The 72,089-nt window shown below is 42.5% G+C and overlaps 1 protein-coding gene across 1 annotated transcript; it reads right to left on the minus strand.

The window, feature by feature from the left end:
* Nucleotides 1-6,555: 6,555 nt before the first annotated feature.
* MYL3 (myosin light chain 3) lies at nt 6,556-43,455 on the minus strand. The gene is made up of 7 exons (XM_009556111.2): nt 43,227-43,455; nt 19,544-19,571; nt 14,585-14,734; nt 13,194-13,367; nt 12,578-12,655; nt 11,070-11,105; nt 6,556-7,364 (listed from the first exon to the last, which is right to left on the minus strand). Exons 1-6 carry the CDS (start codon nt 43,350-43,352, stop codon nt 11,077-11,079), a joined length of 585 nt encoding a protein of 194 aa, XP_009554406.1. The 5' UTR covers nt 43,353-43,455; the 3' UTR covers nt 6,556-7,364; nt 11,070-11,076.
* Nucleotides 43,456-72,089: the final 28,634 nt, after the last annotated feature.

The following is a 72,089-nucleotide window of genomic DNA, read 5'->3' on the forward strand; positions in this document are numbered from 1 at the left end:
GCATCAAGCACAGCATGGTACCAGTCAATGACTTTAATGCTTGGTAAGAACAACAATTAGTAGCAATTTATGAATTAATCATAGAATCATAGAGTTGGAAGGGACCTTAAAGATCATCTAATTCGAACCCCCTGCCATGGGCAGGGAAACCATCCACTGGATCAGGCTACCCAAGGCCCATCCAAACTGGTCTTGAACACCTCCAGGGATGGGACAGCCAGAACTTCCCTGGGCAACCTGTGCCAGTGCCTCACCACTCTCATTGTGAATAAATTCTTGCTTATGTCCAGTCTAAATCTGCCCCTCTCCAGTTTACACCCATTGCCCCTCATCTTATCACTCCAAGCCTTTGTGAACAGTCCCTCTCCAGATTTCTTGTAGCCCCTTCAGGTACTGGAAGGTCGCTATAAGATCTCCTCTGAGCCTTCTCTTTTCCAGGCTGAACAACCCCAACTCTCTCAGCCTGTCTTCATAGGGAAGGTGCTCTAGTCCTCTGATCATCTTTGTAGCCCTCCTCTGGACCCATTCCAACAGCTTCAGATCCTTCTTACTTTGAGGATTCCAGAACCAGCCATAGTATTCCAGATGAGGTCTCATCCCGGCACAACCCAAATATCTTTTTTCCCATTATGTACCAACTCTCAGCATTTACAAATGCCAGTAAAGATGTATTAGTCATAAGTACAGTACCTTCTGGAACATTTTTTTCTGCAGTTCCATCAACTGGGATAAATGGTTTTCTTCTTTTAAATGTTTCTTTGGTGGGTGATATTCTGAAATACAGGCAGTCTGTACAACTGAGCACGATCAGACAATGAGCTACTCAAAACTTAAATGATCACTCTCTAAGCTTTCAGTTTTTTCAGGGGAAACCTCTGTACTACAGCTGTGATATTCAACACTTTGGTGTGAGAAGTGATGGACTGGATACATGTCTACCTATATCAAGACAGGAATGTTTTCATTCCTTCACTCAGAATAGCACTGCATGACAGACTTATGCTTTCTTCTTCTGGCCCTGAAGAACACTTTTTTTTTTTCATTTTTTTTACAATAGGAATGCATTTTTCTTCCTGCCTGCTGTTCTAGCAATGTCTGATGTTCTCCCAGAAAGACACAGTTTGGTCTGTTCTGTGGACAAGTACATCCTCATGCATCTAAGAAGGTTTGAAATACAGGAGAAATGTGAAGATGCACATGGTCCAACATAAAAAAAGATTGAGATTGTGCCTGTAAACCTTTTTATTTAACAAATCAAGAAAATCAACTACAATCACCTCCAAAACGATTCCCTCCTGAGTTGACACACAACTGCATATGGTGCTGCCAATGTCCAAAGCAATTCAGCAGACCATTTTCTGAAAGGCTGCTGAGGATCTCTGTCATTTTTGCTTTCATATCTCTATGGACAAAAAATGGGTTACTTTGAGAACCAACTTGATCCTTGGGAAGAAGGGACCAGGTTTGGGGGATAGGGTGCGTGCTTAAGCACAGAGATGTCATTAGATAAAAGTTGCTTCTTAAACAAAGTGTTGTGGGCTGTGCGCGCTGACATTTTCCTACTGAGGGTAAGATAAACATCCATATGTGAACATGCGTCCACTTGTACTGCGTGAAGTGATCAAGCTGAGCCCTGTCTCACTGTGACAGGTTAGAACATGTTCTATAACAATCTCGCTGTCTCTCCCCTCCCACTTTTGGTTCCCAAGCTATTAAAGTAATCTCGGGGGTTTTGTGTCTGACCTCATATGTCACAAGAGCAAAATGTGCTTTCTGGAGATAAGATTGGCAAAGAAGTAATGTCTCTGTTTTTAAGTATCTGTGCACGTAAGTTTGTCTATGAGTGCACCTGGAAGTGGTCCACAAACTTAGGTGCATAGATTTTAATTCAGACCATCCCTGCGTATACAACCATGATACTCTGGAGTGCATGACGCAACACGAAGTTGAAGTGGTAGACAAAAGTGGTGCCCCATAAGTCTACCTAATAAGTCTACCTAAGCCAAGTGAAGTTCTTCAGAGCTTTTGAGCTGGTTTGAAGACACACACCCAGTTTCAATTGGAAAAGTATACTGTGTTAGGTTTTGGGAGCCTCAGTATAAGAAAGACATTGAAGTCCTGGAGCATGTCCAGAGAAACGCAACAAAGCTGGTGAAGGGGCTGGAGAACAAGTCTTATGAGGAGCAGCTGAGGGAACTGGCCTTGTTTAGCCTAGAGAAGGGGAGCCTGAGAGGAGATCTTATTACTGTTGTAGAGAGTAGCGGGCAGGTACATCTGGGCCTGATGATCTCAGAGGTCTTTTCCAATCTTGTGATTCTATGAATCTATGATTCTATGACCCCGGGTTTTAGCATAGTTTTGCTTTCTTAAAATCTATTACTAGACTCCCAAAACGCTAGTATCATCAAGCTAGAAACTTCATTCCAGACACGTCAAACCACATCTTGAGAGATTCTATGTGAATCTGTGCTACCCATGTGTTTGTGTGCTTACTCCTATGCCCCCAATGATTCTCCTTGGTGGGAACAGAAGCACGACTTCAAATGCTAGTGCTATCCCAAATGACACACAGTTGCTTCAATTCAGTATAGGTCTACCTACACACTTTTCGTTCTTCATTTCTCCTGCCTTTTATCTTTGGCATGGGTCATAACTCTCCCATGGCACTTTTATTACAGGAAAGCAAAGGAATTCACAGAACAGCTAGTTCAGGAGCACAGGCACTTTTGGATTTATAAATGAAAACATTCATTTTGCTGTTCTGCTGGGCTTTTGACATGTTTCAGCAACATAAATAGGAGAAGGATAGATGAACATAGGCTACATAAGGAACTTCAGAGAATCCAAGGAATTTTCTATGTTAAATAGAACTGGGAAAAATAACTACATTATATCACAAGGCGTTTGGTGAATTCCTATCTCACATTTTCTACATTGCATAGTGTGGTTACACCTCTGCGTAAAGGCTCATATATATACTTAAGATCAGTGTCAGATGATCGGGTATTAATTCTACCAGTAAACATGAGTTCATGGGCATATTTACAACATTAGTCCACACTGGTGCTGCAATCAGATAAAGAAACATATTTTACCTTAGTAGGGGCTTTATCTTGGTGGGGCAAGAAGGGGGTGAAGCAGTAAGCAGACAATGTCTATGAAGCAATGCTCTCTGTCTGTGAGTGAATTGATCAAGCTTATGAGTTGAATAGGATGACTCTCATCCATATAAAACTCAAAACAAGACTTAGAGCTAAGATATGCAGAGTTCTGAGAAAAATGGGGCAGTGCCCTAGAGCAAATGACAAGACATAAAACTGTTTAGGCCACTGAATCGAGTTCAAAAAGCCTGTTCCTGAAGCAGTTGTTTATGGTATTTTTATCATCAATGGAGGGGAAAAACCCAGTGCTTCTAAGGACCAATTAAAGCAAATTAGTCTTGTCATAAGACCAAAAGCTATGAAAAATCAAATGGGTCAGCTGAGAAAAATTAATCCCGAAACTGGTTCTAGGAAGAAGTGCTTATTTTGGGAGGTATGACATTAAGGAGAAATTCCATGCTTAAATTCAGGTATAATTTTGGCAACACGTTTGGTTAAAAATAAATAAATAATATTGAAAATAGAAAAATGTTTCATTTCGAAATTATATAGATGTATTTTGACTTTTCACTCTAGAACTGTAATTAATTAACTGAGGTTGAAAAATAGCTTTTAGAATGATAAATAAGCAAAAAAATGAGTTGGAACATATCACTAGGGGCAAAGTTTTTCTTCATTGACCCCCAAGATTAAGTTATTGGTGTATTTATTTACTTATGGACATCACAGAAAAAATATTACAGTATTCACTTTCCTTTTGGCTTCCAGATCAAAAACCACCATGCTTCACCCCCTGCTCTAATCCTGGCTTGGGTGGGTTTAAGGAGAGGGTAATGAAATGCCAGCCAATATCCTTGCTCTGTCTGAAACCCCTTCTGCAGAACTGGGTGTCGCAATGCAAGTTACTGCTGGAATGTACTATGTAATTCTGGCAAGAAGTCAATAGGCTCAAACTCCTCAAATAACCAAAGCGTGGTACTAAGAAATCAGCGGAGCAGGCAGCAGTCCAGAAAGCCAGTCCATTAGCAGCTTAACCACAGCAGATGTAAAGTCACCAACAAAACTCCCTACGGAGTCTCCCAAAGAGCCAGATGCTACTGCTATAAAAAGATCTTCTAGAAACTTGGCATGCCTCCTGCCCACATTTTTTTTTAAAAGAAACATTCTCTAGATAGGAGAGTTGGAGGGTTATTTTTTTTTTTTCATTTGGGGTTAGGGGTAAGGGAGAGGAGGAATGGAAGGGAAGGAAGAGATATTGCTTATTTATTCTAGTTTGCTAGTGAGTGAAGCTTGTGCTCATGAAAACAAAATTCAGCAATAACATGTCCTCAGTCACAAAAGGCAATAGGCTCAGCTACAGCTTTCTGCCACTCATAGCTTTGTTTCTGCACATCAGACTGACCTGGAGCATCCTTTCTCAAAGAGCCCTGTCAATGTGCTTGGGGCAAAAACTCAGCTGTTTCTTTATTCTCTCCTGCTTCATAGGGCAACTGGTGAGCCCAGTTTGCCCCATGTGCTGCTCTTTGACAGTCCTCTTACCTTTCAGTTTTGGCTGGTGCACATCGACTGAGGTGGTTGTGCTGACCTGTTGGTCTTTGCCTCTCAAGCTGTTCCATAAAAGGACTTACCTGCTTTTCTGGAGCACTAACAGCTCTTCAAGCTTTCCTGAAATAGCTGTGAGCCTTGTGCAAGTCCCAGCTGCTGGATTCATGTGACGAGGATATTTCAACTGTGATTTTAGTAACAGCAACAACAATAACAGTAATAATGTGTAAACCTCATAGTATAGATATTAACTATGGCAATAAGATAAGCATTGAAGCCTAGGACAGATGGAGACACCAACTCTACAGATATCTGCAATTAGATGGGTGAATGCTACGCATATACACAGAGGAAAGGCCCACGTGCATATGTGGATGAGGAGAGGTTTTGTTTGGGGAACATATGGTGAGATATTCTGTAAGATTTAGGTATGAAAATTCAAGATGACCTCTCACCAGGATTCTAAGTAGCAGTAGGGAGGTGAATTTGTGTTCAGCAGTGAAGGAAGAAAGCAGCTGATGACCTACTGGAAAGATTAAGATTTCTCTTTCACCTAAACCTGATGTGGTAATCAAATCTCCCTGAAAAGAAATCAGAACAATGAACTGTGGTTTGATTTTGATGGAAATTTTGGCAAATCCGACAGGAGGCTAGGCCATGTAGGACTCATGTGTGATGACAATAGCCCAAGTTCTGGTGACAGAACAACGAGGGATGAAGGACAAAGGGGAAGCGGTTATATGGTACCTCCTATCTTTCACAGTGCTCCTCAGCTGCTTGAGTCCTAGAGCTCAAGGGCTCTTCAAACTTAAGATACCCATGTAAGAGTATCACAGAAGACAAGAGACATCCCAAAGTGGTTCAGTGCACCAGCAAGAAATGGAGAAAGAACTGCATTGTCCAGCTACTGTACAATTTTGATTCAAAACAATACTAAACTATCATTAGGGTCCAAATACATATTTATAAGACTGAAGCAAGATGCCTATGAAATGCTACTTGCCCCGAGACAAACTAGATCCTAGAACATCACTGGAGACAATGCTGAGAAGTGAAGTGGATGCCCACATGGGAGCCCTGAGAAGGAGATGGACCGTTGGTGATTATGGTGTCCATCTCTGGCACGCTAGAGCAAACCTACTTGCTAATCTCATGGCCTTATGAATGGCCTGTTGAACACCTGGTTTTGTTCAGGACCGATGCTTGAGAGATGGTTTCTCCAAACCCAGTGATTCACGGTGACAATTTTTTTGTCTCGTGCTTGCACCTTTGTATACAGTTAACGCAGTCTGAACATCAGACATCACTGTCGTTATTAGCATCACTCTACTTCTTCTTCTGCAGTAGCCTTTAGAATTGCTGTTAGTAGTTTATTATTATTGCCATCAGCTTGGTACTACATTTAGCTCTCTAATGCTGATTTTCTACCTTGGTTATTCAATGGAACATTTTGTTACAGCTCGCATCCCTGTGTAATTTGTTTGTGTTTTCTTGTTCATAGCAATTCTTCTTTGTGGGGATGACCTATTCAGCCATTGCTATGCAGTTTGCATCCTATGTATTACAATGTTCTACTCATTATCTTCCGCTGATTATCCTCCCTCCTCTAAGTTTCCAAGCTGTCTGTTTTAACAATACTTCATGCTTAAATGGGGAGTCATACATTTAGATTTTTCAGTATATCCTAACAAGATGTACGAGCCTTTAGTTTCTCTTTTCTCACCCCCAAACGATGTAGCATTTGTTTTTACTTTTTAAATTATTGTTCCCTAGAAAATGAGACAGCTTAATCCGTCTGCCTTTTGATGCTTCTCAGCTTTCCTTTGCCTTTCCTTAGGTTTTTCTCAACAGCATTTATTTCCCATTTCCCCTTCTTTCACACAGACACAGAAACAACAACAAAACCAGGTGACAAAGAATCCCATATTTTACTACAAAAAGCTACAGGGCCAAGATAAGTATATTAGAACAATTTCCATTGTGCATTGGGAAAAACACTTTACTTGTTTCATAGGTTAGAATGGGAAGCAATCCTCGTGGAGAAGAGCTGCATTTTAACAAATGCTGTGTACATTTCTGTTTTGCTTTGGTTTAACAGTTGAACTGTTAAACACTTCCAAAGCTGAGAAACAAGTGAACAAGGTTGTTCGTTGCTGATTACTGGACATTTCACTTTTACTATTTTCCTCTAAAGATTAAGAGTATTGCTTGCATACATGAGGTTTATACAAATGGTTTAATTTCTTTACTCCTGTACTCTCTTAAAGCCATTTTTTTTAAACAAGTGAAATAAACACAAGGAGAAAGGCCCAGTTGCTTTGGAAGGAAGAGGGGAGGGTAGGATATGGCTAAATATCAAATGCAGTTTTGATTGATTTAGTGATAAAAAAAAAATTACTCCCCTTTTTTCTCTTCTCTCTTAACAATTTTGTATTGTTATATATATTCTATCAATAAAAAGTGACAATGCCCAGGTACTCATAGGTCAGATTCCAGTTTCTTCTATTTCCTGAGTGTATTGAATCTCCACAGAGGCCACCCGCTTCTCATGAAGAAACAAGAAAAAACAAACAAAAATACCAAAACATTTGTCCAAATAACTTTAGGGGCAGCACATTTTGTAGCTCTGTAATGGGAATCTGAGATGAAAAATGAGAAGACATTCCGTTCCATTGAAATCCAAGGCCAGCATCTGGGGTTCTCAGGGCCTATCTTGTCCTAAAAATAAAGTTATTTTTGAGCATTAGAGGAAGAAAGAAGAAACAAACAACTCCACCAGGAATCAGCCTCAGCCATGCTCACTCATCTGTACTCAAATTATTGACGGCAAGGCCAGCAGCTGAGTGTCCCCACACTATGAAGATGCCAACTGACATCAGGGAGCAATCGCACAGCATAACAAAATATCCCTAGTCAGTCCCAATCCCACAATCTTACACTCAATGTGTAGATGATGGACATAATATGGGAAACAGGAATGGGAGGCAATGATGTCCTGTAAGCCATGAAGATAAGATAAAGACTCAGATTTCCAGAGAAACAATCTGATTCCTGAACCACTAGACTGTTTCTCCTACTTCATTTATCACTCTGTTCTCTGTAGTCAGTCTCCCATCTTCAATGTTTGAGCATAAGAATTTCTCTTAGCAAACATCTAGCTTTCAAGTAGGATTCAGTTCCTGAGCTGTAAGCTTCTGATGCAGTTTGAGAGCTCGAAGACATTCAGAATCCACATACATGTGGCATAGAGTTCATGGGAGATTTGTCCATCTCAGTGTTGGCAGTTGGACTCACTGCCTCTATGTCCCTTCTTCAGATGAGGTAAATCACTCTGCATGATCCATCTCACTGGATCTCTTTTAGGTCCTGAAACTGAGATATCTGCTTTCATGTAGTCATCTGCTTGTAGGCTTCTTAGTCTGCCGGGAGCCAAGGAGGACTATGCCAGCTGGTCAAATGCTAATGGCATATTCCAGGATTTCACGAGTTCAAACCATGGGGCTCAATCAACTTCCCCCCACCTGATCACCTAAGGTCCCTTGAGATGTCCTAGAGAATCCTGCCTGGTTGTCAGCTACCAGAGGGCATAAGTCTGCCATGGACTCTGGACCCCATCTAAGAGGCCATGGATATCTGAGACAGTTAGAACATCTCAGACACCAAGAACCTACATGTGGGACATCAAACTGAACCTCTGCGTACACACTATGGACAGCCTCTCTAGCTGCACCACTTTACTATTTGAGCCTCTATGTTTAGAGTTAAATAGAGTATTTTTGACAAACAAGGTCTATGTAGAGAAGTAGCTATCTGAACAATTCAGACAACAAACATCTTGCTCCTAAATATGCTCATTCCCAGCATATTGAGCTGTTTGATTAGCTCCCATGAATGGATATGCACCCAAGAGACAGGCCATGAGATAAAGGTTGACTCCGCTGGTCACACATTCAACCACATGGCAGGGGAAGAGTTGTGTGCATTGCCTTTGCAAGAGGTCCATGTAGTTTACTGCATGTATCCTATAGCCCTGCTCCATACTACAGTGGACACTGGACCACTAGCAGGATATAGTGCTCTCTGCCTCTGTGTTAAAGCTTAATGTCTTCTGCTGCCCAGTCTGGGAGTGTTTTGTAGAGCGACGCCTACTGTGAATGAAGAATAGTTGGCTATAATCCTACAGAGCACTTGACCTGGGGGGGCGACTTCAAAAACAGTCGAAAAGTCACTTAATTGAAGATATAATTGATTCCTCTGTGTTATATATAGCACATAACACCGGGGGAGAAGCCACGAGAGAGGTTGGATATAAGAAAAATCAATACAGAGAAGTCACAACTATGCTTATACAATAAAGAAGGGAAAGGAAAAGGAAAGGGAAAGGGGAAAACACAATTAAGTTCTTATGCTGGAATACAGCTCTAGCTTTCCTCTAGCATTTGGGAACAGCCAAGAAACATGAGCTACTGCTATATTTTTGGACTCAGATCCAGATTCCCACTGAGTTCAGATCCAGTGTTCTGGGATTTGTTTGTTCTGTGCTCCATGGCAAAGGGCCCTCACCCTTTCAAGGGTAAAGACTGTGTTTGTCTTTCCCTAAACATGCCAACTGCAACACAGCAGGGAGTGGAAGATGCCACCACTGAATGACGCCCATCATGGCTTGTTGGCAAATCAGTGGCATGTTGGTTCTCTGTGAGTCAGAAGCTCTCAACTCCCTTTCCAAACCTATCCAATCTTACTGGCTCCTGTGCTGCAACTCCCAGCTCTGTGTCAGTTTTACCACTGTTCGCTTGGCTTCTTTGGTGACTCATGTTGCTTTGGGTGACTAGAAAGGCTTTTGGAAGCAGAATGGGAATTTCACATGGCAGTGGATTTAGGATGAGATCAGGGATTGAAAACATGACTAAAGAACTAGTAAGGATCACAGTAGCTATGGGATGACCCACTATGGCAATGGGCCAGTCTGTGTCTTCGGAATCAAAAACTGGGACCCAGTGTTGGAAAACTGGGTGCACGTTCAGAGATGTTAAATGCCTTTAAGAAAGAAAAGTGGATTATAATAAGAAAAAAACAGTCAGCCTGATCTAGTCGGCAGCCTGATCTAGTGGGATGTTCCTGCCTGTTGCAGTGGGATTGGAAGCAGATAATCTTTAAGGTTCCTTCCAACCCAAATGATTCTATGATTCTACGATTCTATCACCTTTTTTAGCCAGTTTACATTTTGTTCAGTTCCGTCTTGGAACAGAAGTCCCAAAGACCTGCATGTGATTCCTACTTAATTGTCTCTCAGAGTTGGCAGTGAATGCAATCAGAAGTCGCCAAAGGGCAGGCAGATCTCAGTGGGTTGGAATAATGGCAGCTCCAAAAGCAAAATAAAGCCTGGTCAGGACAGAGCAGAAAACCTAAACCATAGCAGAAGAAAAAAAACCCAAACAAACAAAATTCAGAACAACCAGAACAAATCTGAAGGAAGCCACTGCTTTTCCTAGTCTATCACATGCTTTGCAGAATAGATTGAGTTGTTTAACTCTCAGATCAGTCCTTCCCCAAGAGCTGAACAGAGATAAATTATGGTGAAAGTCCGGGCATCTATTCCAGGAATGCAGAAATAAACACTGACCAGGAAATACTGGAAATAAAGTTCGGCTCATTTGCAATGGCGAGACAGATACCCTTAATGGCACTGTGGTTTGGAGAACACTACTGAACAAAGCCAGAAGATGTGCTGGACAAAGCCCATGTCTTTTCCAGTAAAACCAGCCCATGTGCCAGGAGATGTTGGGAGCTAGATTTATGGAAGGCAAATAAATATTCTCCAAGTGTAGGTTCAGTGGCACACTCATGTGATACTCATTCTTATCTAGTTTTCCTTGTATTTTTTCCCACTCTTTCTCTAGTAAGCTCAATTCTATCTCATAGAATCATAGATTGGTTTGGGTTGGAAGGGACCTTAGAGATCATCTAGTTCCAACCCCCTGCCATGGGCAGGGGTCTTATCCAACCTGGCCTTCAACACCTCCAGGTGTGGGGCAGCCACAACTTCTCTGGGCAAACCTGTGCCAGTGCCTCCCCACCTCCCTCACAGGAAAACATTTTTTTTCCTAAGATCTCATTGAAATCTCCCCCTTTTCAGCCTAAAACTATCTGCCCTCATCCAATCCTTGAAATCCCTGACAAAGAGCCCCTCCCTAGTGTTCGTGTAGGCCTAAGGTGGGGGGGGAGGGGACTACCTAATGTCACTGATTTCCTTTGTACTTGATAGGACAAGGATAACATTTTAATTGTTCTTGTCCTACTTGCCTGTACAACATGATGAAAATATTCGCTCTCTTTTCTTAGTCTCTCATACATTCTTCAAGCCTATCCCAGATGCCAAAATCGAACAAAATAGGAAATTCAAGGAGGACAGAAGATACTCACCTGAAATTCAATTAGCCATGATATGTTTCACAAAAGCTGGAAAAAAGAAAAAGAGAAGGATTAGTCATTAATTTCTTTTCATTGAACTCAGTAATGCCTTTGTATCTCAGGTTGGTATCCATAACTTGCTCAATCCTTTACCCCTGGCTACCATATGGAAGTGCCTTTCCAAGGTACACAGCCATGAGAAACTCTGGGTCCTCATCTTGCAAGGTTTTCAAGACTTCAGAATGTTTGAATTAAGTCAGAGGGCACTGAAGGTGCTTCTGGAAGCAACCTCCACAATCCACAGTGGGTCACCAAGTTGGGTATCATGACCATGTTTCCCCAGTGAACTCATGTTTTGAAGCAAGAAAGATATTTCCAAGCCAAATTAAGCTTTTATTTCAAAGGATTTCAGCTTCCGTTTTTTCTACGTGTTAAAAAGCATTCATCCTATAGAATTCTGAAATTCTGAAAGGAAAAGGAAAAATACATTTCCCAGTAATAATTTTTTTTTCCCCTCTCCGTAATCACTTTGTACTGTGAATTTCACTGAATTCAGTTTGAGTTCCTAAGTCATTTTGGTTGACTAAATCTACAGATTTCTACCAATAAATTGCTTGTAAGAATTGTTTCCATGAGCTCAGGTCAGTGGTATTTATAAATACAAGGACATCACCAACCCAAATTTTCAGAAAAGGCTCAGTGAGACCAGCTAAACCAAAGTGATACAATGGTCAGTCACCAGTTAACCTTAAGAAGGACTCCGCTATGTATAAGAAAGAGCATGTGTTCATGATCCATACTAGAGTATTCATAATATCACAGAATCATAGAATATCCTGACTTGGAAGGGACCTAAAAGGATAATCGAGTCCAACTCCTACCCATGCATAGGACAACCCCAACATTCACATAGTCCAAACTGGGCATTGTCCAAATGCTTCTGGAATATTACCAGGCTTGACATCATTTCTGCTTCCTTGGGGATCCGATGGTTTTATTTAACAACATGAAGCATGTAGTCTTGCAAGATGCAGGACAGAACCATGGTCCATTTAATCATGACCAAATCCTTTTATTCTGGCTTTCTACAATAGCTATGAAATAAAATGGAAGTTCTTTGGAAGGCATTGTAGGATTCTTTGGGAAAAAAAAAAAAAAAAGGATTATTTTTGCTGAGGTTTTGAAGGAAAATTGTGCTTTTTAGTCAAGAAGTTTCAAAAGGGATTTGTGATCTCTTTTTAACAGGACAAGGAACTGTGGGAGCTGTAGAAAACTTAAAGCAAATATTCTTGTTAAAAAGGTAAAACAAAGTAAGAATACATATCCCCACCTCCTGAAAGGGTCATGGCCATTCAGTTTCAACAGATAGAGGTGAATTATAGCATCCGAATTGGTCTAAAACTTGGAAAATCACACATCTTTGGGCATCAGAACTTCCACAGGTTTGAACTTTCTCAGGATCGTTGCAACAAAGCCTTCAAGCACACAACCACAGCCCAGACCAGAGTGGTCCTACCTACCTTCATAGTTGATACAGCCATTGGCATCTTCCTGGCCAGCCATTAGCTTATCAACTTCCTCTTCAGTCAGCCTTTCACCTGGATGGAAAGCAAATTGTTTAGTACCTAAACTCTTTTTAAGTATTTACAAAGTACAGCTCGAAGAATCCAAGAACAAAAAAATAGAGAGTGAGAGAGAACGGAGGCAGAGTTTCTCTTCAGTTTAATTTGTGGTGCTGACTGCTGAGAAAGCTACTTTTGAAGTTGTAAACTGAGAAATTGTGATCTGAAAACCAGAAAGACAGAATGGATGTGGAAACCCACATGATATGATGTTCACATACTCATACTTCTAAAAATAAGCTTTCTCTAACAGCCAAATCTTGAAGGCTTTAGTCACGTTTTAATCAAGTCCTCACTAAGTAAACTCTTAGTAGAACCACCATCTAGTTTGCCTCTGAGTTTGAAGTTCAAGAAGATTGTGAAATCGAACTTATGATCCATTCCATTTAATTTAATTATCTAAATATTTGGTGCCTATTTGACTGAAACTATTCTGTAAATGTTACCCAGAATGATACAAACTGAATGGGAAAGATCTTGGTGAAGAAACGGCATGAGAAGAGGTTCACCTTACCCAGTGTAGCCAAAACATGGCGGAGTTCAGCCCCCATCACTGTTCCATTTCCCTCCTTGTCAAACACGCGCAGACCCTCTACGAAGTCCTCATAGGTCCCCGTGTCTTTCGTCTTGGAAATATGCTGGAGCATGGGCAGGAAGGTCTCAAAGTCAATCATCTTGGAGTTCATCTCTACAAGGACACAGACAGAAATTAAAAGTTTTTTGGATTCTGTGAGAGTTGAGAATTAATCATGTGGCATCCACCATGTGTGAGGGTAGAAGAACGCTGGCAATAAATGCCAGCTAAAAGAAAGAAAAGAGTATAGAAATATCTTAAGTACATATGAAGGAATTGACAGAATAGGAAAAAGCTCTGGCAAAGAGAGAAATATGAGTTTTTTTTAATGATACAGAGATAGAGAGACAGACCAGGTTGCATGAGATTTTGAGCAGCCTGATCCAGTGGAAGTTGCCCCTACCCATGACAGGGAGAGGTGGAACCGGATGGTCTTTAAGGTCCCTTCCAACCCAAACTGTCTTATGACTCTATAGATAGATAGATATGTCATTGTATGGGACATATGCAAACATCAAGGAAAGAAAACACCATTAGACTCCCAAGGCTGCTTAACGCAAAACAGAAATATGAAATTAAGCAGAAGACAGTAAGAGAAGCTCATTCCCAATATGAAATCAGCTTTACTTTGCAGCCCTATAGCACAGAGATGTTTAAAACCATATTAGGAGAGGAGGTTTGAAGTGAATAAGGCAGGAGGAGGGCTGTGTATTCCATTTTCCTCATTCTCCTTGCAAAGAGCATCTTAAGGTATTATGGTCCCACATGACTCCTTGTCCCAACTGCCACTCCGTCATAGTCGTATCCCGTGGAATGGAGGTCTAATTATCAGTTCCACTTCAGTGGAAGGAAGGGGCAGAGAAGCAATGTATGTAGATATGGTGGAGAGAGATTTCCTTTGATCTGAAGAGGTATCCAGTGTATGGTGAACACTGAAGGGAGATATCACTGCAATCTTTACAGACTTTCTAATATAGCTGTCCTCACATTCAGTCTCTCCCTTCGTTTCTTTGGATGTCTTCAAAGAATTTCTACATTTTCCTTAAACACAGGTGATTGCCTGTCATCAAAGCAATCTTATATAGCAAAAATTTGTCATTGCAAAACGTATGGTGCACAGGACCACTAAATATATTCATTCTTCTTAATTTGAGACAATTACATTGACTATGAGATTTTTATTTTTTTTTTGTGTCTGTGGATTTGCAGAGGCTGTTCCACATCCTTTGTTATTTCACAGTTAAGCTTTCCATCAGCAAATGGAGGTCTCATCTGCTTCATAAATAATTCTTGGAGTGATCTTGTCCAAAACAAACACAGAGAACACCAACCTTCTGGTTTGGGTCTGCCAAGCACCTTCATGACCTCAGCCTGGGTTGGATTCTGCCCCAAAGCTCTCAAGACATCTCCGCATTGTGCATATGTGATTTTCATCTCAGATTTAGGAGTCCGGTCAAAGAGTGAGAATGCTTCCTTAAATTCTGGAAGATAAAGAGATAGAAAGATATGCATGCAATGCTCCCTTAGTTAAAGTCAAAGCAAGCCTAGACCTCCCCACTGACTATCTATGCCTGGTTATTTTGTTTTGCAGTTTGGGAACAAGTTTGATGGGCTTTGTTATTGCTTTTATCAGCAGTGTTTGAGTTCCTCCTCCCCTGCATTTTCTGATTCAATTAGGGAATGGAATTGGAGACGTCAGATGCTCTTTTCATGGTATTTCCATCTCAGCAAACATTGGAAATTTCAGAAAACCTAATAGAAATGGTTGGCACTGAAAGTTTTCCAGCTCATCAGGAGCACTCAGTATGGCACAGAATTCACTAGCAGTTCTTCTCATTAGCTAACTGGGTATTGTATTCAGCATTCTGCACTTAGAGAGCACTGATGCAGCCCACTGAGATAAAGGAGAACTTCTGTGAGCAGGTAAGATGGCATGCCATGATAAGCTACGGGAATAATCATACAAAAAAGCAGTGTGGAGGAGGCTGAGGGTGTATGGAAAACCTTATAATTGATCAATTGTTGAATTTGATAGTGTCAAGAAGCAGATCATAGAATGACCTGAGTTGGAAGGCATCCACAAGGATCATCAAGTCCTACTCTTATCTCTTCACAGGACAACCCTAATGTTCACACCATGTGGCTGAGGGCATGGTCTAAATGCTTCTGGAATATTGTCAGGCTTGGCACCATGACTGCTTCCCTGGGGAGCTGCTCCAGTGCTCCATCATGCTTTGGGTAAAGAACTTTTCCCTAATATCCAACCTAAACCTCTCCTGGCACATTTTCCTGCCATTCACTCAGGTCCTGTCATTGGTCACCAGAGAGAAGAGAATCATAGAAACATAGAATCATAGAATCATAGAATCATAGAATCAACAGGTTGGAAAGGACCCACTGGATCATCAAGTCCAACCATTCCTAACACTCCCTTAAACCATGTCCCAAAGCACTTCACCAACCCGTTCCTTAAACACCTCCAGGGAAGATGAATCACTGGTTCCTCCTCCTTCCCCTGTGAGGAAGCTGTAGACTGAGATGAGATCTCCCCTCAGCCTCCTCTTCTCTAGGATGAACAGACCAAGTGACTTTAGCCACTCCTCAAATGACTTCCCCTCTAAACCCTTCACCAACATTGTGGCCTCCTCTGGATACTCTCCAATATCTTCAGATCCTTTTTATACTGTGGCACCCAAAACCACACACAGTAAACAAAGTGAGATCTAGAAGACTACTCTGATTTTCCTTTTTTCTAGCACCCAATCCAATTGCATTGGGAGAAGTCAGGTTTGCTATGCCATCAGCTACCGATGCCAGATCTCATCTGTGGAGATGCAATCATTCCCTCCACTGGTTTCACACCTGCCTGCTTTTCCTGTGCACCCATGCACAGCCCTTCTTTGAAAGGCAGCCAGTTCCCCTCCACTAAATCCCTGTGAGCATATCTTCATGTCTTCTTTTTACTTCTGGCTGAACAGAGAGTCTCTTACCACTGTGAGCAGCAATATCTTGACAAATCATTCCCATGGGAGATGGTCTCTCTACCACCACTAATTAACAGAGTTAGCATAGGATCCCAGGGGAGATATCCCCAAACACTAGTATCTCAGGTTTGCTCCTCCTTATTGGAGTCACAAACACATTGCAGAGACAGAGGAGCACCTCAGGGCACAAACAACAGCAAGAGGCTGTTACCTTTTCTGAACACACTGCATAGAGCATGGTCTACAAGTGTTCACAAATATCCCTTTGGCTTTAAAGCTCTGAACCCCTGAATCTCCCCCTTGTCTCGCTGTTACTCATCTATATATGTTTTCCTCCTACTCTCCAAACACAGTAAGGCTATCTTTTGTTTTGACTCATTCAACCACACTCTCTGCGTGCCATCTTTCCCTTCTAAATTCCTTATGCTCCTCATTATTCCCACTCTTTCTTCATTCTTTCTTTCCTCTTCTTTGCTTATTTCCCTCTCTTCTTCCCTTCTCCTGTGTTCCTAAGTTTGCCTTTAAACCTTCCCCACTCCTTTTTCACTCTTATCTTTCCATTCATATCCTATTTATTTCCTTCCTCATGCAACACTTTCAAATAATGATACAGTTTGTCTTTTGGGACTAATTAATGATCCTTTTGTTTTCCTCTTTCCATTCTCCTCTTTGCTCTCCCTTTATTTCTCTCCCTGCTTCTCTTTCCTGGAAGTTTTCCCCCTCTGTCACCAGCTGGACCCCAGGTCCCGTTGGCAGCCCTCATTCCAGCAGAGGGCAATAGCGGATTTTCATGGGCTCCTTGCTGACAGTGTAAGGGGGCCAGAGTCCCACTCCTAGCTCTGTCCCTCACTGGGAATCTCAGCAGATGAGGTGTATGAGAAACATGCTTGAGCTACTCATCCGCCTGCTGCCTACCTACTCCCTGAGAACAGTTGCCTGAGCACCCTTCACTTCACCTCCTAAAGGCTCGCAATTCATCATAGTTACTGACAGCGCACATTTCTCTCTTCTTCTACCTCTTTTTTAAAATCTAAAATCAGACTTAACCACCTCTGACCAGTGCATTGGCCTGTGGGCTTGGAAACCCCATTTTGTCAATATACAGAGGCAACCTATTTTTATTTTTCTTCCACTGGCATTTGCATTTGCTGCCTGAATGCAAATTTCCATCAAAGCAATGAAACCAGCATGGCTATAGTATCCTTTGTCCTCCTGCTTGCCGTTAAACCACTAGCAGGAGCAGTGTATATTTTCTTATGCATAATTGCTATGTATCTTCTCATCTTGAATAGCTCATATTCTTCTCTTTTCAGCAATTTAGGGAGTGCTGAAGAAGCCAAGAATCCAGTTTTGTAAATATGTATTGCCACAACCAATGAATTTCACTTGCAGCTGAGGCAGGAGGACGTGCAAAGATGGGTGTGTTCCACATGGCTTCACCCACACACCAACCTTCTCTTTCTGAGCGTAACATTTTGTCAGCTAACATAACACTGAATCCTTACAGGGAAGTGAGCCTGGCAGAGCAAAGTCTTTTCCTTAGCAAGATGGTTCAGAGTATTGGAAAAGACAGGGGCTGGAAAGACCTTGAGATGTTGTGTTGTCTATTTCCCTTGCAGCACCTCAACTCAGATTCAGCTGCCAGAAAACCTGTGGGATCAAGGATGATAGACTGTCAGACAGTAATGTCTAACACATGAGATGGACTTGCTATTGATCTGGTTTCAACTGACAAATGGGGAAACACTTGGGCTCCCTGAGACACCTAAGTCCTCCTCTGGTCAACACAGAGAAAGTGTGACCATTATATATTAGAGGTCTATCTTTTTAAAACACAAATAAAGATACAACAGGTGACCATGATCACCTGATGGCTTTCTGAAAAGTTGAAGTTTGACAAAATTAGAAGTGCAATGCAGAGCCAAAAATGAAAGCAGAACAAAACAGGTGTGCCTGAAAACCAGGAGGAAGGAGAGCTGGCAACCTTGGAAGCTTGAGAGAGTGAGGAGAGAATGGGAAGCAGAAAAAATATCAAAAAGATGTATGACTGTAGAGCTCCGTTCAAGTCCCAATTCTCAAGTCATGCCAACAGCCAGTATAACAGCTATAAATCATGGCAAGTAGCGTTTGCTTTCTAAACTGTGCTTTTAACACAAGATAAAACTGTTCCAAGCACTGGAGTACCGGTTACCTACTTTCTTAAACTGATAGCATATTTCTTGGCAAGGTTTTGACGTGTGCAAACTAGTGCAGAAGACAATGTGTGCCAGGGACAATCCAGGCACAACTGGGGTCCATGTTGCAGATATAATTCTACATCTGAAGCATCTAAGGTCTGCATAGGAGTAAATATCTATCTAGCAACTATCAGTCTGTCTGCCTACTCATCTATGAATCTAAGAACCTTCTAATGGCCAGGTGAAGGAAAAGAAAAGAACCAGAATAAGCCAGGAGGAAAGGAACTGAGGACCTGACTGATAGGCATTACAGGAGCTGACTGATAAGCTCGACATGAGCAGGCAATGTGCACTTGCAGCGCAGAAGATCAACCGTATTCTGGGCTGCATCAAAAGAAGCATAGCCAGCAGGTCAAGGGAAGGGTTTCTGCCCCTCTAATCCTCTCTAGTGAGACCTCATCTGGAATACTGTGTCCAGTTCTGGAATCCTCAGTACAAAAAGGAGATGGAGCTGTTGGAATGGGTCCAGAGGAGGGCTACAAAGATGATTAGAGGGCTGGAGCACCTTCCCTATGAGGACAGGCTGAGAGAGTTGGGCTTGTTCAGCCTGGAGAAGAGAAGGCTCAGAGGAGATCTTATAATGACCTTCCAGTACCTGAAGGGGGCCTACAGGAAAGCTGGAGAGGGGCTACTTGTAAAGACTTGTGGGGATAGGACCAGTGGGAATGGGTATAAACTGGAGAGGGGCAGATTTAGGCAAGACATTAGGAAGAATTTCTTCACCATGAGAGTGGTGAGGCACAGGAACAGGTTGCCCAGGGAGATTGTGGCTGCCCCATCCCCGGAAGTGTTCAAGGCCAGGTTGGATGGGCCTTGGGCAGCCTGATCCAGTAGGAGGTGTCCCTGCCCATGGCAGGGGCGTTGGAACTGGATGATCTTTAAGGTCCCTTCCAACCCTCACTATACCATGATACTATGACTAAGTGACCTTTAAACATGCTTTCCAACCCAAAATATTCTATGATTCTCAACTGAGCTCCAATACCACACCTGTGTCCAGCACAGTACTTGCCAGAACCTCCCAGTGACTGTATTTACTGTGCACAGAAGAGAAACTCATCTTCCTCACCTTCAATCTGATCGGGAGTGAATTCAACCTGGAAGAGACAAAGAATAAATCCAGATGAAAACAGAAAACTGAAGTAAATAAGATCACTGGATTTGTCCCTCTGTTATGGTTCTGGGTGCTAGTGAGTTCCATGAAAGATACTGACTCATAAATCCTAGAAAATTATTTTATTGAGCTGGTAGATTCTTCTTCTTTCCTTCTCTACCTTCCTTATTCAACAGACCCACCTTTAGGACCTCTGCCCCCAACACAAGACTGCAGATTCCTTTTGTCCGTTCCTCTTCTCCTATGTTCCTGCTGTAGGTTCTTGCCCCTGTTCCAAGGAACTCCCCACCACTGATGCCCTCTCCACAGATGATTATGCTAGAACAACTGTAAATCCTCCAAGCTACTTATCTGACAGGGTTTTTTCTGTAGACAGGTGGGAACCTACTATCCATGGTCTTTTCCAGCAGAAGAACTAGGTGGTATCAAATGAAGCTGGCATGGATTAGGCACAAAGGAAAGTGAAGAAAGTGGTTCTTTGCTCTTACAGCTAAATTGTGGAAAGATGATCATGGCATACTGGGGATGCTCCCAGTTACATGCGTGTGTACAGGATCACAGGACCACTTCCTGGAAAAGAAATCCATTTCTGTACATTACAAACTGTACAGAAATACTTAAATTAGGAAGTCTCTGCTTGACGTTTACAAGAGTGTTTCAGAGGAGTTCTTCCCTGTTCTTGTACCTTTTCCTAAAGCATCCTCTAATAACCACTGCCTATGATATATTGGACTATATTGGACAACTTGCTGGACCTTGCTCCGACTCTGCCACCTGTCTTTTATTTTCTCATCACTTCATATTTCCTCCTGTTTCCTATTTTAGGGTTGCCCCACTCCCTGTTTTTACATGGCAATTCCCTCTTGAGGCTCTGCACTTCAAAAATGCTCCAAGATGCCAATAGTCTGGTGCTGAGCTCAAACAGAAAAGAAGGAAGGACAAGGTCAGAGTGCGAGGTCCAAGTTTCTAGATGAACAGGCACAGCTCAGCAATGTGAATTTACACCGGAATTTATTGCTGCCTCCCAGGGAAAACTAACAAGGTGGGTGTCTTTGCTGATGGGGACATTCCTGCAGTGCAGGAAGAGTGACAGATTGCCCTTAAGGTGAATATATAAATGAAGACAAACCTTATTTTGATATGCATAACCATGCAAATGCACAGACATAAAATATACACTTGGGACAGACCTAACAGTATACGAATACTCACCCTTGGAAGCATTCCTCTGTGAACACACACGACTTTTCCCACCTCCCCACACATTTACAACCCCACAAATTTGGGGTCAGATATTCCTCATGAAGCTGGCCACTTCTCACTGCTTAATATCAGATTTTGTTCCTTGGTAGCAAAGCATCCAAGTGGAACAAAGGCATAGTAAGAACATGAAACACAAACTCCCCTTTTCCTTGTTTCAAGGTGAAATGTGATGACATGACACATCCCTTCATCATCTACTTGGGATTTTCACAAAACTAAAGGGTGGAGCTGTAGTAACTCCCCATCCAGTCAGGATGGCTGCAACATGGCAGAGCAGGACAATCACCACGTCTTTATTTCACTCAGGGCTCAGTGGACAATTCCCAGATGCTTTCCTGTCTCCAGAGACTGTGAACCACACAAGGAGCTCTAGCATTCATAGGACACTATAAGGACCTATAGGAAAGACACAGACTGGCCCAAAGTCTTAATTCCGAATAGTGCTTTGCCTTTCTCTCCCTATCATAGTGTTTCTGAGTATCTTCTGCCTTAGGAGAAGGAAGAACTAGGAAACATCTGGTGGATTTGGAAGGCAGGACTCAACACTTATCCTGCAACTGTTGAAAATCAAACCACTATTTTTGCCTCTGCCCTGTTCAGGCATTATCTGAACTAGCTCTTCCAGGGGATGAACACTTTGTTTGCAATCATCAGTTGTGAGTTACCTTGAATGAAATCCAATTAATAAAATAGTTACCTATGTGGCAGTCAGGAGACTGCCCAGAAGGAAGCATTTAAGGAGCCTCCAAAAGAATAACAATGCTCTTCCTCTTCCAAACTCATGAAGGGGTCCAAACACATTTTTATCATGAAGATTATAATCATCTACATTGAATTCCGTCCCAAATCCTCATACTTTAGTTTAATTAGAAATAAATTAGGAACGCTTTCACACAGGTGCAATGTCAGCATCAGCCTTATGCCTTGTGTGTGTAATTATATCAAGCTTCGAGAATGCGAGTGAAATTAATGGCATATTTGGTTTATTCAGGCATCAATAGCTGGTGTGGGTGAAATAAGGTCAGAGTGGCTGGCAACTCATATTCAAATCACTGTGATGGACTGCTCTTGGGAAGAATTCATCTCAGATACATTTAGATGTAGACATCCAGATGTGTCAGTAACTCCACATTTCTTTCATACCACTGAAAGGGAATGGGCACTTCTAGGGTGTGATTTGACCTGTTTTAGGTCTATACATAGGGACAAGATGAGTTATGCTCTTGTTTTCACTGGGTGAATCAATCAGTTCTGCCATGATGATAAAAAGAATGTGGGCAACAAGCACAGATGTAGATGTCCTTTCCTGATCTGATGAGTCCCACCCAGAAAGCACGAGCTAGACCTTTGGTAGGCTGCAGGTCTTGAGAAACTATGCCACAGCAAAAAAGGACTGCTGCAAATTCCCACAACTGGATCAAAGGGAAGGTTTGAGCTGAAGGGCTGAGTGTGCCTCACCTCTAATCATAGCCCTGATAAAAACACCACTTAAAGCTGGAGGACCGTGCACAATGCCTGGCAGGGTGGTGGCAGACGACTTAACCAGACCTACCACCCAGACACTACTTCCTCTCAGGAAAGCTGCAGAGATGTGTGGGTGGCAGCTGCTGCTGTTTTTTCCTCTCTCAGCACATACCACCGTGGAGTTTTAAGAAAAGGTGACTCACCATCCACCCAGCCACAAGGTATCATAGAAGATGGATGGAACCACCTTCAAGCTATATTTAGATTGAAGATGGCTGGGGTTTTGGTTTCCTTCCCCTTCCCCTCAGATAGAGCAAATAAAACCAAAATGACCTTTGTATAGCAAGAGCAAGGTTGGAGCTATCCATGAGGGCAGAAAGATCACTGCCCAGAGACCCCGTGCATGAGGGACAAGGAGGACAGGCTGTAAAAATAGGGTCAGGCTAAGGCAAAAAGTGGGTAAACGAACCACAACGCATTGTAGCCGCAGATAATGACCCATAGAAATGCTCTGAGGCAGCTCTGCTGCTGCTGCTTTACTGCAAGGGAGCATCCAAGGGAGTGAAAGACCTCAGTGGTGTTTCTGATGCCCTGCCCCATCCCTGCCCCCAGGAATTTCACTGCTGCAGATCAGCATAACCCCACGCTTTACTGAGCTTGGTCACCAGACCATCTCCCAAATCTGGAGGCTGCAAAACCTACTCATATGTTTAATGTGAATTTAATTTCCCAGATGTGGCTTTATGTTCTCCAGTTCCTTGGAGTAGACTAGGATGATTTCCCTTGGGCATTTGTTTGTTTGTTTGTTTGTTTGTTTTAAATCTGTCACTTCAGAAGAATTGAATTTCCCCTGCTGTTTATTCTGTTGACAACTGAGGTTTTAAAGAAAGGACATTCCTATGAGTGCTGAGCATACACAGCACCAGGGATCACAATAGCGGTATTTGGTACAAATCCATATGAGAGACAGAGGTGCTGACTGCTAATCTCTTTCCACTTGTCTCCTGCCTTGATGAATAGTCTGTGCTGAATGCTCTTTGAAGACACAAGACATCTGAATTAAATCTTTTCCATAACAAATGCCAGCTTTCCTTTTGGTTTAGCAATCTTGGCTTCAAGGGGTCATCATCTGCTCACTGATAGCATCAGCTGTAGCCCTAATACCGCTGTCTTCTTTGCTTAAACAACGACATTAAGCTGGTTTTGTCCCAGAGACACTAGGAGGGATGCACGCACCTCTTGGCTCTGTTAACGTCATTCACAGCTTCATATCACAGGGAATTTCTTTATAAACCCATAGTATCTCAATCAAGAACATAACTGTGCATCATAAGTCACACATATCTGAGTCTGAAATAAGTCCTATTAATAAAACTGTTGCTAACCAGCAGTCAAAAGGTTATCTAGGGGAAAGCATTTAGACAATGAAAACAAGGAGCCCCTCCAGAAAAGATGTAATGTTCTTCTTGTTTCATAGCATTCTGAGGAACCCTAATACAAAGGGCAAGATTTTCACTTAGCCATGACAGGGCTAGTTTTGGAGAACAAGAGAATTAGAGGTTTTATTCTGCTCTTGGGAGACCAATTTAGGAGGCAGAAATGCAGCAGACAGGAAGTGGCCCAGAAGGTCATCAAAATCAGTATCGTTGTGTTGAGGTTACATTTGTATTTCACAAGCATGTGGGGTTTTTTCCACTAAGACGTTTTTAAACCTATTAATAGATATCATCTCCATAACGCTCCTCCCATCACTTTCTGCCCAGATCAATTATGATGTACATAAACTCCTTCACAGCCCATGGGCAAACCTTGACACATGGTCAAGTCTCATACAGCTCCATCCCTTGCTGTTGTTTGATAGTCACTTCCGATGTCGCATCTCCTTTGCTTTCTGAAACTCTTTTGGTACATCTACATTTAGCCTCCAGGGTTGCCCTAAGGACTTTCCTCATTATTTCTACTCAGTTAATGGTCTGATGGCAGGGAAGGCATGGTACAGCAGACACTTGACTAGTATATGGGCTGTGACACATGCCAGTACAAGATGCTCCATCTGGTCTTCACGGAGGACAGCTAAAATATAAGGAAAATTTTGCAGAAGAGAAGCCCAACCATAAAACTCTACTGATACTCTTTTCTCAGTTTTATGCTTGGTCCTCAATGTTTTCAGAAGAAAAAATATTTCAAGTTGACCTGAAACAATAGGTAATTTTGCAATGAGGGAAAATATATTGTTTGGGAGTCAAATGGAGAACTGAATTGCTGACCTTTTGCAACACCTAACTGTACTAATAATGAAAGTGAAGTGAAAATAGAAATCAATCACTATTTTCAGCTGAATTGAAGAAGTCTTTCATTAAAAAGATATGTATTTCAAGATGAAGAAAATGAGTCAAAGTCTTTGTCAAGGTCATGCATAAAGTACTGCTACACAAGCAAACACAAACCCACTTTTATTTTCTTCCAGTCTGCATTGTTTTCCACCAGAAAACGGTCACTCTGAATCTCTCCTTTATTTGGAATACTTAAGAGCAGAAAAATCACAGCAGTATATCACCACTGCTTCTACCATAACTTCAGCAGATTGTATGGCTTCCAGGTCCCTACTGTCTTTTGGAATAAGCCTGGATAAGGTCTATCATGTTGTGGCTTTTGATTCACCTGGTTCCTCAAGAAGTGAATGTAAAAGTGTTGTGTGAAGGACCAGAGTTTGGTTTGGGGTTAGAAAGCAGTGGTTTGGTGTATATTAGACACTACATGGGATGCTCCCAGGTGATGTCAGAGATGGAGAGGGGAAGAGCTGAAGTAGGTCAAGGGAGCGTGAAGGGTTATAGAGAGACTGAGAAAAGGATTTGGGGAACCTGCGAATTTCCTACCCCAAGGAAAGAAACGCAACACTGAACTTCAATACCTGAGACTAAATCTTTTCAGTCATAGTCTCATGCTCTCAATCCTCATCCCGTGAGGAACCACAGCCTGATAAGTACAGGGCTCAGGTTCAGCTTTTCACTTTGTAGAAAGCTTGTCCAAGCACACGACCACTGGTGGCAGTCTCCTGGCAGGGCTTCACAAACCCTTGCTTCTTGCTTTCCTGCAAATACCTTCTGGGGCTGGAGGAGTAGTGCTCTTTTCAATCACTGTGCTTTTCCAACTCTGGTAGTAGCCTGTAAATTCATAGCTCCCTTTCTCAGATGGAGAATGTGTTGCCACAACTTTCCAGAGAGAAAAGGGAAATTCCACAGCCTTGACAGGAGAATGACACAGTTGCTTTGGAGAACTGAGAGAGCTTCTGGCAAAAGCCAGCACCAGAAACATAGAACACTTTTTAGACTGACTGTTCTCCCTATAGCAAGATGGTTTCGGATTCTCCAAGCATTTATTGACAGCTGGCTTCCTGCCTTCTCTGCAAACCTCCCCTTCACCAGCCTCACCACCAGATGTTGTCTCGGATGTTCGCAGACGTGGAAGAAATTATAAAGCCTAAAAAATACCTTCTGTTAAGTTCTGGAGGGCAGAATGGGGTGTAGGAGAAGTCAGACATTGCCTTTGCTTTCTGTTTGAATTAAACACTAGCTCATGGGTTGGGTCTCTGATGGAGTAAAGAACTCCAAGGTTAGACCACATTGCAACACTTCCTGGGACTTCAGGCACTTGAATCTCCTCTTAAATGGATGATGAGAAGGAATAAGTCCCATTTCTGAATACACACGTGTGGGAAAAGGTAGACTCCATCATTTCTCCCATAATTATGGGACAGCATTACACTTATGCCCCTTGCAAGATCATCTTAAGATGGAAGGTCTCAAGTAGGCCAAGGAACATCAGTCACGAGATAAGTTTGGTGGATACGGTATGTTGGAAAGTGCTCCGGAAAAGTGAAACACTACTGTATTTAATTTGGTAAACAGTTTAAAGTGAGAAAAAAGATACATTATTATTATTATTATTCACTTAGTTTTTTGGCATAAAAGCCTTTTCATTTGTCTTTCATTTCCAAAATAAGATGTTTTGTCTAGTAAATACTGGCAGCTTTTTCTTCTCTTTTAAAAATTAAGTTCTTAAATTCAAGTATTTTTATATTGAAAGAGCATATTTCATGTAAAATTGACTTAAACAATCACACTCTCCTGACATCAAACCCTACCAAAACAATTCTCTTTGGGCTGATTCAAGTTGCCAAAAAAGAATTTTTGTGGCTTATTTTGTCAGTTGCTGAGACCTCGTCCTGAAAATTCAAGCTGGTTTCTTCTAATATTTTAATTCCTCCACCAAACCTAAGAACAACCACCTAATGCTGAATTGATTTCCCTCTCTGATGACACAGTTGTGTAACTCCTCTAGTGCGGTGAGTGACATGCCAGCCGTGCTAGCAATGAATGAGACCATATGAGGTATTTAGTTTGCCTAAGTGAAACGAGTTTGATGGGTCTCAGGCAAGACAGAAGAAAGTTGTCCATAAAGTGAAAGTCTCCTGGAAGCAAAGGAGCCATTTTTGGATGTGGAAGCTACAATTCTTATCACACACAATAAGACCCCTTGAGAAACAAAACACCTTAGCAAAGTACCTCCACCAAGAGGATTATCCACCACAACCATCTACTATGCTTCCTTCCTCCAGGATCTAGTCTCACAGTGTTTTGCAGCCCAGCAATACCCGCAAAAGAGCTTCACTGCCCTATGTAGAAGACATTAAGGTTTTTCCAGACATACCCTGACACAACACCACACTGAGCAATGTGATGCAAATATCACGCTCTCCCAACTCTGTCCCAAAGGGGTTGTTTTTATTCAGCATCATCGCTGCAGCCATCACCACCTCTAGCCCTCCAAGAGCTGGGATGATGCCATCTGCCAGTCTCTAGCAAATTCAGTCCATCCTTGTGCACTAGCAGCTCCTGCAAAATCAAACAGTAGCAGGATCCCTTTAAAATGTCACACCCCTTGTCTTATAAGAAAAAACAGGACTGAGTTGCCAAGAAGCCACTGTGACAGCACACTGGCAATGGCAAGAACCCTGCTTTTGTTTCACGAAGCTGGCAGGCATAACGTACATGCCGCTACCAAAATAATCACACTGTAACCCAGTCCCAGTTTCAAATGGGCCAAAACTTCCCTGTAGAAAATCCACAAGCACTAATATCTGCCATACTTCATGCTCTGAGGGTTTAGAATCATAGAATGGTTTGGATTGGAAGGAACCTTAAAGATCACACCGTTCCAACACCTCCCACTGGATCAGGTTGCTCAAAGCCTCATCCAGCCTGGCCGTGAACACCTCCAGGAATGGGGCAGCCGCCACTTCTCTGGGCAACCTGTGCCAGTGCCTCACCACCCTCACAAGAGAACATTTCTTCCTAAGATCTCCTCTCAGTTTCCCCTCTTTCAGCTTAAAGCCATTGATCTTCAGCCTATCCCTGCACTCCTCTAGAAAGCCCCCCTTTCCAGTTTTCCTGCAGCCCCCCCTTGAAGTACTGGAAGACTTCCATAAGGTCTCCCCAGAGCGTGAACTAATATCTGCCATACTTCATACTCTGGGAGTTTGTTTAGTTGTTTTCTTTAAATTCTTTTCCAAAGCAGGACACTATTCACTGTGAGCTGAAAAACAGCGTTCTCTGATCTTCCTGTGTAACCACAGCCATACTGGATGTTCCTGCCCATCCCCAGCATCACCAGGAAGCTCCAGACCAGGAAGCTGAGTCCCATCTGGGAGGCTGGTCAAGATGATAGAAATTTTAAATCCTACCTTATCAAAAACTCAAATTCTGATGGAAAAAAAAAAGAAAGAAGAAGAAACCCTTTCCCTCTCCCAGCCATCACCATGAGTTTTCCCTTTCAGTTCAGCCTGCTGGGGTCCTTTGCTTGACTTAGAGGTTTATTTATTCATATAGGAAGAAGTCAAATCTTTTATAATCACAATGTCCAAAACTTGATCACATTAACAAGTGCCCTGACCCATGATAGTTTTCTCCAGGCTTTGCAGCAGAGCTTGCAAGGTGACACTGAAAAACAAGTTTCTCCCAAGAAACATAAAGTCTGTGCACATTCTGCAGCCCAACAGACTTCCACACTTCTTATAGCCAGCTCCTGCCTCTTGCTCCGCACACACAAGGGTGTCAGAGGCAGATTCAGTCACTGTGTTCACAAAGTGTTGTCAGCAAGTAACGTGGCATGGGGTGACATTTCATTTCTGGACAGAAGGGGGTGCATTAGGGGAAAAGAAAGATGGGGGAGTCTTTTTGCAACCATTGAATCAAAGGGAGAGAACACTTTTACCCTTTGCCAGACTGTGACTCTTACCTACTAGTCAGTACTAACTACAAACACTGAAAAGTTTGAGCTGTTTTCCTTACTAACATTTTATCCACTTTTTCTTTCTTGTTTTTTTTTTCTCCCCATAAAGACTCATCAATTATTGTCAGGCTGTTCTTAACCATAATTGGGTTCCCAGTGATGCTTTTTTTCAATTTTCCTGTTCCTCATTGCTGTTTTTTTAAGGCTGGGTGGGTTATGAATCGATTTGTTTTTCTAAGATTGTTCACAGGAGCAGACTTCTCACAGGAGGTTTTTCAGCCACGTCTGCCCAGTGGCTGCGTTATTCTACTGCTTCCCAGAAAACACAATCAATGGATTGTCAGTGTTTCTATTCTGGGTTTTGGATGCATTAAGTGTGCTGGAGGACAGAGGTTTTTGCAGGCTGGAGGACGGGCTGGGTCTGGCCAGGTCACTGGCTGAGGACCACCTTCCTTCCCAGTGTGATCCCAGCAGGATGGGCTACAGGATTTGGCACTCCTTCACCTTTTGGAGGGCTAGAATGGGGCACTGGTCCCTGAATCAGCCACCCAGGCTCCTTGCATGGGTACGGTGTGTGCATGTGGATAAAAAAAAACTTCATAGGGGTATGCATATGTGTTAATGTTTGCTCATCTGTATGTATGTCTGTATTTATGTGTGCATTGATTCACATGTACATATATATATTAATGTACAGATGCATTTCTTTACTACATTCATGCCTATGCACACGTGAACATACTATATACTTAGTAAATATATATATATACACAAAACTACTTACTATGTATGTATATATCATAGAATCACAGAATAGTTTGTGTTGGAAGGAAACTTAAAGACCATCTAGTTCCAATTCCCTGCCATGGGCAAGGACGCCTCCCACTGGATCAGGTTGCTCAAAGACTCATCCAAACTGGCCTTGGACAGGATCAGTGCATTCACAGTTTCTTTGGACAACCTGGGCCAGTGCCTCACCATCCTCAGCGTGAAGAATTTCTTCCTAACTCATGCTTTATGCACAACTCACATTCGTAACCATACACTCATGTTAACCCCCAAGTCAGCCAGAGAAACCAGTAGTGTGAGAAGATTGTTTATAAAGGATCTGTATAAATCTGCACTGATCTTTTTAAATCTAGGTGATATGATCTTATGGGTCTAGAGCATAGATAGCAGGATGAAGGTATTCAGCTGGCATAAATCTGCAGGCATGACTAGAGAGGGCTGTGCCGATCGACCTCCTTCTGGGAATCCATCTGTGACGTGGACAGCATTCATGAGCAAAAGCCACTAAAGCTCTCCTGATCCCTGTTATTAGTGGCAGCAGCATCCAGTTCCCTGGCTATGGCTGGGATTCTGGGAAGCAGCTATGTCATCAAAGGGAGCTGAGCTGCAAGCTGACCGCATAGCCTGAGCATAGAGCAATGATTTCAGTTCAAATTTATTTGAGCCCTTCTTCTCCCTGTCTCCTTTTTTCAGGTTTCAGATTGCAGATAGGACAGGGGAGGGAACAATGCCATGTAGGATATATGTATACAATAAGAGATGAAATTAAATTCAAGAAGGAAATTTGCTTAGCAGGAAAAAAAGCCTTCTGGAGATTATATTGGCATTGTCCTTCTACTAGTATTACATCCATTTCCTTCCTGTATTTCTTTCCACTTCTTTACACTGGCCAGCATATGATAATTTTATACATGTATATGTATGTATTTATGAGATACTGTCAGGCACACTTTGACACTGCTTTGTTACTGGTTTTAATAATATCTGGGCTTTAACCAATCATTTTGCCACTAGAAAACCTTGCAACAAAGTCTGAGCAAACAGAACAGTCCCTGGGCTTGCGGAGGAAAGAAGATCAAAGTGGAAGAGCTCACTATTAGTCTAAGGTCCAAAAGTTCTGTACTCCGAGACCACTCAGAGCTAGTAGAGCTTTAGAAGAGGTTGGGATGATTGTAGTCCCACAGTCCCAGAGCCTGTGCAGGAAGGTGGACAGGTCTCATTGCCTGGAGCTGTGTGCATAGAGACGTAGCAGAAGCAATTTCGGCGCTCCTGGCTTTGACACAGAGTTATAATTACCCCACTTTTGGCCAGTTCAGAAGCACCCACTGCATGCTTCTCCCTGAAAATCACTGCAGATACATTCTACCTTTTTCTGCTGCCATGGGAACTGCTCTGTAGCAGCTTTTAGGTGTTTTTATCAGCCCTACTCTTCTAGCACGTCAAAACCCTACATGAAAGCCCATCACAGAGCTACAATTATCACTGTCTTCATTTGGTTTCTGGAGCATCTAAGTGCAGAGATAGGCCTTTAGCCAAGGTGACTGCTTCCAAGGTCACCACTCAGACTCGCACAGCAAAGCTGAGGGGCTCTTCCACTTAGGAATGCATTTCGTATGGGGACGCATTGCCCTTGGCCAGCATGGCAAGGACTTGTTACAGTCTCTGGGAAGGGATAGGGTGCAGGACCAGGAGGGAGAGCACATCATCATCTGGCTCTGAGTCATATCCCCAACCAACTCACAACCTGTGTACCTCTGCTCCCTGTGTGGAAAACCCATTAATGTCTTTTTCCATCCTGTCAGCACAGGCACCAGGGAAAAGTGCACCCAAGAACCTCTGCTCAAATACAAAGTAAAAGTTAGGGGAAACCCATCAATTTCTGTTTCTGTTAAGAGTCACTGTTCCTCTCCACCCCCATCTCTCCCATAGTTACCCTCAACATTTTTTCCCCTGCTCCAGGTTAAGATTTAACTAGTTTACAAGAAGAATAAATACTCTTTCTCTACAGTCCAGCTTTCCAGCAACTTGGGAAAAATTAGCACTTTGGCCAGGGCCTTCTGCAGGCTCTGAGCTGCGCATTTAATTTAAATTTAATAGTTATTGCACGTTACACAAATGGCAATTAAAACCACATTGATTGAGGTTTAGCAACTATGTGAGAAATGCAGATCTTATTACGGAGTTGCTCCATATCCAGAATGTGCTTTTAATAATTCTCTGCTCATCAAAGGGCAGATTGGAGAGAAGGAAAGGAAAAGGCGAGGCTGGGAGGCACCAGTTGGAGGGATGATGGTAAGGCTGTGGGTCAGGCAGCTCTTGGTTCCCACCTCAGGTAAACACACTCATAGCAGGAGATCTTCTCTCTGATATGTTGCTCACTTTCCCATCTTTAAGTCAAGGAAAAACTACTTTACAAGCAACTATAGACGTGCAAACAACCCTATAGAGGCCACATCCACACCCTATGCCTGGAGAAACAGACAAACGTAGAATCATAGAATTGTAGGATCATGGAATGATTTGGGTTGGAAGGAACCTTAAAGATCATCTAGCTCCAACCCTCTTGCCATGGGCATGGGGAACTTCCACTGGAGCAGGTTGCTCAAAGCCTCATCCAACCTGGCCTTGAACACCTCCAGGGCTTAGGTATCCACGACTTCTCTGGGCAACCTGTGCCAATGTCTCACCATCTTCACAGCAAAACATTTCTTCCTGAAACCTAATCTAAATCTCCTCTTTTTCAGCTTAAAACCATTAACCCTCATCCTATCTCTGAACTCCCTGAGAAGACCTTTCCTGCAGACCCCTCTGAAGTACTGAAAGGCTGCTCTGAGGTCTCCCTGGACCCTTCTCTTCTCCAGGCTGAACAACTCCAACTCTGTCAGCCTGTCCTCACATAGGAGGTGTTCCAGCCCACAGATCATCTTCATGGTCTTCTCTGGAGTCTCTCCAACAGGTCAGTGTGCTGAGGACTGCAGAACTGAGAGCAGGACTCCAGGTGTGGTCTCATAAAAGCAGATTAGAGGGGCAGAACCACCTCCCATCACCTCCATCCTCTCATCATGTTGGCTGAGGTCACTGAATACAGTTTTTCCATGGCAGGATGTGTTACTTTAAAGACTTTCTAGGTCCATACCTGCTGCTGCTGAGTCCCCTGAAAACTCAGGACTGTCAAAACAGTGCTTATTTTTTACTCTCCCTTCCCTCCCGTTGAAAAAGCTACAAAGTTCATTCAGTAGCAAAGCAGAAATAAAAAACCTCTCATGTCCTACTTTGTCGGAGATAACAACTGAAAAGAGAAAACTATCAGGGAAAATAACTGCATCGAAGCACCCTACTGAGAGAAGTGCAAACCCTTTTCAATTCTTTGGTTTTGCAGAATTCTTTGCTTTGTACAGTTTCCACAATTTCTAGGCTTTACACAGAAGTGAAAAGCAGCCTGGGAAATACTGCAGAGAGACGAGGGCTGTATAAATGTCAGAGGGGACTGACAAAGATGTGAAACATGCAGACAAGGGGAAATGTAGGGGGAAGTGAAAAAAAAAACCTAAACTCACAGAGAAAATTTTACTATTGACGATTTCAAATGACTCTATAAAGCTAGGTACCCTTGGGCAGGGTTTATTCAATGCTAGAACCTTCTCCTCTGCATTAGGGAAATAAATTGATGGTGTTTAAGACTCTCTACAGAAATTCTCTTCTTTCCATGAGAGACTAAGGAAAGTCACGTTGAGAAAATCCTGCCTCACTCCTGCCTCTCAGGAATCCAGATACAGGCTCAGAAAGCTGCACATTTTGCTTTAATTGCTCCAAGGTCTGAGCATTCAGTTATGCTGCAACTCTGAGTTATTTCAAATAAAAAGAGCATATGAAGCTTGACAGGTTTTCATCTCTGCAGCGCTCAGACCAAGCTGAGCTGTTTGCAGATTTGGGTTTCTACGTTTCTGTGCCACAGAAATCAGACATTGCAGAGAAGTTATTTCTCCGTAGCTGCAAACAAAGACTTTGAAGGGGAAACTGCCCAGAAAAATGATACTTTTTTTTATAAAAAAATATCATACTACTGCATATTTTAGGGTGTCACCGAGCAATTTCCAAATTTGGGGAGAAAAAGTCATTTTGATTAAGAATGAAAACAGGTTTGGGTTTTGTGTTCTACTTGATGACAGTTTTAGTTGGAAATGAGAGACAAAAATTGTTCCAGATTGGTCAAAATGTTCTCTTATGCCCAAATTGAAGTAATTTTAACCATTAAAAATTTCTGCATATTTATTTATTTAAGAAGGAACGAACCCTCCAAAATTAATAGTTGTCTCAGATCAAAAAAATCTAAACGGGGAATTAACTAAAAAAAAGCTGAAACTCTTAATTTTCTTCATCCTTTACAGATTCTTTTTTTTAAAACCCTGTGTAAAAATCTGTGTACGTTTGCAAAACATTCTGGTGCCACCAAGCTGTACTTTTTAAGTCTCCCCCAAAAGAATTTTTACGAGATACGTCACCCAGCTTTGCAAACAAGAAATATACACAAAGATAGCCAGACATTCGCTGGCCCAGAAAATCCACCCAGAAAGCTCCTTCGACTTCCAGTGTTATTTGGTTTTGGCCCTAAGAGTGAGTGGAATATACCACAAAGAAACCCTTTTTTCTGTGTTTTAATGCCTGCTTGCTCAACATCTTACTAGGGTTTGGATATTCTGCATCTCTTGGAGATCATCTCTTTGGGGATGCCCCAGTCCCAGGGACTTGAGCAGTCCCATGTTCCTTCTTCTGGTGAAACATTTGACTGGGACAAGTCTACAGGTTTAACTATGCTTATCCCTGGGTTTCATCCAGAAGCACTGAAACAAATTGCTCATGGGGCAGTAAGAATGACCACTACCCGATTTTAATGTGCAAAGTAGAAAATACCTGTGGTAAATGCATGCAGAATCCTCACACAGGTGTGGAGGCTTTGGAAAGGGAACAAAGAGTATGTTGACAGCTCTGACAACCAGGTGGAGTTTGAATATCTCCAGAGAAAGAGAATCCACACCCTCCCTTGAGCAGACTGTTCCAGTGCTTTGTCATCCTCACAGTAAAGAAGTTTATCCTCATGTTCAGGTGGAACTTCCTGTGTTCCAGTTTGTACCCATTGCCCCTTGTCCTGTCACTGGGCACCACTGAAAAGTCTGATCCCATTCTTAGAAAGACATTTGGCATTTAAAATGGAATCATAGAGTCATAGAATCATAGAATGTTGGAATGGTTTCTGTTGGAAGGTCACCTATGACCGTAAAGGTCACCTAGTCCAACCCCCCAGCAATGAATAGGGACATCTTCAACCAGATCAGGTTGCTCAGAGCCCCATCAAATCTGATCATGAATGTTTCCAGGGATGGGACATCTACCACCTCTCCAGGCAACCTGGGCCAGTGTTTCACCATCCTCAGTGTAAGAAATTTTTTTCCTAGTATATTATCTAAATGTTTGCTCTTTTAGTTTGAAACCATTACCTCCTGTCCTACTGCTACAGGTCCACTAAAAAGTTTTTCCCCACCTTTTTTTTTTAGAAGCCCCCTTTAAGAATTGAATGGTCGCAAAAAGGTCTTCCTGGAGTTTTCTCTTCTCCAAGCTGAACAACCCCAACTCTCTCAGGTTCTCTTCATAGGGCAAGTGTAGAGATCACCTGAAATCTGTCTCTGTAGTTACAGGAGTTTGTACCATTATTATGCTGAAAAGGGATTTCTCTCTGTGCATCTGAAGATATCTTGCCAGATCAATGAAATTTTTGCGTGAACACACCTAAGAGGCATTCACTAAATTAGAAATAAATCACAACAAGCTTACAGAAGTTCTCACACCTTGCCAGAGCGCTGGTCCATAGCAAGTCAGAGGCAAATCCCATAAAATGCAAAAGGGAAAGTTTCCTATTGAATCCCATGATCTTGCAATGAGGTCTCTTGTCTTTGCTGAACTTTTAGCCTTTTTTCCTGGGGCCTCTTTAAAACTCACTGCTCAAATTTCTCTGTGCTTGAAAGGCTCAGGAAGAAACCACTGGGAGAGAAAGAGGCCCAGCATGGGCTTAGTTTAACCTGGCAGGTGCCTGCCCACTTCAGCAACCTTGAAATAAGCGAGTACAGGAGGGAAATTGCTCTCTAAAAGTATTTCTACTGAGATTCACTGTAGGCCAATAATAATAATGGTGATGACAATGGGAATAGGTAGCACCTGGATGGAATGAAACCAAGGGGAAAAATAGGCTGCAGAAAGAAAGATGAGATGGTGTTTGGAGATTGAACACATATGGCAGCCACCATCAGCTCTCTTGATGCCTGATATTGGAGGCTCAGGGTACAAGGGTAAAGAGGTATCCCACATCATTCTCAAGGAAGACCTGTCCAAACTCTCCGTGAGATCTAACAACCTGAAGGTTTCAAAGTGGATAAAGATCTGCATGCCTTCCATATCTTACTAAAACATAACATACTTTCTTCTTGCAAGCTGGTTATGATAAGTGTACAATGTATGAGATAACCTGACAAGCTTCCTTCTGAATCAGAAATGCCCTTTGTAGTTTGGATGCCTTTAGTATGTCCCAGATCATCATCTACTCAAGACTCAAAGCAATTGGCCCCACACTAAGTACTGGGGATGTCATCCAGAGGGACCAGGGCAGACTGGAGAAGTGGGCCTCTGAGAACCTCATGAGGTTCAACAAGGCCAAGTGCAAGTTCCTACACCTGGATCGGGGCAATCCACAGTTTCAATACAGGATGGGGGATGATGTGATTGAGAGGTGCCCTGCAGAGAAGGACTTTGGGGTGCTGGTTGATGAGAAGCTAAACAGGATCTAGCAACACACGCTAGCAGCCTAGAAGGCCAATGTATCCTGGGCTGCATCAAAAGAAGCTTGGCCAGCAGGTCAAGGGAAGTGATTCCGCCCCCCTATTTCTCTCTTGTGAGACCTCATCTGGAGTACTGTGTCCAGTTCTGGAATCCTCAAGTTAAGAAGGACATGGAGCTGTTGGAATGAGTCCAGAGGAGGCTGCAAAGATGATCAGAGGGCTGGAGCACCTCCCATTTGAGGACAGGCTGAGAGAGCTGGGGTTGTTCAACCTGGAGAAGAGAAGGCTTCCAGGAGACCTTATAGCAACATTCCAGTACCTGAAGGGGCTACAAGAAAGCTGGAGAGGGACTGTTCATAAAAGCTTGTGGGGATAGGATGAGGGGGAACAGGTAAAAATTGGAGAGGGGCAGATTTAGACTGGACATTAGGAAGAATTTCTTCACCATGAAAGCGGTGAGGCACTGGCACAGGTTGCCTGGGGAAGTTGTGGCTGTCCCATCCCTTTAGGTGTTCAAGAACAGGTTGGATGGGGCCTTGGGCAGCCTGATCCAGTGGGAGGTGTCATTGCCCATGGCAGAGTGGTTGGAGGTAGATGATCTTTAAGTTCCTTTCCAACCTGAACTATTCTATGATTCTATGCTTCTGTCATCCAAGATGAGCCTCCCGAATGTCAGGAGACACATTTATTTCTTCTGTAAACCACATGGCCAAACACAAGACCAGCAGAGACATGTAAACTTTGTGAGATTCAAATCATACCCGCACCGGGATATCCTAATCTTAGCCCAGAAAATGGCTTCTCCTGGCACGAAAACCCCACTCTTTGCTATGCAACTCCTGTTACATCATGCACCCATAGATCTGTGTTGTGAAGGACCTTACAATCCTGCCACCAGCCAACTACAAGGTTACTTGCTGCTGAGCATTGAATGTTAGAAGAGATGTGCACCCACGATCTCATCCTCAGTTTCCCTCACACATCCAGATAAAATATTCTTTTCTGCACTCCAAATCTCTCTCACGTCGTCCAACATCTCAGCTTTCTTCTTCACAAAGAAGCCTTTTTGCCTGTTAAACCTTTCAACCCTACACACTCCCCTCTCTTGTTACATAAGTCAGGGATGTAGCTAAATTCCTCCCTCTGAATAAGAGGTACATTCAAAACCTCTCACACGGCTACAAAACTTCAAGAACTCAGGCTACACACCCCATGGCTGCTGATTGCACACATAAACTGCCCAAAAACATGACTGCTAAATTCATATGCTGCTTCACCTCTTGTACACACATTCATTACACCAGTAAATTGAATTTCTTTCTTATAGCCACAAGTTTAATAAAGCATTTTTTTTTTTCTCTCACACATTCTAATGCAATACATTTACTCAACAAATAAAATCTTTTTTATCTGCAAAGTAACTTCTGCTTTCTCCTTCCCCCATCCAAGCCCTCCTCACAGGTATGGCCACTATTAAATCATATACATGTCTCCCACGTCCAAACTCAGTCTGAAATAATCATTTCAGTCACTTAAGCACAGAATAAAATCTTCAGCCCGGCACCAAAAACTGCTCTGACAATCCCACCTAGCAGGGAATTTAGTGTGGAAATGTTTTTTTCCTCCCACAGCAAACAATCCATCTCCCCTGAGAGACATTTGCTTCCCTTCCCTGAGAATGCAAGGCATCCTGATTTCTGCTCAACCCTGTTTCATGCTGCGTGGAGATGCATATGTGCACCCCAGCACACCTGTCTGGCTACGATTGTGTCATTGCACTGCGGCACACTTGGTGCTTTGGAGCAGAACAGACAAGTCCAGTAGGTTTAAGGGTTGATGAGAAGCTCAACGTGAGTAGGCAATGCACATTTGCAGCCTGGAAGGTCAAAGGTATCCTGGGATGCACCAAAAGAAGTGTGGCCAGCAGGTCGAGGGAAGGGATTCTGCCCCTCTATTCCTCTCTTGTGAGACCTCATCTGGAGTCCTGTGTCCAGTTCTGGAATCACAGAATCACAATCACAGAATCACAAGGTTGGAAAGGACCCATTGGATCATCGAGTCCAACCATTAAATCCTCAACTTAAGAAGGAGATGAAGCTGTTGGATGGGTCCAGAGAAGGGCTACAAGGATGATCAGAAGGCTGGAGCACCTCTCATATGAGGACAGGGTGAAAGAGTTGGGATTGTTCAGCCTGGAGAAGAGAAGGCTCCCAGGAGACCTTTAGCAACCATCCAGTACCTGAAGGGGACATACAAGAATGCTGGGGAGGGACTTTTTCTAAAGGCATGTAGTGATAGGACCAGGGAGAGTGGCTATAAATTGGAGAGGGGCACATTTAGACTAGACATAAGGAGGAAATTCTTGACAATGAGGGTGGCGAGGTCCTGACACAGGTTGCCCAGGGATGTTGTGGCTGCCTCATCCCTGCAGGTGTTCAAGGCCAGGTTGGATGGGTCTTGGGCAGCCTGATCCAGTGGGAGGTGTCCCTGCCCACAGCAGGGGGGTTGGAAATAGATGATCTTTAGGGTCCTTTCCAACTCAAACCATTCTATAATTCTATGATTCTATGATCTGATCCTTACTGCTCGTGCATGATGCATACTATTTCCCTCGTGGTAGTTCCCATCCTGGATGCTTCTACATCTTTTCTGGCAGAAAAAGGGAAGAAACTCTTATTTTTTCAATATCCGTGCAGATGTTCAGGAGCCTGCAGGGCTTTTGAGGGAGAACAGGTTTCACATGGCTTCAAGATCACAGTACTCCACAAAAATAAATGATGGCTGTTTTTTTTCCCCAGGCACCTGTAGCACTGCATGCTGCTACAATGAGCATATCAAGCGATGACATGGGAAAACGTGATTATTAAGGATGACTCTATATGGCAAGCTGCATCCCTTCCAGGTTCTCATGCATGCCGGCTGTCTCTCCATGGCCTTTTTGTACCAGGACTCACTTCAAACACACGTCATCTCAGCTAACTTTAGCTGTTGAAATGTTGGCATCCAAATCCCTATCTTATCTCCCTCTATCAAAAGCATCTCCTAAGTGTGTTTCAGTTCATCCCCATAGAGGTGTTTAGCATTGCTGCAAGGGACAACCCTTTAGAGCGTTTGTCTTTACTGATTATAGATCAGACAATCATGGAATCATAGAATAGTCTGGGTTGGAAGGGACCTTAAAGATCACCCACTTCCAACCAACCTGCCATGGGCACGGACACCTCCCACTGGATTAGGTTGGTCAAAGCCCCATCTAACCTGGCCTTGGACAGCTCCAGGGACAGGGCTTCCACAACCTATCATCTGGGGAACCTGTGCCAGTACCCTACCACCCTCACAGGAAAACATTTCTTCCTAAGATCTCATCTCAATCTCCCCTTTCAGCTTCAAACCGTTCCCCATCATCCTATCCCTCTGCTCCCTGATAAAGAGCCTCTCCCCATCTTCCCTGCAGGCCCCCCTGAAGTACTGGCAGCTGCTCTCAGGTCTACCTATAGCCTTCCTTTCTCCAGGCTGAACAATCCCACCTCTATTTCTATATATTGGAACAAATTCTATGGGAATGTATATATAAGTAATATTAAAATTTTGGAATAACTGCTTTTACTTAAGGGGACATAAGTCACATTTCAGCCTTTTAACTGACATCTCAATAGAGGTCCAATACAGACCAAGACCATGAAGCAGCAAAAGAAAACCAATGGGAAATCTAATATGATTCTAAGGTGTAAAGTAAGGCTGTTAGACCATTATCATAACAGCAGATTGTAACAGTCAGTAAGAATGAAATAAGAAGTACTTTTCCCTTCTACAGAGATATTTTAGCTTGTCTGAGATTTGTTAGTGTCCAAAAGAGAAATTTAAAAATTCAAGTACAAAATTATGCAATAAGGTCTGAAAACAAATATTGAGAATTTGAGACATTCCCATTAAAAGATGTATTTTTATAATTTTGAACATTTTGCATTGATACAAGTTTGTTTTCCTCTCCTTTATAAAAAAACATGGGTTATCTTCTGCATGGTAACAGGAAGCAGTTTCACCCTGGAATGCAGAAATGGGATGCTTGAAGAATTTCAGAACTCATTAAAGCATTTTTTTGAAATGCTGTACAATGATCTAGGGAGGTTATTCTGATCTACACCAGATGGCTTAAGCTCCACAAGACCTAGCTCTGTGAAGCAGAAAGCAGTACATTTGCAAGACCCAGCCCTTGCACACAAATAGCTTATATTTTGACAAAAGCATTTGTGAAGAAAACCATTTAATTGAAAAATTCCTAGGAAAACTTCCCTGGAGAATATCATCTCCCTTTGCTGTGAGCTTTGAAAAAACCCAATAATTACTCTAGCCCCAAACCATGCACCTATCAATCCTTTCCCTAGTCCAATTTTGTGTATAGTTGATAATGGAATATTCTTTGCAAAAATGAAGAGATTCTATCACAGGAGAACTGGATTTACTTATTTTTTTAGGAACTCAATACATATTTTTCAGCACCTTAAAAATAAAACCAAGATAAGGGTCCATAACTGCAAATCCTGCTGCAGGGAAAAATAAGAATTTCCATGAATATGTGTGCAGAGTGAGTTAGTTTAAGAAAAAGTGCAGAGATTAATTGGTTTCAAATCCTATTAGGATGAAGTTGTATTTGATGATTTTGATATTGTGGTGACTGAAAAGCCTGGTACCACCACTGAAAGTTTTTTTCAAGTGGTACCAGTTTGGAACGGAGTTATTTTTTGTAATTATAACTCATCTCTCTACTGGACTTAGCTGCCCTTCATACCACAATGTCATAGTATCCCAGCTGAATAAAACCACAATGTCATAGTATCCCAGCTGAATAAAACCATAGTGTCATGGTATCACTGCTGAAGGTATCTGTGCCCTCCAAGAGAAGCTATTGCAATTACCCGCGCCTCCTTTTACAGTGCAGGAATGTTAAGTACAGAGAAGATAGCAGCGAGCTGGATCCCACCACATACCACTTGCCCAAGGTCATGGCACAAGTCCTGCTCAAAGGATGCCACTGATTCTGGTGTCATTACTCTAAAAATTAGCCCTAAACCAAATCCTGTCTAATCTGATTTTCCTCAATATAGTTACAAAAGGTTGCTTTTATTTCACTAGTATTTAAACGGAAAGATTTTCAAGGTCTTTATGATTCAAGGAAGAAAACTCTCTCTTTCAGTGCTTGCTTTGTAAGAAATCCCCAGCTGCAGGAGTCAGTCCCACGTAGAGGATGCAAAAGGCTTTACAAGCTGCTAGAGACCTGCTGCGGAGTGCTCAGGAGGCTTTTTGAAGAGACAGAGTAAGGGATTCCCTTTCTCATATAGTTTCTCTGTTTTCCTAGGGGCGAAGCTTTACTATTTATAGCTAACAAGACGGGGTCGTAAAGACATTCACCTCTCACCTCTGCTCTGAGAGCTGGTGATGCAGATGGCAGTGGAGCTCTGTCCATTTTCCTCTTTGACATGATCTACCTTGTCTCACGTATTCTGGCTCATCATAAACACAGGTGATCACCATGACTCCCCTGTTGGTTGTCCAGTTTCTTGCAATAAGAAACAGGAAAGAATCTGGCTGCTTTAAACTAATTAATAAAATAATGATGATTTACATTCAGTAATGCCAATTTACATCTAGCAAAGCTGATTTGCATCCATGCCTTACCCAAATCCCCGTGATAAAGAAACTTGTGAGATGCTGCAAACTCCCTTTCCCTACTTAATGAACAAAGCCTTGCAAAAAAAATCTTGCTATGTTTTATAGTATCTGCTGTCACATAGTATTTATTGTGTAAATAGTACAGGAAGGCTATTCCTAAAGGTCTCTGACATTGACAGTAAATGTACGTGATGCACAAGGGGAATTGGAGGTTTTTAGTCCTTTACTTCCTTATTACATTTTTATAAGTTGAGAGGTTACTCTTTGATAGATCATTTCATGGTCTCTTTTAGATGAACATATAATTTTGTTCTCCTCTTGAATGTCTGAGAGATATTTCTTTTGAAATAAAAGGATCACTCTCAGATATGTACTGAGGGGCCATTTCCCAGCGGAAAAAAAAAAAGCATTTGAAAAGGATATAGATCTCGAGCATCATTTCACTGGGATTACCTACTTCACAGCTTCAAAACCTTATTTCCTAAACACTGGTGGTTCCTTGTCAATGGAGTGGTTTGTGAAAGGGTAGTGTGTTGCCAGGTAGGCAGCTCAGGATTACAGTAGTGACCCTAAATTCTCTCAAATGCTATTACTGAAATGGCCCTGGAAAGCTAATTTCATCTTCACACTTCAGCAACCCCTGCTGATACCAGCAGTGATTCTTCCCAGCAGAGACTTCTCTAAAGGGGAAAGACCAGGAGAAGGATCGTGCCTTTTGGAGGAATAGTTGAGGAAGAACCTGAAAGCAGAAGTATATTCTGGAAATCTGGATTTTTTTCTCTTTTCATCCCCAAACACACACACAAACACACAGTTCCTTTGCCATTCACCTGAGCTTTTCAGGAAAACCACCAGACGTGTCACTAACTCACTTTAAGGAAGTCCCAGGCTGGTGATGTCCACCAGAGTGATGGATTCCAGGCAGAGAGAAATTAATTCAGTGCTCCAGGCCTACAACCTAGCCTTGACTGTTGCATATTCAGTGGTGAGCCCTAAGTAGAGTCAAGCCTTCCTGACACCTACCTCCAATAACTTTACCACTTGAGGTCATTGAAGCTTGCATGCAATGAAATCCTCTGCTTTGGGGATAAGACAGGACAAACGGATCTGAACATCCTCAGATAAAATAAGATTCAGCTTTTGGCTTGTCTGTTTAACAGAGCCCCCAGGGACTTTGCTGCCACTCTAACTCTAACAATTGCCTTTGCTGCTCACTTTCTGCTGAAAAGCAAGAGCTGCTTTTGAAGAATGTCATCTCTCAGCACTGAATATACCACCACCAACCCAAGCCCCACTCGCCTGCTTCTTCCCAAGCCAAGTTAGAAAATACGTACTTTGACAGAAGCTGGGTTAAATTCAACTTCTTTTTTGGGTTCTGGTTCTGCTGGTTTAGGTGGTGCTGGTTTGGGTTCTTCTTTCTTAGGTTCAGCCTTCTTAGGCTCGGGCTTCTTTGGAGGCATGTTGGCCTGCTGGTGGGCTGCTTTAGAAAGGGAGAGAAGGAGACAAACAGACAGAAAGGGAAGAGGTGGCTGTAGCAGGATAAATCACCAGCACGCACAGGTCTTTATCCCTGTCCACTCTCTTGAAGTCACACATTGTTTCACTCTCAGACCTGTCACATGTCAGAGCTCACAATAGGGACACTGCTATAAAAGGACAAGACATTTACTCGGCTATTTTAGAGCCACCTGATACGGCATTGTTACGAATTATCACTTAAATGGAAAGACACGTAGGGGATTTTAGGGCTGAGGCTGGCGCTGGGTCAAACATTTTTGGTGTGTGTGTGCATGTGTGTGCGTGTACAAGGGGAAGGTTGGGTTACGATCCAGGTCACATCGATGGGTTTTACGCTGCTACTTACCTTCCCAGCTCACTCACTGTGGAATATCTCAGGCTGGACAACAACACTGGCCTTTGTTGTGCCACAGTTAATTAAAAGACAAGCCCAGGTTTATATTTAGACATGAGGATGGGGCTACATGAGATTTTGACCATCAATATATCAGCTGGCACAGGAGAACTCATATCCCAAATCACACACTGGTCTCCTCCTCGGACACTACGAAGCACCATTATTGCTTATAGCAGAAAGCATCAAACGAGCAGTGAAACACAGACACACGAAACTAAGATAGAGCTAGGTGTCTACAAGTACATTCTCACAGCTGAGATTTTTTTCAGATCATTTAAGGAATTTGAATGCCAGATACCCATTCAAATAACTAAGATAAGGGTATCCATTTGAAGCTTTTCTTATCCCAGCTTTACTTTGATTTAAATAACTCCCCTTCAAAGCAAAATGGAGTTAATAATTTTCAGATCTGCATTTGCTTATGTCACTTTTCTAAGTCAGGAGGTCACTCACTGAGACATGGTTACTTCCACTTTGCCTAGATTATTTCATTCCCCCAAAATTATCACCCTGTGTAGCAAGACAACTAGCCATCCCACCACATAATGTATTTGAAAAGGGGATCTATGCTAGCATTTCAAATAAAAATCAGTTGAATGAACCTATCAGTAGTGGTGGCCTCATCCCTTGGGGTGTTCAGGACCACATTGGATGAAGCTCTGAAGCTCTGATCCAGCAGAATGTGCCCCTACCCATGGCAGGGGTGTTGGAACTGGATGATCTCTAAGGTCCCTTCCAACTCAAACCGTTCTATGATTCTATGAATCATAAATCTCTTTTTTTAATTTACTTACTATGCAAGTATCATCCTTATAATCTACTCTTCAAACCCCTTTGAGATCTGATTTTCCCAACACCACTGTCACCTTGATCCCCCTCAATGCCTGTACTCTCCCTGGTTCCCTGGAAAAATACTTATGCTTTATCCAGCCCAGCTGCTCCCAAATCACAGCACATCCCTTACTGGCACTACACAAGCAGCTTTGAAGTGCAACATGAATACTATGCAGAAAACCGGCCACCCCCATTAAGCTGCCATCTCCACCATGGCTTCAGCAAGTGAAAACAATTGGGAATCCTGAAGACACTGGAGGGAGAATGGAGAAGGGCCAGGCTTTGTGTTTGCTCCCCACAGCATACAGGCCATACCCTACCAGAATCAGAGCCTGCTTTCTGATTCCAGATCTGAGGCAATGCCACAGTATTAACGGCAAATACATCACTACAATAATGTGATTACTCCTTTAATGGCAATTTCTTCTTTTTGGATGATGGGAAGCAAGCTCACTCGTCTAACCAAAGAGGACACTTAGAAAACATAGTCTAAAGCAGGAACCATGAGCTGTTCCTGACCAAGCTGGCAAGGTATTTTGGTGTTTGAGGGACAGCCTGGAGAATTGCATTTGTCCCTGCAGCATGTCACCTTCCAGGAAACTCAATTCTGATCCCATTTCTGGCAGTAGAAAAGGGGCGAGTCACCCTGGGAAGTTCAGAGATCTGACTGCTTACTCTGGCCACTCCAGATTCTGGTCCTCTTCAGCTCACCACAGCCACAGATTCAGTCTGATGGAGTTCACCAGTGCCAATCCAGAAGTTTGCATGATCACCTGGGGAAAAAGTTTTTGACAGCAACTTATTGACATATCGGTGCAGCCTGCATCCTGGGCTGCATATAAAGAAATATGGCCAGCAGGTTGAGGGAGGGATTCTGCCCCTCTATTCCTGTCTTGTGCAATCTCATCTGGGGTATTGTGTCTAGTTCTGGAATCCTCAAAATAAGAAGGATATGGAGCTGTTGGAATGGGTCCAGAGGAGGGCTACAAAGATTATCAGAGGGCTGGAGCACCTCCTGTACGAGGACAGGTTGAGAGGTTGTTCAGCCTGGAGAAGAGAAGGCTCCCAGGAGACCTTCTAGCGACCTTCCAGTATCTGAAGGGGCTACAAGAGAGCTGGGGAGGGACTGTTCACAAAGGCTTGTGGTGACAGGACAAGGGGGAATGGGTATAAGCTGGAGAGGGGCAGATTTAGACTAGACATAAGGAGGATTTTTTCACCCTGTGAGTGGGGAGGGCCTGGAATAGGTTGCCCAGGGAAGTTGTGGCTGCCCCATCCCTGGAGGTGTTGAAGGCCACGTGGGATGGGCCTTGGGCAGCCTGATCGAGTGGGAGGTGTCCCTGCCCATGGCAGAGGGGTTGGAACTGGATGGTCTTTAATGTCCTTTCCAACCCAAACTATTCTATGATTCTGTGTTTTGGTCTCTGAGTTGTAGGGTGAGACAAATTTGCACTGCAGATGCAGCAGAGGTTCGCTAGATGATTCCAGAATGGCATCAGTCCATCACAGGGTCTGTGCCAGAGCAATCAGTCCCATATACATCTCAGATACCACAGAGTATCAGCAGTGGCTCTAGAAACTCTTACACAGGCAAATAAATGCCATCTCCTGATTAAACTACAGGACACTTGCACAGTCCTAGAGTGGCCATTGTAGGCAGAGGATTCTCAAATGATACCAGACACTTGTGTTTAATTAATTGAGTGAAGCCATAGATATCAACAATTAAAAGAGATTCATGACCTTTGCACTGATTGTATGGACTGGATCTCTGCTGACTGTGATGGGAGCAGAGCTACACAGTTCACACAAAGATATTTACACTGTAGACATCTAAATTAAGTGAGATGAGCCTTACCTGGGCTCAATTCCATCTTTTGATATTTCCTTTATATTGCGAAGTAGAGGTTTTTCCACAGGTTTCTATTTCTCATTTGCCCATTTTCTGTCCAGAACAATCAAGAATTAAGTGGGGAAAGTATCAGATGTACCTTGCTGATCTGAATAAGCAATCTCTGCAAACTTTCTGCAAAGAAATAACTGAAATCGTACATTTTTTTCATGCTCTATAAAAAGATTTGCTGCATTGATTTCTGTATAGAAATGAGTCATGGCTGGAGAATGATAAGAGCTTTCTACCGACCTGAAGAAGAGTCAGGGAGTAATTTTACCATGTTCCCCCACTACAGACTGACATTGCAGGAACCAGCACAGACCAGCAGGAAATTCTGGGTTCTGCTAATTCAAGGCAGAAGAACTGCAGGGCAAATTAGAGTGAGCTCTGAGAGAAGCCACGACGACAGCATCCGAGAAGGCACCAGTCTAAGCACATGTGTGTGGTTTACACAACATTACTACATAGACACAACATAACATTTAACAACCTGATCTAGTAGGAGGTGTCCCTGCCCATGGCAGGGGGTTGGAACTAGGTGATCTTTAAGGTCCCTTCCAACCCAAACTATTCTATGATTCTATGATTTAAAAAAGCCACTAGGTCTTACCCCTGAACTGAAAACAGCACTGGAAAATATCAGGCAATTAAGATGCCAGCAGCAGCTCAACCACAGCTTGGGATTTTGTCACCTCCACCTCTGCAAGATAAGAAGAGACCATAATAACACAGAGAATCATATTTCATTTTCTCTTCCGAATTCCACAAATCAACCGTGGATTGGGGGGGGGGAGTGTTTGAGGTTGTTTAGGGTTTTTTTAATCTTAGCTGCTCTCTAATGAAAAGATACTACAGAAATAGTAGCAAAGATGACCCAGAAAGGTGACTGAAATCTCACCTTAGTCTGATTCTAAGCCAAAATGATGTCATATAAAGATTATCTCAATGTGGTTTTATATTTATTCATTATAAACTATGTTAATCATACAGCTGGCTTGACACAGTTCGCAGAAAAGATCCACTTCTGTCAAAACCGAAATAATTGCAGCATCCTGCTACTTCTTGTAAATTGTCAGTCCTGCTTGGAGAGGAGGCTTTTAGCAATGTTAAAAATCTCAGTTATATATATTGAGTTTTCATTCAGTCTTTTACCTGCCTATTCCTCTTCCAGACCCACAGCACATTCCCTCCTGACCACCGTTTAATTTATTTGTGTAGATCTATCAATAACCAAAATACCATAACAGATTAACCCTTACTCACACCTGATTCACATATAGAATTCTATGATTCCATGATTCAGGGTGACCTTGCAGATCCTATAGCAGATGCTGAAGACAGCTGAAGGTAATTCTTCACTTTGTTTTTTTCATTACAATGTAGTGTAGATGGAAGGCAATACCCCTATCTATGTGATTACTAAATATACATTATTTATCTTTACTACTTATCTTATCTTTACTATCACCTGGAGCCCTGTGTTCAGTTCAGGAATCCTCAGCACAAGAAAGACATGGATCTGTTGGAGTGAGTCCAGAGAGGGCCACGGAGATGATCCGAGGGCTGGAGCACCTCTGCTACGACGACAGGCTGAGAGAGTTGGGATTGTTCAGCTTGGAGAAGGGAAGGCTCTTAGGAGACCTCAGAGCAGGTTCCAGTGCTGAAAGGTGCTGCAGGAAAGCTGGGAGAAGCTCTTTATCAGTGAGTGCAGGGTTAGAGCAAGAGGGAATAGTTTTGAAAGAAGGGGAGATTTAGATCAGGTATTAGTAAGAAATGTTTTACGGTGAGGATGGTGAGGCACTGGCACAGGTTGCCCAGAGAAGTGGTGGCTGCCCCATCCCTGGAGGTGTTCAAGGCCAGATTGGATGAGGCTTTGAGCAACCTGATCCAGTGGGAGGTGTCCCTGCCCATGGCAGGGGGGGTGGAACTGGATGGGCTTTAAGGTCCCTTCCAACCTAAACCATTTTATAATTCTATGATTGAAATATACAACGTCAAGGCAAAACAGGGAGGTACATTATGAGTTTTAAGTACCTGCAGGGCTGGCTAACCACTGCTGGGTGGATGTCTTGGATCAATTCCACAGATTAAAGATGTTCCAATGCCCTGAAAATCCTTCTGCAAACAGCTAAATCAATGCAGCTAATCATGCCTTAAATCCCCCATTCATCTCTTCCATGAGGATCCCAGGAGTCCCAGCAGCAGGAAAAAAAAAAACTGACCAAAATTCCTTCTTCCTATTAATAGGTTTTGAAGGGCAGGGGGTGGGAGGGAGCACTCTTCAATTTTTCAGTCATGCTCACAGCAGATGTTAGCAGCAGATCTCAGCGCCAAAAAGCTATTCCAGGGTCACCCCAGCGTCCTACATGAGAGTTTGGGCTAGCTGCGAATTTTCTAAAGTTCTCTTGATCATCAGATTATGATAAGTTTCTCCTGAGAGACGGACTGGGATCGCCTTCAAAGAGAAGAGAACTCATGAAGATATTTCCCACAGATAAAAAAAAAAAAAAAAAGGATTTAAGAACCAGAAAAATAGAATATAAGCAAAAATAAAATATTATGGCCCAGATCTGAATTGTTTAAATTTGGGAAGACTGCCATCATGTCTTATGATTCTCTGGTCCTTGGTAAGTCTGTCTGTCCAGTTTTGCTGGAATCATAGAACAACCCAGATTGGAAAGGACCTCAAGGGATCATTTGGTCCAATCTTTCATAGGAAATGGGGACTAGATGAGATTATTAAGTGATCTTAATTGAGGAAATTTGAGACTTGAGAAAAGTTAACCATTATCATGAAATACAATTGTAGGAAATCTGGGGCCAAAACATATCAGTTTTCAGATATCTGACCTCTCAACAGAATAACATTCCCCTACCACCACTCCCAGTTTTTTTTTTTTTTCTGTTAGAAATAAAATTAAAATTAATATTTGAGTTCAAACTTCAATTATCTCTTCAAAAACAATCATTGATGGAAATTCTCCAGGCATCTTTAAATACGAGGTTGAAAGCACGTCAAAGATGTTCTCTCTCCAACCAAAAGTGGTTGTGCAACTTTTCCCCATAAGGAATGCTGTCCTTAGAGTTGTAAGATGGCCACAGCTTGAGTGTCTTCCCCGGAGAACAGAGGAAAAACTGTTTTTAGAAGATTTGCAATCAGAAGAAAATGTATTTTTCTACTTCTTCAGTCCCCAGCACAGCAGATGTCTTGTCAGCTGTTGGATGAAGAAAGCAAGCTCCAAACCACATCTGCTCATATGCTACTCAACCCTGTACTTTAATATAACCAAGTTATAAACAGAAAGCCAAATATTTTCAAATGGCAACGGTATTTCAAAGATAGTTAATTAAAAAAAAAAAAAAGAAAGGAAAAAAAAAGAAAGAAAAAAAAGAAAAAAAAAGAAAACCAGATGGGGAACTTATAAGAAATCTTCAGTTCTTCTCCTATTTTTTGTCAGCTGTAGAGTTTGTCAGTTTTTCCATCCATGCATTAACACCTTAGTGGTTAAAACAAGACAAGAAGATCATAGAATCATAGGATCATAGAATCATAGAATGGTTTGGGTTGAAAGGGACCAAGAAGGTCATCCAGTCCAGCCCCCCTGCAGTGAGCAGGGACATCTTCAGACAGATCAGGTTGATCAGGGCCCCATCCAGCGTGGCCTTGAATGTTTCCAGGAAATGGGAAATAAAGGCTGTTGAGAAAAAACTTATTAAAGGGAAAGGAAAGCTGAGAAGCATAAAAAAGCACATGGATTAAGTTGTTTCATTTTCTGGGAAACAATAATTTAAAAAGTAAAACCAAAATCTACATCCTTTGGGGGTGAGAATGTTGGGAAATACCAAAAAATCTAAATATAGAATCATGGAATGCTTGGGGTTGGAAGGGACTTTTACAGGTCAACCAGTCCAACCCTGCAGTAAACAGTGACATCCTCAACTGGATCAGGTTGCTTAGACCTCCATCCAACCTGATCTTGATGGTTCCTTGAATGGGGCATCCACCACTGGTCTGGGCAACCTGTTGCAGTGTTTTACCACCTCCAGTATAAAATCTTTCTTCATAAGATCTAGTTTGGACTTCTCGTCTTGTAGTTTAAAGCCATCGCCCCTTATCTGATTGCTGCAGGCCCTGCTAAAAAGTTTCCCTCCATCTTTCTCACAAGCCTCCTTGAAGTATTGAAATTCGACAGTAAAGGTACTGGAAGGAAGAACAGAAGGGGTTACAGCTACATGGAGAGAGAAGTATGTGGTGGGCCAGTTGAAAGGGTATTTATCTGGTGGGACACAGCTGTCAACAAAGATGGAATAGAACAGAAATAAAGGTAAAAATGAGAATTTTCCCTGAGATTATTGTTGCTGCTCCCAATTTCCATAGGGTGAATTTGTCTGACCAAGATTACCACTGCTCCCTATAGGAACATCAGCCTAAAAGGGGAGCAAATGCCTGCCTTTGGGCAAGCCCTTCAGCTGCTATAAATCAGAGCTCCACTAACTTCAAGGGAACTATGTTGATTTATACCAGCTGTGGATATGGACCAGAATAGTAGATCGTCTGGCAGTAACCATCATTTACTTTCTGACTATTGGAATCAGGAGAACACATGTTTGCCATTCACCAGGGGAGAAAGAGGAGCGTGGGGGGAGCTGTATCTTCTATATAGAAAACATAACGCTAACGATACCAGGCAGCAAAGCAGAACTGGTGGCACAAAACTTGGTGGAAATGAGTTATTGCTCATGAAGACATGTGGGATTTAGTAGACAATTAGTCTGTAATGGATCCTGAGACTATTCAGGTGCCACAGGATGTGGAATAGAAATAGAAATCAATAGAACAGAAATTTTGTGCTTTTACAGCCTTAGTAAATGTTTAAAGTCCTGCTGCAAACCCAGTTAAAGTCAGCAAAAGTCAACAGGATCAGTTGACAACTGAAAGGAAAAGAAGGGTTAGATGTCAATTAAAGGTTCAATTAACAGCTATTTTTCAGACTTTGTGGTAGCCTCCTTCTTTTAAGCATAAAGTTTTATTTTCTTCAGTAAATCAGCTAGTTCCTATTAGAAACATTAGGGGACAGTGATGTCATTCAACTTTAGTACTGAGGAAAAGACTCACTTTTAGATTAGTGATCAGCTATGCCTTTTCTTTGCCAACATGAAGAAACACTCCCAGATAGTGATTCTTTCCAAATTTCAGTCTTTATAACAGGTACGATGAATGCCTTTCTAGACTTTTCCTTTCCTATATATATATATATTGGCAAAGGAATTTGCAGCAGTTCAGATTGGAGGCTTAACTTTCAGATGCTTAAAGTAGGGAAATTCCACACTTCCATTGTCGTATAACCCATTTCACCCCCCACTAGGATATGTCCGTTTTCTGTTTAGGAAAGGAATAAAATAACACATTCTTTTATTTCCACGAGAAGGGTACCTACCCCCAGTCTCCATCTGTCAAAGGCCTTTATGCCTTTGTCTCTGGGATGCAACAGAGACTGAGAAGTCTTTCCCTTTGAATACTTACATGCTACGAGTAAGTTAACCCATCATCACGTCAGGGACAATGTAAAATGATCAACTTCAGTGACTGGCTACAACCACACACTGATCATTAGTTATCGAGTGAACAAGTAAATACTTCTATTTAATGACTTTAAATTGGAGGGGAGAAGATTTAAACTAGACATTAGGAAGAAATCCCTCACAATGAGGGTGGTGAGACACTGGGTTGCCCAGGGAAGTTGTGGATGCCCCATCCCTTGAAGTGTTCAAGGCCAGGTTGGATGAGGCTTTGAGCATCTTGGTCCAGTGGGAGGTGTCCCTGCCCATGGCAGGAGGATTGGAACTGGATGGGCTTTAGAGTCTCTTCCAACCCAAACAATTCTATGATTCTATGATTCAGGGTGACCTTGCAGATCCTATATATGATGCTGAAGACAAAAGTGGAATGTGCATGTCATTTTTATCCAGACATCCCCACTGCCATCACCCTTTCATCATTACCTTGTTTTCAACTTTAAAAAAAGAAAATGAGATACACATTGTTGATTTCAATGAGGCTGTGGAATTCTGTTTCCCTTTCTGCTCCTTCTCTCTCTTTTTTTTTTGGTACTGGATGAGATCAGTAGCTCATATGGCAACTATTTTTGCAGCCTTTGACTGTCCACGCTTGTATTGCAATATGGCTGCTGTAAAATTCAAAACTGAGCTTTTCATGTTGTTAATAAACTACTGCCAGAGGCAGCTGCAGTGCAAGGGTTGGACAAAGGTGGATTTCTTCCTTTCTTCCAAGCTGTGTTGCTTTCAGTGGCATTAAATGAAAAGCAGTTTGCAGGACTTTAAGTAGCAGCTGCCCTCTGCTAGCAACCTGAACTGAATTCACAGGGTTTTAGCTCTGTATTGGGAATGTAACACAAAAGGGGACAGTGATGAGTGGAGGAAAAGAAATTTTTTTTTTAAAAAAAAAAAGCAGTTTATCTGGATTCACAGAAAAGCGTGAGAAGAGGACATCTCAGAAGACTTCTCTGACCTGGACAATTAGGAGGGCAATGAGGCTAGTGAAGGGGCTGGAGAAGAAGTCTCATGAGGAGTGGCTGAGGGATTGTTCAGTCTAAGGAAGAGGAGGCTGAGGGGAGGCTTCATCACTGTCTACAACTGCCCGAAAGGAGGTTGGAGAGAGATGGGTGTTGGTCTCTTCTCCCTCGTGATAGGTGATAGGATGAAAGAAAATAGACTCAAGTTGCACCAGGGCAGGTTCAGATTAGACATCAGGTAAAATTTCTTCACTGAAACGGTTTTCAGGCACTGGCAGAGGCTGCCCAAGGTGGTGGTAGAGTCACCATCCCTGGAGGTCTCTAAAAGACAGGTAGGTGAAATGCTTCGGGATATGACTTAGTAATGGACAGATACAGTTGGACTCAATGATCTCAAAGGTCTTTTCCAACCTAGCGTTTCTATGATTCTATGACTGATGTGAAAGCCAAGTTTAGTCTCCTACTGGATCTACAAATCATCCTTCCCTCTTTCCTCTCTGTGCCTAAATACACACATTGTTTTTTATTATTGCCCATTCAAGTTCCATTTAAGGATCTAATAAAAATACTTCGATGGAAAAAGGACAATTTGTCACATTCTCTTGGAATTCTGTCTTACTTGCTTTTCAGACACATCTATATCACTCCACTTACCAGGCAAGAAGACGGATCAGGAAGTTTGCTTATATGAAATGAGCTCCAGCCAAACAAAACTGTGTTTCAAAACTTGTGCTAACTGGTGCAGTATTGCAAAGTGGGGTTAGCAAATGTCCAAGACTGAGTATGAAACTTCTGTTCTTCCGTTATGAAGCTCCCAGAGTGAAGTGCAAGAGGTATGCATTAATTTTCTGGGGGGATGTCTCTACTCCATTCATTACCAAAACCAGAGCCCAGAGTCCATGAGAGCATGTTTATGGGTGTAAACTGTAGAGGGGCAGATTTAGACTGGACATAAGGAAGGATTTCTTCATCATGAGAGTGATGAGGCACTGGAATATGTTGGCCAGGGAAGTTGTGGCTGCCCCATCCCTGGAGGTGTTCAAGGCCAGGTTGGATGAGCCTTGGGCAGCCTGATCCAGTGGGAGGTGTCCCTGCCCATGGCAGCAGGTTGGAACTGGATGGGCTTTAAGGTCCCTTCCAACCCAAACTATTCTATGATTCCATGATTCTGATTCTATGATTCTGTGATTCTATGTTCCCAGTACATGAAGCATTAAAGCATAGCTTTGAGAAGCTCTGAGCTTATGTTATCTCTTGATATATGGGAGATGCAGGCAGAGATCCCACATCACAAGAAACAGCCTGCAACAAGCCAGGCCTCTGTGGGAATTATCTGTTCAAAAACAAAAATAGATGTACTTAGCTTATCTCATTTCTGCTTCCTGTAGGCCAAATCCTGTTTGCAGATGAGTACTAACAACTTCAAACAAACCATAAAGACTCACAATCTGGCCTTGCTACTCATTTCTCTATTCCTTTTTTATTACCAGAGTAATTTTAAATTCTGGTCCATAACCATAAAAACAACTTTTGCAGGGATGATCAAAGAAATTTGCACCTTGCTATCATTTATGGTTATCATTTCAATCACGGGACTATCTTAAAGTCCCTGTAGAAACCATGATTCCACATTACTATTTATAGACATGGGGAAAAATAAGAATTAAAAGAAATGGAATATGTAGAAATAAAAATATAAATATTTAGTGTATACGTGTAAGTGTGAGGAGGAGAAAAAGAAAGCAGAGAGTGTAAACCTATAACTCTTTTGTTTGTAGTGAGTAGGATAGTTTATTTGACCAAAGTCAAAGAGAAATCTGTGACAGAATTAGGAAATAAATAAATTTCTCATGATATTTCCAATCTGCATCCTGGCAGCTGATATCAATTCCTGCAGAAGGCACAGAGAGTATGTGATGGTATATAGTCATGAAACCTTACACAACAATGTTTTAACTGTAAATAATTTACTTGATACTGATGCTCTTTTTTATTTGTTTGTTTTAATAAGTAGAGGGGATATCAAAAGGGAACATGGAGTCTTTTCTTACGATGTCACATGTGCAACATTAATATCACTTCCCAAGACACTCATCTTCCTTTTTCATGCAGTGGCATTTCTGATCTGGTTGTGAAACTCAGTGCCCCGAGTGAAGGGCTGTAACTCAATCTGAATCAATGTGTTGGGAACAATAGTCACATAGAGTTGGCTGGCAGAGGAACACCAGGAATGTCCTGAGATGAAGGATTCAAGGGTTAGATTTGCTCCATGCTTCTGAAACCCTGTGGACCCTCCACCAGGTACTGCTCAGCTGAAGAAGCCAAAAGGGTGTGAAAAGTGAGCTGATCTCCAGCAGCCGAGTTATCATTCAACTATGTTCAAAGCAGGTGGAGATCCAGATCTACCTGTGGATCAGTTCATAATATACAGACACAATTCAGCTGGCAAACAGGGAATATGATCTCATTCTAAGCCCCAACACTCATATCGAAGGCTTGCCCAAGTGTGTATTTCTGGTTATACTTCTTGTTCTGCCTTATTCATCATCTTATCTTTTTATTTCTTATTTCTTTTTTAATAAACTGAGATCTTTTTTAAAAAGGGGTCCACCAAACACGTATGTTTGGATTTGACATCTAATTGAACTTTTATCATTCATCATAAATCACCCTTTGCCCCTTTTTTTGTTGTACTTTTCTTTCTCCTTCGCCATGCCTTTTAGTTGTGCCAAGAGAGATCTCCCACATACAGACTGAAGAAGCTGGAGAAAGGTTTGGACAGTTTAATGACTAAAGATTGCATGAGCCCTATGACTGGTCAGCTGATCCACTGCTAACATTTACTGAATCTCATTTCAGATAAGACACGCACAGATTTGAGATCTGAAAGGCTTTTTGTCATGAATCAATCATATTTAATAAGCAGTTTTCACTGGGGAGGCCAGTACATGGCGTATTACTTTAGATTGATAGTTTTCCTTTTGACATTGCGCTCTGCTGATCACATAGAAGGGCCAATGATGAATGCACTTCCACACAGAAAATACATCTACAAGATTCTTTTCCCCTTTCACTATGACCCTCATACAACTGCCCACCATGGTTTGAGTATGTTCACCAAGTATCTGCCGAGCCCCCACATCTGACTTTGCCATAGAGACCAAAATGACTACACTTTGCAATGGGAAGACAAGTACAGGTGGATTGTACGTCACAGTGACCCTATGACTTGGTCATTAGAAGACACATAGGAAAGAGAATTGATGTTCTGGTCTTAGGTTTTCTTAGTCCTTCAGCTTTCTGTTTAAAGAGATGCCAAGGGTGTCTGGTCCTTGATGAGATTACAATTTTTTGTGAGATACGTCAAACAGCCAAACTCTCCCACTAAGATACTGCCTACTCCAAGCATGCCTAGTGAGGAATAGTCAAAATTAAAACAACTAAGCTCACCTCCAGAGAGAATGCCCTAGATCCTTCTGGTAAACATTGATATGAATAAATAAAAATATCTAATGTAGATAATCATAGAATAATAGAATAGTTTGGGTTGGAAGGGACCTTAAAGATCATCCAGTTCCAACCCCCCTGCCATGGGCAGGGACACGTACCACTGGATCAGGCTGCCCAAGGCCCCATCCAACCTGGCCTTGAACACCTCCAGGGATGGAGCAGCCACAGCTTCCCCGGGCAACCTGTTCGAGTGCCTCACCACTCTCATCATGAAGAAGTTCCTCCTTATGTACAGTCTAAATCTGCCCCTCTCCAGTTTAAAGTCATTCTCCCTCGCCCTATCCCCACAAGCCTTTGTAAACATTCCCTCCCTAGCTTTCTTGTAGGCCCCCTTCAGGTACTGGAAGGTCGCTCTAAGGTCTCCTCGGAGACTTCCCTTCTCCAGGCTGAACAACCGCAACTCTCTCTGCCTGTCTAATAGCCTGGTCCAGCCCAGCATCAGTTACATACGTCCAGGGATGACATTGTACGAAAGGCCAAAAGATATTTTAGGTAATAGCATGGGGAATACAACATTGAATCTGCACTCCAAATGCTCTTCGTACTGTGACACCCACAGGGAATATCAGTCTACTACAGAAGCAACTGAGTCATGTCCAATGAGAGTTGTCTTCAGGGTATCCTGCATACAGAAAGGCAATCCCTTCTGCCCCTCAAAATAGCAATTTACTACCAGTTGTTAGCAGGTGAAGATGGACTGGGTATCCCTTTCAAGATCTCAAAAGGGTGTCTGAGGGCACATCAAAACTTAACATACACTGTGACTTAGCTCACGAGTGGATTTTGGACTCCAGCTCATGGGATAAGAGACGTGGTCCCCAGTAGCCCGGGCCAGCCACGTCTTGGTTTCACAGTGCACCACAAGGATGTAATAGAAGAGGACAGTTCCTGGAAAGAATGACTCCAATTCATACTTGTTGACATCAATAAACCAGAGATATGCATGACCATTTTGAAGTATTTCTCAAAACCCAAAAGTGGTTCTGTAAGAATGTTCTGACATTCTGATATTAAAGCATATTTCTTTGCTCTCTGGTTTGTTACATAAGTTTATCTGGAGCAGAAATACAAATGTACTTGTGTGCATGCATTGCTGCCTGCATCTTTAGGAAAATGTGTAGGTTACAATGTAAATACTTAAACTTATAGTAGGAAAAATATAATGGATATCAATTAATCCATTTTATCTAAAGATAGATACAAGATTCCTGAAATTCCTGGCACAGAAAGAATGGTAGAGGAAGGTCTGCAGTCCTTCTGGTAGGATAAAGGAGATCTAGGACTTGTTAAGGGACAATCAGAATAATGCAGAGAGAGTTGCCTGTTAGCTGAGGGTGATGATAATGATTGTTTAGCTCAGACCTGAGGTGTTGCAGTTCTTGGCTGTCAACCTTGTAGCAGATCCTATATCAGTCAAGAAAAGACCTATTTGGTGAAGAAAGGTCAGTCCAACAGGCGCTAGTGAAAAGGTGGATGCTGTGATTGGTTGAGATCTCCTCCAGTGCAAGTGTAGTCATGATAAATTGTTCATAGAATCATAGAGTCATAGAACTGTTTGGTTGGAAAGGACCTTTGAGATTGAGTCTACTACTAATCCAGATCCCTGAGCACTTCTGCCCATCTTTTAGGCACCTCCAGGGATGGAGACACAACCACCTCCCTGGGCAGCCTCTGCCAGGATCTAAGAACCCTTTCTGTGAAGAAATTTTTCCTGATATCTCATCTGAACCTTCTGTGGTGCAACTTGAAGCCATTCCCTCTAGTTCTGTCATTTGTTACTTGGGAGAAGAGACCAGCAGCCCCCTCACTACAACCTCCTTTCAGATAGCTATAGACACTGATAAGATCTTCCCTCAGCATCCTTTTATCCAGGCTAAACAATCCCAGTTCCCTCAGCTGCCTCTCATAACCCTTGCTCTCCAGCCCCTTCATGAGCTTCATTGTCCTCCTCTGGACATGCTTCAGCATCTCAATGTTCTTCATGTAATGTGGGGCCCAAAACTGAACAAAGTATTCGAGGTGCTATATCCCATTTCCTACCCTCAGCTGATAAAAACATCTGTAGAAAAAAAAAAAAAAAAGAGCTACCTACAACTGCTTATGGATATGTATTTTATGAACATTTTTCAGTCAATGTCAGCCTGCTGGGTATCTTTCCCTGTACATAACCACAACTGTAGGAAAGCTACAGAAAAAGACCGTTTGAAGTATACTAAACAGGTCAGATATAGAGGACCTGTTAGGTGGGTTTTCCAGGTCTTGTAGAGTTCAATTTTGTGTCATGTTGAATGACAGCTGCAGAAAGAGCAGTCATATTCACAATAACACTGCACAGTCTGAAACAAAGCAGCACATCAACCTTGCTTACATCTGGACTGCCAAAAGGGAAAGATTAAATGAAATCTGATGACAGCATTGTTTTCCCATTTCTCATAAAACATGGAGTCTACCAGATTTTCCCTTGTGGTTCATCAGCTGTAAAACGCATGGTTTCTCAAGACATCAGATCCCTGACCACCACTCACAAAGTGTTAGATTAAATGATTGACGTTGCTCAGACCTCAGGGTAACATGAGTCAATATGACCATCCGACTTGTTGCAACACTAGCTCGAAGTTGATTTAAAGGGAGGGAGGGAGGAAGGGAAGGGGCTTCCAGTTGTGTAAATCCTCATATGATGACAACTGGCTGGTAAGGGGTGAGCACCTATTCTTGTGAAGTGGGAATATGTCACGTGCTAAGCAGCCCACTCATCTCACCCAAAGGTCAACCCATCAAATCCTGTAGACACACAGACAGAGATACAGAAGGTTTGTTGTTTGTGTGGGAAGGGGACGGTGAGCTTCCCCCAGATGCTGCCAAACAACGCTTATCCAGATAATATGAACTATGAGGACAGAAAATGAACTGGGCTAAAGAGGAATGAGATGGAGAGAGGGCAGAGAAGACAAGAAATTGATAACCTTCAAGAACATGAAAAAATGCTTCAAAGCACGCAAAACTATTCTGTTCTTAGCATCTGTGATAATCAAGAGCTTAAAATGCAGAATGGTTAATATTTCTGCTTAAAAGTTAGGAGGAACTCTGTTAGGATGAGTGTTACATGCTTGAATCTGTCTTTTGTCTGCTAGAAAGCTTAAAGGTGAATTAAAATAAACTGCTGTTAGAGGGAGTATAGATGTAACTGTTCTTGCCTTGAGATTAGGTGATCTTTCAGCATCTGCCAGGATGTTGGGAATCCCACTAGGAATCAGAACTAATCCCACCCTCTCAATCACAGAGGCATGAGAATTAGCTGCTTTATTCTCCAGTCACAAACGTACGACAAATAAATCTTGACAGCTCTGTTGCCTATGGCCAGTCCATTGCTATATCATGTCCCTCAGCTGGGGTTGCCATTCCCTTTTATCCAGCTCTTGTTCTCATTAACTGATCAACAAAATTCTTGTTCCTGCTTGTTTAGAAATTCTTTACAGCCATATGGATTAAACAGAAGAAAACAAGAAGCGTCAAACCCCAAATAAATATCACTAAATATAGTTAAGGCCAGATGGCTTTTATTAGAATTGTCTCAAGGCAGCCATGCCAAAAGCAATCTGAGTAGAGACTTATGGCATGATCTGTTGATCGACCAACATCTTTCAGGGTTTTACTGTATCCCCTGCAGTGAAATCGTGCCCCTGTGTAATACAATGATAGTGCATTCCAGACATATTTTTCTGCTGAGAGGCAGTGTTTTGGATGCAGTGGGAGCAATTGCTGTCATCTGATCCTAAGGCTCTGTTTTTCGTTGAAGGCATCCTGTTGAAACCTAGATGGGCTCAGTAACCAAAGTGACCTCATGGGAAGGAGTCATCCTCATGGAAAGTCACCCAACGTGTTACGGAGGATTATGTGTATGGGGGTGAACCAATCTTGGGATGTGTCCTGATGGTCTTCCAAGCTCTTCCATTCTCTGACCGCATCAGTCGTTGCACAGACCACTGGGCCCAGCATGTCCATGGATGATACCAATTCTCCAGCCAGTTAGGCTGACAGTAGTCCACACTCCCCAGGAAGGTTTCATACAGATGGGATCCAATTTTCCTTTTTGAACAACCTTCCTGATTAGGATAGCACAGCCCATAAAAACATGACATGGCCCTTGAGCCAGAAAGACTCAGTTACCTGCATGTCTTCCCTGTTCTCCAGCAGGGACAGAGAGAGTCTGATGAGTCTAGAGTAGGGTTTTTTTTTAGGGATCACTCATAAAAGCAGAGGAGGGAGGATAGGAGACTTATCACAGAGCCAGCCATTCAGTCTCAGATTCTTTTACCAACAGAGAATGATAGTAGATGGGTCTGCCATATCCCCCGCAAGTCCATCATCTCAAAGACTTAGACCCAGTCCCATTCTGCCTTGAGGTACGTGCATTGATTTGATTAATCCTCAGGATTTCTCCCACTTCTAATTTGATATGGGTCTACTAAGGATTTCTCATATGGGCCAATCCAAGACCTACTGAACTCAAAGCAGTTTTTCTCTGAAAAGCCAAACACAGAAAGTGGATAGCTGTTATATTTAGGTCACATAGCTCTGCCTTTCTGAAAAGGACTGGGGATATCTCCATATTCAAAGGACTGCAGTCTCATGTCGTATCACATTTCCTCATGGTCCTTCATATACTGAAAAATTATTCACGCACTCGTCTCAGTTTTTCATCAAACAAACAGCCAGAGAATACACACCAAGAGCATGGAATAAACATAACGTCCTGGGGGCAGACCAGAGCTGTCAGTGGACAGAGGACCTCTTCCAGACCAAGTTCTTCTGGATGAAGAGCATTCAGCTGTCTGTATTCATTAGCTTGAATTCTGAGATTCCTGCAGCCCTCTAGCCCATAGAACAGTGTTGACATTCATGATGTACTCCAGGCAAAGTCATTAAGATTTGCTGAAGAAGGCTTGGATTCATATACAGCTGTTGTGGTTTCAGCCTCCCCACAATGGCTGTTCTTCCTTGTCCCCAGAAAAGCATCAAGCCCTTGCAACTAGCAGGATTAGAGTAGTTGAGATACTCTTTAATCCACTTCAGCACAAAGACAGGTAATCCTGCGGTGAAAGGCAACACCTGTATGAACGGCTCCAAAGCATATTGTGTAGACAGTTAACCTCAAAAAAGGAGCTGTAGCAAACAAAGGTGACAGAGGGTGGAAGCAGGTAAAAAGCAATAAATTTTTCACTCTTCATGGTGGACCATCAGACAGAAATTAATTGGTCTCTGGCTCCACCATGGAAGCTCCTTCAGCGCTGTCCAATTGATCATAAGAATTGCCCACTTGCACAGTTGCGAAAGCCACTTCCTTCCACTTTTGAGTATCATTTTGTCTCGTGCTACCTGAGGTAAAATGCAAATCATCACACGTAGACGAACACAGAAGGCGAAACAATTGTGTGTAATTAAAATTTGTTTATAAGACCTCATCTTTCCCCCAAAGAATGACAGAGTCCTTCTACTCTGTTTAGGTTTATTTCCTGAGATGTTCTGAGATGTTCTTCCAACAGGAAATGTTTTGTTAGCATTACTTGAAATATAGGAGAAAAGTGGATGAGACCTGTCAAATTCCAAAGCTACCAGAGTAGCTGATCCTAATCTTATTTATAAATCTTCATCCTAAGAAGGCTTCATTTTCCTGCTGATGCCAAAAAAGCAAATGCAGAATTAACAAATTATTTGTTAAACTAACCCTTTCTCTGTAGTTGCAGAGTTGGTTGAAATCTCAGAGCGTCATCTTACTCATGGCTCCTCTGCCAAGACAGGGCTAGGCCTACCTGTGCTTTCCAGCAGCAAAGTGCCTAAAACCAGCACATGGGGCAGGAAATTATAGGTTTTCCCAAGTAATGCATGGAAGATTTCCTTCCCTAAGCCATTGCACAGATTTTGGTGGCTTAGTTTGTTTGTTTGTTTGTTTCTGTACAGATAACTAAACTGATTCATCTTTGTTGCAATTTAACCTTCTGACTACTTGGCCTGAATGCTGAGAATTTGAAAATGAATTTTCATCCCAGTCTTCACTATGTTGTTTTTATACTCCAGATTCTCTTCATTTTTCTTGTGAACTTTCAACTACTTCCAAGTTTATACAGCATTAAGCCATATGGAGAACTGCTTTTGTTACTGTAGTACTGTAACACTACAAAATACTGATTTTAATTAATATTCATATTTGTCATAGAACCATAGAATCATGGAATCGTAGAATCATAGAATCACTAAGCTTGGAAAAGATCTCTAAGATCATCCAGTCCAACCATCAGCCCAACACCACCGTGCCTACTAAACCATGTCCTGAACTGACATACTTATATTAATATCAGTAATATCAATGCTAACATTGACATTCATAGAATCATAAAATCATGAAGTAGTAGGTTGGAAAGGACCTCAGGGATCATCTGTTCTAACCTTTTAGAGATCTATAGCTTAAATGAGATGACCCAGAACCCAGATCGAGCCTTAAAATTGTCTGGTGTAGAGGAATCTACCACTTCCCTGGGGAGATTAATCAAACTAATGTTGATACTAATAAATATTAATATTAATAACTTCTTTATTAGTAGTAATTTGAAGTTGAAAGGGAAATGTAACTCGAGAGGTTCCTGTATTTGCACATCTTCCAAGCTTTGCTCTGTAAAGTGGAATTCCTTTGCTAAATGAAGAATGTTTGGCAGTTGAAATAGAATTATGAGATCTGTCTCAGGCAATGCATTGAGCTGAGATAATTTATAGTGGTCTGAGCTGATGTCAGAATCACACTTGTTGGTTTCATAGTAAATGTCCGCAAAAGTGGAGGGAGAAAGAAGTGGAGCACCTCTGCTATGAGGACAGGCTGAGAGAGTTGGGATTGTTCATCCTGGAGAAGAGAAGGCTCCAAGGAGAACTTATAGTGACCTTCCAGTACCTGAAGGGGCTCCAGGTTAGCTGGGGAGGGACTTTTTACAAGGACCAGGAGTGTCAGGACAAAGGGGAATGGTTTTAAATTGGAATGGGGAAGATTTACATTAGACATTAAGAAGAAGTTCTTCACAATGAGGATGGTGAGACACTGGAACAGGTTACCTTTGGAAGTTGTGGATGCCCCATCCCTGGAAGTTTTTAAGGCCATGTTGGATGAGGCCTTAAGGAGCCTGATCCGGTGTCCTGCCCGTGTAGGGGGTTTGAACTGGATGATCTTTAAGGTCTCTTTGAACCCAAACCATTCCATGATTCTACTATTCTATGATAAAATAAAATGAATATATGCTAACAACATAGTGTTCCTCCCCACTTCCTCCTGCAACTTCGTCCCATGCAGTGCAAAACTCAGTTGTAGGTTGAATGCTAGTTTTTCAGCCCTGTGGTAACAGGAAACCTCTTCATCTGGTGCATATGAGCAGAGTCAGAAACGGATGTATGCCACATAACCAGAGAGGCAAATTTTGCCCATCAGTTTATACATATGTTTCATAAACAAAAAGGAAGCCTATGTTAGAGTGCTGGGGAGATGCTATAAAGTTTTTATTGCGACTTGTTTTTGTAAGTTTTGTCTAGCAAATCCATGTGGTTTCCCTCAAATTTTCAGTAATAAACATTTAACAGCATGTTCCAGCATCCCACTTATATAGGAGATTTTGTTGAGTGAGTGAAAGAAACTGCTCAGAAGGAACAAGGATCGCTGTGTTGCAGCGTGACAACTAGATATGGCAGAGAGCCTGAGTCTCGGGCTTGTTGCCTCTGCGAGATAACCTGGGGATGTGGCATCTTTGTCCTGAGACTGAGAGATCCTGTTTTCTTCTATAAAGCAACAGGTACTTCTGATCACAAAATGACAGAAAATTAAGCAAAATCTTGAAAGACGCAGGAAGACATTTCAGAGGTCACCACTGTGCCCTGTGAGACCTACACAATAAAATTGCACCATACAGTTCAAGCCTGATTACCTCCTCATGGAATACTGCTTCTTCCACTGCATGCTTGCTCTTGCTCCAAGAGGTAAAAAAACCTGCAGATTAATAAAACACTGTGGAAACCATGTATGTCACCATGGCAAAAGCTTTCCTGTCACCATGATGGTAGCTGTGTGAAAAAGGGTGAACAATGACCGGAAGAAGCTGTGAATGACTAACTCCAGTGAAGATATCTACATTGTAGGTGTCTAACACAAGGTTAGAAACCCATTCCTCACACCCATTAACAACTGATTCATGTTCTTTCTAGCGATGAAAACTTTTAGGTACATGCAGAGAGTTGTTTATCCTACTTGAGAAAACTAAGAATGTAAGAGGCACTGCAGTGGGTCAGACCTCTGGTCCATTTAGCATGGTCTTCCTTGGAAATTGGCCAACAGTGAATGGCAAGGAAGAATATAAGATCAAAAGAAATCTATATTTTCAAAATACATTCCAGAAATTTTCGTCTCAGGGACTTTCTGACCTGGAGTGTGTATCTTTATATAGTATACTTCATGTTTTTTATCTGTCATTATGTTGTTCATATTTTGAAACCACATAAACATTTAGCATCAGTAAATATGTGTTGACTCAAGTGTCTAATCGAGGTGATTTGCTCCCTGACAGTGCTCTGCCTCTCAAAGCAGCCTAGACAACTTGGCTAGAATAACTGCTTAATTTTCAAGTGAGAGGAATCCTGCTCCCAGCAATCAAGGAAATAACAAGTACAGCTATGTTTTGCAGCTGGCTGCATTCATTTACCCCTCTTGCAGCAACTTCCAGAAATTCCCAGGTCCTTGAAAACTTGACATGCTCTGACAGAGTCTCTCAGGTCAGTAACTCCAGTGCCAGGTCCTTGGCAGTGAGAATGTGGCAGCTCAGTCCACAAAGAGTCGCAGAAGGGGTTGGGTTGGAAGGGACCTTAACATCCATCCAGTTCCACCCCCTCTGCCATGGGCAGGGACAACTTTCACTGGTCCTCATCAAGCCTGTATTCCCATTCTCACTATTACTCTTTCAGTTACTATTGAGAAAATCAGGTTGCTCAAAGCCTCATCCATCCTGGTCTATAAAACCTTCCAGGGATGGGGCAGCCACAGCTTCTCTGGGCAACCAGTTCCAGTTCCTCACAACCCTCACAATAAAGAATTTTTTCCTAATATCTAATCTAAATCTCCCCTCTTTCAGCTTAAAACCTTTCCCCTTGTCCTCTCCCTGCACTCCCTGATCAAGAGTCTGTCTTCAGCTTTCCTTAAGTGCCACTTAAGTACTGGGAGGCTGCTATAACATTTCCCCAGGGATTTCTCTTCTCTAGGCTGAGCAACCCAAACCCTCTCAGCCTGTTCTCCCATGTAAGAGTGCTCCAGCCCTCTGGTCATCTTCTTTGCCTCCTCTGGACTCATTCCAACAGATCCATCTCCTTCCTTTGCTAAGGACTCCAGAACTGAACAGAGGACTTCAGGTGAGGTCTCAGGAGAGCAGAGTAGAGGGGCAGAACCACCTCCCTTAACCAGCTGGTCACAGTTCTTTAGATGCAACCAAGGAAACTGTTGACTTTCTGGGTTGCAAGCTGCAAGAAAAGGAAGAAAATTTAAGAGCCAGTATGGCCTATAGGCGTATAGTGTCAGTAAATGCTTCAGAGAGGTAGCTTCCCTCAAAGATGCATGATAAATACAAATATGTGCAGAAAAAATCATTGTGAAATTTGACCTGGATAAGAAGGTCTCTTAGAGCAGTAATTGATAAATACCTCAGATCAGCTGAATAGCTTGGCTTACTGTAATTACCCTTCATTCAGGTTTTAAGATGAGGCAGATCACCTCTTAGAGGTACTTATCTTTCTTCATGAATTAAGAAGGGAGCTTAGCAGTTACAAATGCTTTCTTTCCCCCCTCACACAGGGAATGCTCTTGCAGACAAGAATATCTTGGGTATATTCAATCCCTGATCCCTCCCTTCTGCAAACACTGAGTGTTTGGGGGTGTAGCATTCATTTGTTCTGCTTTCTACTCTTAAGAGCTGCATGTGAAATGTCCCTGGGCTTTTACCACTTAATATCTTGCAGAACACTATCCTTTCAGCTTTTGCTTGTCACCTCAAACAGCCCAAAGTAGTCAGAAACACATCTTTGCACATAAAAGAATTTCAGATGTGCTAGGCGTATCATACACCCAATAGAAAATCATCGAGCTTGCATGCTCACTATAACTTTGTTCCGATAGTCAAGGCATGCATCCACCAGGGTTCCTCTTTTCCACATCATAGAACGGTTCAGGTTGGAAGGAACCTTAAAGATCATCCAGTTCCAACCCCTCTGCTATGGGCAGGGACATCCCGCTGGATCAGGCTTCCCAAGGCCCCATCCAACCTGGCCTTGAACACCACCAGGGATGGGACAGCCATCATTTCTCTGGGCAACCTGTTCCAGTGCCTCACCACTCTCACAGGAAAATAGTTCTTCCCAATATCTAATCTAAAGCTCCCCTCTTCCAGCTTAAAACCACTGCAACTGGCTTATCACTACACTCCCTGATAAAGACCACTTTCCTGCCTTTCCTGCAGGACCCTTTAAGAACTGTGAGGCTGCTCTAAGGTCTCCCTGGAGCCTTCTGTTCTCCAGGCTGAACGACCCCAACTCTCTCAGCCTGTTCTCATACAGGAACTGCTCCAGCCCTCTGATCATCTCCTCCTCTGGACTCACTCCAATAGATCTATGCCTGTACAGGAAAGTATAGTCTAAATTCACCAGAATCCAATGTTAGGAAAGCCTAGAAGATGAAAAACTGTGACGTAAGATGCAAACCAAGTTAGCTAATGTGTTTTCATCTGTGTAATATCCCCAACTATTACTTCATTAAAATAAAGTAGAAAAATAAACTTTAATAATATTTATCTCAGGATAATTTTTCCGGCATGTTTCCTGCTCTCTTGTTCTTTCTTCAGTTGATTTTGGATATAAGCCTCTGAAGGCAGCTACTGTAATCTGACAAATGTTTATTTAAATGGTAGTTTGCTTTTGTCAGGCGCATTATATCCATTGCAGGCAGAATCAGTTGTGCTCAAAGAAGCTCATGATCCACTTTCAACAGGGCAGGGACATTCTACATCAGAATAGGGAATGCTGGAAAACCCCAGGGAACTCTAGTAGAACTGGCATTGCCAAGAAGCACAAACTCCTTAGCCTCAATGTAAAACCAGACAGATGCAGCAATGACTGAAAACTGTTATCTGCTGGATTATCTATCTCCCAGAGGAGAACAGCAACAAATGTTAGTTCAAACGTACACACAAAGTTGTCAGTGACACCAATGGTTCTGCTCACAGGCACCATCTCTTATCTTGAAAGTCTATTTGAACACTATTGATTTTTCTCTTAAGATTTCCAAGTCTTAACATGTTTTCAATTGTAATTTGGGCTGTTTAAACTCAGGAGTTCTTTAGTTTAGCCAAATTGCAAAGCAGGAATCAATAAACAGATAGTACTGACACCATTGGGGAAAGATTGATGAAGGACTAACAAAGGATTCCTGATAATTTTTGACTTCACTGCATCATTAATTTTCCACCTCACATGAAAGTTTTAGAGTGTCACAGAGCACCATAAGTAGTTTAGGAAGCATCTGCTCTGTGCTTAGGATGCACAGATGTGGCTATGTAAAGAACTTTGCTAGAAAGAAAATTAATATTCATTCTGGAAAGAGTCAAACAGATACCTTGGAGATAGAGGTGGAGGGATGAGCAGTATATGAGCATTCTGGAACAAGGGCTTGAGTGCTTCTGTTGCAAAGGGCCCTTGATAGGAGTGTATTAGAGTGCAAAGAGGAAGAAAGATGAATTCATGAACATTTGGATGGGCAAGAGGGAGAATATGAAAGTGAGAGAGAGTGTATTTGGTTACTATTCAAGTATTAGAGCAAGGTCCAATGATAGGGCAGCCTTGCTGTCCCGTCATAGCATGAGACAGGCTAGTAACAGAGGTAGGAGACTATACAGAAAGAGAAGGTTTCTTTCTACATCGAAACTAATTTTGCTTCTCAGGCTGAGCTGGATCCTTCTCTTTATTTTCATCAGCTAGTTGTTAGGACATATTCAGAGAATCATAGAGTCATAAAATGGTTTGAGTTGAAAGGAACCTTTAAAGGCCATTAATTTCACCCCCCCCCCTGCAATGAGCAGGTGCAGCTTCAACCAGATTGGATTGCTCAGAGACCTGTCCAACCTGACCATGAATATTTCCAGGGATGGGACATCTGCCGCCTCTCTGGACAACTTGTGCCAGACCTTTACCACCCTCATAACCAAAAAATTCTTCTTTATATCTAGTCTAAATCCACCCTCTTTTAGTTTAAACCCATTACCTCTTATTTCTTCCCCTCTTTTTCTCACCTCTCATCTCAGGCTGAATTCACTCCCTCCATCTGCAGAGTTAAGTTTTCACGACCTTTCCCTCCCTGGCTACATCATCCATCCCATGTCTCCCATTGGTCTGCACTTATCTTCACTGAGCTACTTCATCCTTTCTTCCAGTTCTTCCTGCCTCCCAGCCACAGGTTATACAAAGTTATGAAGGCCAAGGATAAGCCAGCCTGAATCTTAAAATGGCACGTCAGCTGCAAAGGCTTAAAAATACACTACTGATGGCAACTGGAACCTCTTGGCTGCATGCTTATCCTGTGATAACAGTAATTATCTTGTCTGGGATTGTAAGAGGGAAAAGCCAGCAGGAAAAAGAAACACAGAGATGTAAAGAACATAATTAACTGTTTACAAGGGGATGTTGGCTTCATGTCCTTTATCTTAGGCTGCTGAATATCTGACACCATCGTGTAGATCATGTGGTGCTCCGTTTCTGTTACTATTCACAAAGCTGCTTGACCCTCAGGGATTAGCCACTCCTTAATCCAGTCTGAGGTTTCAAAAAACAAAGCTTAGTGGAGTCTCAGGTCAAGGAGAGAAGCAGATGGCTCTTTGCTAAGATTGGCTTGCGATAAACAACAAACTTGGAGCAAAGGCCCTGGTGTAGGAAACAGACCGGCCAAGAAGAGGGAACGAGCTCCTGCTTTCACCTTGAACCTTGTCTTATCCTTGGGGTCCTTCAGTCACCCACCCGCTCACAGAACCATAGAATCATAGAATAGTTTGGGTTGGAAGGGACCCAAAAGATCATCTAGTTCCAACCCCCTGCCATGGGCAGGGACATTTCCCACCAGATCAGTCTTCCCAAGGCCACCTCCAGGGATGGGGCATCCACAGCTTCCCTGGACATCCTGTTCCAGTGCCGCACCACTCTCACAGTGAAGAAATTCCTCCTTATGTCTAGTCTAAATCTGCCCCTCTCCAGTTTCTCCGGTCCTCAGATACCTACACTTTGGGTTAGTAGGGTCAGATGGTATCCTCACAGGCAAAGAAGACACCTTGTTCAGGATGCTACATAGACATTTAAAGCAAATTCAAAAAGGAATCAAAGCATAGAGGAGAAGGATGAGGATGGAAACAGCGCTCAAAAATCTATGGAAATTCTGTCTGTAAAAAAATATTGCTCAAGTTCTGAGAGCTCCTGTTAATTTTCAACTTGACTGCACTGTTCAGGGGGGAATGGGAAGAGAGGGGAGATTCTTATGTTTCATTAAGTCTACCCAGAATTCATTACAGGTGTGTGAAGAGCTTCGCCCATCTGCATTTCCTGTAAACACAACAAACTAATGGGCAAACAACCTTGTTTTCTTATCTGTAAAGAAGAGACAACAGTTGCTTTAATTAAAATTTGGGGTGTTTTACGTTATCGGAATGAGAAAGCATAGGTAATATTGGAATAAGTATTCATGTTGTCATAAGAAGAGGGAGAAAGAAACCAAGCCCTTTTTTTATGGATCACTCTTTCATGTGATAATACAAAGTTCTCAGAACTGGGCTGTCCTAGGAGTAAGGCAATAGAAGAACTCTGTGATCCTCACCCTTAAACATAATGGGGTGCCTAATTTGTACTAATACAAGTGGGAGTCAACGCCTTAAAATTCCAAGTGCTCTCTTGTAAGGTGGTATTTATGATGATATCACTGTTCTTGACCTAATAGCACTTTAGGGATCCTTCTCACTCCATGAAGAACCAAACATTTCCATATGTTGAGACAGATGTAAGACCTGAATCCCAAGTATGGATGTCTGAGCGTTTTCTTGACTGTCTAGATATGAGAAGTTTGGAAACCTTCATGGAAAAGAAACATAAACTACCCAGTCTTTGGTTCACCTTTGCTTTGGAGATATTTAGATGGGACACTGAAAGTTCAGAGCTTTTCTTTTCCAGTTTCAGTGTTGGCCCAGCAATAGCCAACTATTTATAGCATAGAACTGCAAAAGAATCATATAATGGTTTGGATTGGAAGGGACCTTTCAATGTCACCTAGTCCAATCCACCTGCAAAGAGCAGGGACATCTTCAACCAGATCAAGTTGCTCGAACCTGTGTCCAACATTGTGTTTCCAGGGGTGGAACACTGATCACCTCTCTGAGCAAACTGTTCCAGTGTTTCACCACCCTTAGCATAAAAAAATTCTTCTTTTTATTCTAATCTGAATCTCACCTCTTTCAATCTAAAACCCACTACCCTTTGTCCTACCACAACAGATCCTGGTAAAAAGTTTGATCTTGTCTTTCTTGCAAGCTCCCTTTAAGGACTGGAAGGCTTCAACCAGGTCTCCCCAGACCCTTTTCTTCTCCAGGTTGAACAACCCCAACTCTCTCAGCCTGTGGTCATAGCAGAGAAGTTCCATCCCTCTGATAATTTTTGTGGTCTCCTCTGGACACATTGCAACAGGTCCATGTCTTTCCTATGCTGAGGACTCCAGAACTGAACATGCTACTGAAGGTGGAGTCTCACTAGGGTGGAGTAGAGGGACAGAATCCCCTCCCTCGACCTGCTGGCCACACTTCTTTGGATGTAGCCCAGGATACTGTTGGCATTCTGGCTGTGAGCAAACGTTGCACACTTCTGTCCAGCTTTTCAGACACCAATACCCTCAAGTCCTTTGTGGCAGGGCTACTCTCAATCCCTTCATCCCCCAGCCTGTATTGATACCTAGGGGTTGCCATGACCCAGGTGCTGGACCTTGGAAAAGAAAATAGATCCTTGCTAGTTCACTCTCACTACCAATGTACACAGCAGTTTAATTAGACACCAGTGAAATTCCCAGCTGAAGCTGGTATTTTCAGACCCACTGCGACAGATGTCAACCAAGTGGTTTTGCATAACTTAAGTTCTCTGGATTTTGATCAATAGATTTCTTCTCTCTGCTGCTGCTATGTGGAAAGAGGAGTGAGATTTATTTGTTTGCTCACTTATTCATTCAGCAGATTTAGTGTGAAAAGAGTTACAGATTTCTTGGTTGCCTCGCTGGGAGCAAGGGTGGGAAATGAGATCCATTCTTCAGTCTTGGATGTGATGAAATAAACTCCTTTTCCATATCATTAGATGATTTGAATACAGTGCTAAGAAACATTCCGTCGTTCTGAGTTAATTCCTTCCTTCGCCTGTTCTTAATAGAAGC

The sequence above is a fragment of the Cuculus canorus genome, chromosome 2 (assembly GCF_017976375.1).
Source record: "Cuculus canorus isolate bCucCan1 chromosome 2, bCucCan1.pri, whole genome shotgun sequence".
Taxonomy (NCBI): Eukaryota; Metazoa; Chordata; class Aves; order Cuculiformes; family Cuculidae; genus Cuculus; species Cuculus canorus.

What these genes read in the sequence shown, in the direction of transcription:
- MYL3 (XM_009556111.2), bottom strand. Translation starts at nt 43,352, where the DNA reads ATGCCTCCAAAGAAGCCCGAGCCTAAGAAGGCTGAACCTAAGAAAGAA. An exon ending in TTAACCCAGCTTCTGTCAAA is followed by an intron (nt 19,572 to 43,226) that starts GTACGTATTTTC and finishes TGTCTCTTCCAG; the next exon opens with GTTGAATTCACTCCCGATCA. An exon ending in TGGCTGTATCAACTATGAAG is followed by an intron (nt 11,106 to 12,577) that starts GTAGGTAGGACC and finishes TCTTTTTTCCAG; the next exon opens with CTTTTGTGAAACATATCATG.